At 49.1% G+C, this 52,356-nt stretch overlaps 1 protein-coding gene across 1 annotated transcript; it reads left to right on the forward strand.

Annotated features, from left to right (window-relative positions):
- The first annotated feature begins 5,034 nt into the window (after nt 1–5,034).
- On the forward strand, nt 5,035–36,615 carry CCND2 (cyclin D2). The gene is made up of 5 exons (XM_003905821.3): nt 5,035–5,529; nt 7,297–7,512; nt 10,066–10,225; nt 20,135–20,283; nt 31,121–36,615. The coding sequence occupies exons 1-5, from the start codon at nt 5,335–5,337 to the stop codon at nt 31,268–31,270; spliced, it is 870 nt and encodes a 289-aa protein (XP_003905870.1). The 5' UTR covers nt 5,035–5,334; the 3' UTR covers nt 31,271–36,615.
- The last annotated feature ends 15,741 nt before the right edge of the window (nt 36,616–52,356 follow it).

The following is a 52,356-nucleotide window of genomic DNA, read 5'->3' on the forward strand; positions in this document are numbered from 1 at the left end:
CTACACGTTTTCACATCGATTTGTAGAACTGTTTTGAAAAGGGTATTTCTAGATCCATTTGTTCCAAATGCAGCAAAATTCATCCGATGGCGCTCACAATGCATGCACGGGGTATCTTACACGTAATAGCCATCGCATTAACCAACCCAGCGGATACTGAGATGGTGAATGGGGCGGGGGAGCAGGGAGGAATATGTCGCGCGTGAAAAACTCCGGGTGTAAAAGGCAACGCAGAACTCACTCCCCGAGGAACCGAAAAAGACATCCACGACTCCCTCAGTGGAGCGAGCATGGAAAGTCAAGTGGCGGGGGTCGCCCCCAGTGATCGCGACTTCAGTCTGATCTCAGTCCCCAGCGGAACAGGACCACAACCCAAAGAAACGCGCTTTTTCCGGAGCAAAGAGCGGCCCCGATTTCAAAGTAGAAAAAATAAAACTGCTTGGGGGTGGAAGATGGCGGGGGGCGGGGAGGGAGGCGGGTCGCGGCGCTGGCTCCCGGGTCCGCGGCACGGCCTCCTCCGCGGCGCGGCCCGGGGCCCGGACCCTGCCCGGCGCTGCGCCCACCCCGAGGGTGCCAGACCCGCCGCGCCGCCGCCGCGCTCTCCCCGCCGCGGCCCCCTCCCCCGCCGCTTCCTCTCGCTCTCCCAGCCCCTTCCCCCACGTGTGGATGACGTCAAAATTCCGCGAAAAAGCCGCGTGGTGGCTCCCCGAGCGGAGGCGCGATTCCGCCGCCCAGCGGCCCCCTGCCGGGGGCGCCCGGAGGGGGAGAAGCGCAGAGGCGGCCGGTTCCTTCTCCTCCCGGGAGGCAGGGCCCCCCGACGCCGACCGCCGGACGCCCTCCGCCCCAAAGCGGATTGGAAAATTCACTTTTGTAAAGCAACTGTATTTCCAGAGCTATTTTCGGCCGCGTGAGGCGTGTCCTAAGCTGAATCAGACAGGAAGAGGGGGAAGTTCGGGTCTTTTAATTTGTTTTCTCCTAAGGGAGGGGAGTGAGATGCTAGGTGGGTGACAGACGGCAGGCGCTCGCCTTCTTCACTCACGCCTGTCGCATCTGCCGGCTCAGGAATCCAGCCCCGTCCAAGGCGAAATTCGCCGAAAGGAGGGCGGATGCACAGGCCGGACGGACTCTGCCCCCCTCCAGAGCGCAGCGCCCCAGCGCCCCAGCGCCCCGGCGGGCGCGGCTGCGACCAGAGGGTCCCGGAAGCGAGTTCACACCTGCAATCGCACTGCCCGTCACCACCCACCCTCCTCCCCCGTGCTCTCCGCTTCCCGACGTTTCCCTCTTCTCCTTGTCCGCATTTTTCTACTTTGCCTGTCCCTCCTTCCTCTTGATGTGCCTGCTATGTGTCCCCTCGGATTTCTGTGTCCCCTCGCGTTTGCCAGTCGGGTGTTCGGTTTTGATTGACCATCCATCCCTCCACGGAGAAACACAAACACAGCTCCCCTCTTTGGGGGAGCCGAGGGGAAGGCGGTGGCTCCCATTTCTGAGCCTGAACTCAGTCACTCCTCGCACCCCACCCGGCCAAAGGGCCCCTGGGCGGACAAGGCGGGACTCGAACTCGCGCTGCTCCCGGGCCTTGAGCCGACCTCGGAATCACCTGGCTGGCAGGCATCCGCCAGGTGAGCTTGGGAGTCTGTGTGCTTAGTGCTGCAGGCTCCTGCAGAAATGTGCCTATAAACGCCCAACACCCTGCTGCACCCTCCACCTCCAGGCTTTGTACACTTTCCAACCGAAACTCCAAAACGCTAGAGTAGAGGGTGGGGAGCCGGCCGGAAAAGGAATAAAAGTTCAATAAAACTGGCGTTCGCTGAAGTTTATCACCAGCGCTACACAGGAGATATATATATATATATATATATATGCACACACACACACACACACACACACACATATATATATATTTTTTTTTTCTGTGAAGGGTGAAAAGGAGGTAAGGAAAAACCAACCTTCTACCGCCCCTCGCCGCCCCCCACCCCCTCGCCAAAGTGATCAGTTTGGACTTAAAAGCCAGAGCACAGGCTCTTGCGCTTTTTCTCTAAACCTAAGTCTACACTGAAAGAAAATGTGCACTTTTGCCTAGAAGGCATCATGCCTTTTCCCGCGTGCTAGGTGGAGTGCATTTTAACAAGAAATTAGAGTTTTAACACATGGCCGGAGTGGCAACCAAAAGGGAAAACTCAGTTTCCAGTCCAAGCCTCCTAGAGACATTCCTGCCAACCTCCGCACCCTCTCACGCCCCACCCCACGTGTGAGAGTCTGCAAAACCACCGGGGATTGGATTCGATGGCGAGCTTCACGCTCGGGAACAGTCAGTAATCGGAAGGGGAAGTGGACAGGGGAACTTCAAGAGGCCAGCCTGCCACGCGGGAAGCGCCCGAACTTGCGGGTCTCCATGAATGCAGAGGGCGCCGGGAAGGGGGGGGGGGGCATCCGGCCGCGACCCTCTCTGCCCCTCCCATTCGCTGCCCCCTCCCCGCTGGAATTTCTCTGTAAAGCAAGACGGAGTGGGGGGAGGGGGAGAGGGAAGGGGCGAGAGGGCCCTCGGCTCACTCCCGAGACGTGAGGACTCGCCACCCAGGCATTCTCCTCGGGGTGGGCAAGGCCCCGGGACGACCACCCGCTTCTTCCTCGCCCCCCCCCCCCCGCCCCCACTTCGGGAGACCCAGAGCTCGAGATGCCTTTCCCCGGGTGGGGGGGAGTGTGCGGGGAGGTGGGGGTGGAAGAGACCTTGCTCGCAGAGCTATCAAGTGATGTCCAGAGGCTGGGAGCCCCGGTGGCCTCTGTCCTTGCCTGTCGGGTTAGATTTATACTTTAAAAATACCTCCCGCGCTCCCTCCTTTTCTCCCCTCTCCCCGTTGCAACTTTCTTTGATCCGCTTAAAGGTGGCTTAGGTGAAATTGGAGTAATTCCCTTATGGGGGGTCTTAAAATGTAAGTGAATGTATTTATCCGGGGTGACTCAAAAGCTTCAGTCCGGAAGTCCAACGTGACTAAAATCAATAGGGGATTGTTCGGGACCGACTGTGTGCGGGTGAACACGGTGTTCGGCCCGGGTGTCATCCGCGGCGCTGGACTGTTTCATTTTGAGTTTGCAACTTGGGTTTTTCAGCGAGCTTTTTTTCTTCCTGAAAGCTAATGGCTTCCACAGCAATTAGACATTTTCCTCGCCCGCCCCTTCCCTCCCCTTTCTTTACATATAGGAGATGGCATACTCATTCCCGCTGCTATTGATAAGGTCGGAGGCGGCCGGGCCTCTCCCCAGCTTTCGCCCGCCCCAGCGCCCGCTCTCCCTCCGCCCTCCCTTGGCTTCCTTTTGATGTAGTGGGGAACGCGTCCTACTAAAAAAAAAAAAAAAAAAAAAGTAATCTGCCCGGTAACAATCAGCGCGCAGTAGCAGGAGCCCCAGAGCTATTGGCTATGCAAATAGAGGGAGGGGAGACGGCGCCCCAAACTCTTACTCACCCTTTTAAAGCGATATCCCCTCCTTTCCCCTCCACAACCCCTTCCGCCCCACCCTCGTTTAAGGAGGTTGGCTCCGGGGCCTGAGTTAATCGCTTGCACCTCTGGTTTCTTTGCTCCCCTCCTCCGCCTTGCAGAGAACCTAGTGTACGGCTCACCCTGCCCGCGCCCCACCCTGCCTTGCTGGCTCTCCGCGCCCCTGCCGGGGCCCCCTCTCTCGGTGAGGGAGGTACTCGGTCGGCCTCGGTGTGCCCAGAGAGCTCAAGCCACGCCATGCCCGCTGCACGTGCCAGCTCGGCCAGCACATCAGGGCGCTGGTCTGTCCCCTTCCTCCTTGACATACACCGAAGGGCAGGGTGGGGGTGGGGGGTGACAGGAGGAAGGAGGTGAGGAAACGCCACCAGATCCTATCTCCCGTAAAGACAGCCTTGACTGAAGGATGCGTTAGAGCACGTGTCAGGGCCGACCGTGCTGGCGGCGACTTCACCGCAGTTGGCTCCCAGGGAAAAAGCCTGGCGAGTGAGGCGCGCAACCGGAGGGGTCGGCGAGGATGCGGACGAAGGACCGAGGGTGGAGGCCTCATGCCTCCGGGGAAAGGAAGGGGTGGTGGTGTTTGCGCAGGGGGAGCGAGGGGGAGCCAGACCTAATCCCTCACTCGCCCCCTCCCCCTCCCGGGCCATTTCCTAGAAAGCTGTATCGGTGTGGCCACGCTCAGCGCAGACACCTCGGGCGGCTTGTCAGCAGATGCAGGGGCGAGGAAGCGGGTTTTTCCTGCGTGGCCGCTGGCCGCGGAGAAACCGCTGGGAGCCCTGCCCCGGCCTGCGGCGGCCCTAGGCGCTGCACCGCGTCGCCCCACGGCGCCCCAAGGGCCCCCAGAAACACTATGGTTTCTGCTCGAGGATCACATTCTATCCCTCCAGAGAAGCATCCCCCTTCCTTCCTCACACGCACCCCTCCTTCTTCTTTTTCCTCTGCACACAGTCTGCGGGGGGGCAGAAGGGACGTTGTTCTGGTCCCTTTAATCGGGGCTTTTGGAACAGCTTCGAAGTTATCAGGAACACAAACTTCAGGGACATGACCTTTATCTCTGGGTATGCGAGGTTGCTATTTTCTAAAATCACCCCCTCCCTTATTTTTCACTTAAGGGAACTATTTCCAAATTGTCTGAGGTCACCCCATCTTCAAACAATCTACCCTACGTTCCTGGATCTTAAATCCAAGGGCAGAAGTATTAGGATCCGTTTTGAAGAAGCCAAAGTTGGAGGGTCGTATTTTGGCGTGCTACACCTACAGAATGAGTGAAATTAGAGGGCAGAAATAGGAATCGGTAGTTTTTTGTGGGTTGCCCTGTCCGGGGCCCCTGGCATGCAGGGCTGGATGGAGGGAGAGGGGTGGGGGGGCGGGGGACTGCGTTTGAAGTTAGGTCGGGCCAGCTGCTGTTCTCCTTAATAACGAGAGGGGAAAAGGAGGGAGGGAGGGAGAGATTGAAAGGAGGAGGGGAGGACCGGGAGGGGAGGGAAGGGGAGGAGGAACCAGAGCGGGGAGCGCGGGGAGAGGGAGGAGAGCTAACTGCCCAGCCAGCTTGCGTCACCGCCTCAGAGCGGAGAAGAGCGAGCTGGGGAGAGCGAGACCAGTTTGAAGGGGAGGACCGGTGCGAGTGGGGCAGCCCGGAGGCTCTGCTCGCCCACCACCCAATCCTCGCCTCTCTTCCGCTCCACCTTCTCTCTCTGCCCTCACCTCTCCCCCGAAAACCCCCTATTTAGCCAAAGGAAGGAGGTAAGGGGAACCCTTTCCCCTCCCCTTCCAAAAAACAAAAAGAGAAAAACACTTTTCCAGACCGGAGAAAGCAGGGGAGAGAGGGGTCGCCGGGCTGGCCATGGAGCTGCTGTGCTGCGAGGTGGACCCGGTCCGCAGGGCCGTGCGTGACCGCAACCTGCTCCAAGACGACCGCGTCCTGCAGAACCTGCTCACCATCGAGGAGCGCTACCTTCCGCAGTGCTCCTACTTCAAGTGCGTGCAGAAGGACATCCAACCCTACATGCGCAGGATGGTGGCCACCTGGATGCTGGAGGTAGGTCGGCGGGCGGCGCTCGCTAGGAGCCAGGACCCCTCCCGGATTCTCGGGTCCCCGGCCGGAGCCCTAAACCTGGGAGAGGGCAATCCCCGCGCCGACCTCTCGGCTCCTGTGCGGGAGGTCACCGCGCGCCTTTTGGCGAGACGCGTGGCTTCTTTTCTGTTCCTCTCCGGATAAACTGGGGAGGGAGAGGAGGGAGGAAAATCTGGGAGAAGCGAGGCTGCCCTGGGCGGGGGTGGGGGAGCATCCCGCGCGCGTGTGCCTGCATGTGGCTGCCTCTTCTTCCCACCCCCCTCGAGACCTGTCTTTTGCGAAGCCGCCGCGGCTGCTGGCGCTGCGGTCAGGAAGGGAGTCGGGGCCTGAAATCGGGACCCCAAGTAGAAAGGCAGCCCCCCAAAAGGCCAGAGCAAATTCGTCTTGGCCTCAGGTCCCCGCATGTGGTCGCGACTCCGCGCTGGCACTTCAGGGGGGAGGTGGAGGGAGGAGGGAGAAGGAGAGAAACGGGGAATTCAGGAGCCCCGGAAGTCCCATTGAAGAAACGTGTGTTTCGGGGGAACCCAAAAGAACCACTTCTTGCCCCTCACTCCAAGTCTTTGCCCAGTGAGCCGTGTGCCCACGTATGCACAGCTCTGGACCTGCCGTGGTTTCGCCATGTTGCTTTGCAAACTCCCCTTGGAAAGGCTGGGAAACGTCGCCCGCTTACCCTCGCACCCCATTATCCCGGCCACCCCACTTTTAATCGTGCCCTCTCCCCCACCCCCCACCTCGCGAAGGTTACTTACAGTTTGGTTTTCCAGCTTCCTCGGTGCGGAGATTTGGGTGGGGTAGGAAGGGGGGGGAGGGGGTGTGTGTAGGGGGGATATCGGGTCACCCCTAAAAGAGAGGTTGGAGCCCCCCGTGCCTCTTTCCAGGGCTCCCTGCTCCCGTCTTTCCCCTAGCTCGTCACCACGTTCCCTAGTTTCTGTCCTTGTGGGCCGCAGCCGGACACTCCCGCCGCGGCGCTCACCCCTTCAAGTTTCCTCCCGGGATCCAAAGCCCCAGGGGTCGGAATACAGACCTTTCTGGCACCCGAAACCTCCCTTTCGGGAAGCCTGGCTCCTCTTTGGGGTTTTCACGCCAAAAGGGCTTTTCTAGGATATTTCCTCGATTTTTAATTATTTTTTGAAACCGTCCCCCCCCTGCTCCGACTCCAGCTGCCGAGGCTGCGGCGCTCTTCCTCCTCTCCTCCCTCCCCCTCTCTTCCCCACCTCTCCCCACCCGCCCCCCCAATAGCGGCCCCTGGGCCGCAGGGACCCCCCCAGACATTTTTTCCAATTGTCGGGAATGATAGAGGAGGATCTGGGGATCCGGATGAGACCAAGAAGTGGACCCCCGGAGCCTCCAGAATATTTTTATTGATTTTTTGAAAAGATGACGAAATCCAAAAAAGAGTGAGTGAGTTAGAGTGCGCGAAGGAGTAGCCAAAGGGAGCGTCGCGGAGCTGCCGCGGCTGCTGCGCACTTCCCCGACTCCCCGTTTTGGAGCTGTAGTTCACCCCCTTTTATAGGCTCCCTGGAATACCAAAGCACGTATGGGCTATTCTGATTCACCCCAGTTTCCTCATCTTTGTTCTTTATTCTTATCACCCATTTTACTCCCCTCCCCCTCCCCACAAAAAATTAAATTTTTTTGTTCCCCTAGATGATGCTTTTTCATTCTTTTTCTCTTTTGCTGATGCTCTGCTCTCCACCCCCGCCCCCCAACCCTCTCCCACTCCCATTATAGGTCTGTGAGGAACAGAAGTGCGAAGAAGAGGTCTTCCCTCTGGCCATGAATTACCTGGACCGTTTCTTGGCTGGGGTCCCGACTCCAAAGTCCCATCTGCAACTCCTGGGTGCTGTCTGCATGTTCCTGGCCTCCAAACTCAAAGAGACCAGCCCGCTGACTGCGGAGAAGCTGTGCATTTACACCGACAACTCCATCAAGCCTCAGGAGCTGCTGGTAATGACCGGTCCCTTCCTCCCTTCTTTTCTGCGATTCCCGCTTTCCCCTGGCCAACAACATGCCTTCTTCTCACCACTTCCAGAGCGGATTCTTGGGATCCAAAATGACCCCACCAATAGAATTTACACACTGACGGGCAATAACTCATTTAATAGGAAACCACTGTCTATATTTTTTGTGTTCCTACTATGTGCCCAGGCTCCGTGCCCAGCACTGAGGCAACATCTGTGAATAAGATCCTCGAGGAGATCTGGTGGTGAGACTCACTTGCAATTGTGTATGCATGTGTGTAGGGGACGCGTGGAATATTTTAATTAACAGTGATATTTTAATTAAATTCCAAATTTTCAAAAATAGTCTGAGAACGTGTTCACATGATAGGTACGTGGCTGCGGTGTGTGTCTCCTAAAGACTTGGAGTTCAAAGGTAAAGCCCTCTGCATCTACAAAACCTCAAGATACCAACACATTAATAGCTGTTCACTAAATATCAGTCCATTGACTTTGAGCAAAGTCAAAACGTGGCCTTTCACTGAAGGAGTCCGAGGCCTGGGTTCCTACCTCCAGTGGGACTGTGACCTTTCTACAACCCCAGGGATCCTGTCTTATCTCTGGTTTTCTACCAGGGAACCTCTTTCCCACCTGATCTAACTCCTTTTCCCTGCAGCTTGACATATAAGACGGCCATATTGCAGCTGTACTGGATGGAAGAGCGGCTCCAAGGCCCACCTTCCGTGGTTTGCACACCCCTCTTTGCACTGTGTAGAAAGGCACCCCCTCCTTCCCCCCCTCCCCCTCCTTACTGGCAGGGCCTGCACAAAGTCCACAGGGCTGAGGCTGGCTTCTTGAACTGAGCTCTTTGTGAGGAGCCTCTTCCTTTCTGGGGCTGTGCTGCCATCTAGTGGAAGACATGCACAAGGTTGGGGGAGGAATTGCCGAGAATGTGGAGAGGGGCCTGAATGACTTCACCTTTGAACCGCTGCCAGATTTGAGCTGCTTCTGGTTTGGTCCGAGAGGCCTAGAAAGGTGCTGTCTTCTGGGAGATCTGCTTCCTTTAATAACGGTGCAAGACCAGTGGTTCGTACTCGCGTTACCCTGTGAAGAGGAAGGGCTGACATTTCAAGCCATCTTTGAAGATGTTGGTGGTTTAGTAGTTTATTTAGGTCCCTTTACCCCAACTGTCCACAGAAAGCCAAGGGCAGACTTTAAAGCTTATGAAAAAAACATTGTTAGAATTGGGAACCAATTTGACTTTCTCATGAGAGAGCAGGAAAAATAATCTTCATATGATTCTTTTGTTTCAAGAGGATGGTGAACTGAGATGTTCTTCAGGACACCCAAATCTTTCCAAGACTAGCCAAGCACTATATTGCTCCAAACAAACTTGGCTGTTTCCTGTTCCCTTTCCCTTTATCCCAGAAGTTGGGATTTGGAAGGGTCCTATTTTACAAATGAGAAGGCTGAGGCCTGGGAGGGAAAGGGAGTCACCCCTGCCCCACAGCTCTGGGACTGGTGCTCTGGTTGCTGGTTTAGCAAATGAAAGAGATACCAGGTTCTCCAGGTGAATGGGAGAGGGGGTGCAGTGACAAACAGGCCCTGCCTCTGATTCTGATGACAGCTCAGTGGATAGGCATATTTTCTGGTAGCACATACAATATTTTTAATGTTTTATTTTGGACTGTTTCCCTTTGAGCACAGTTTCCCATAAATATCTCAGTGAAAGAGGGAAACAAAGTTTTTGTTCAGGTGGGTTGCTAGTGAGAGACCCAAAAGAGACAGGGTTGTGTGGTCCCCACAGGTGCACCGAGGGATGCTGTGACACTAAGCAGGCACCTTCACCTTGCCCCGAATCACCTCCACCTGCAAAATGGGTCTGCTAATGACCATGTGGTCCTTTAGTCATGATGACAACGGCCCCTTGAAACATTTAGGTGAAAGGGCTGGGAGTCATATCCCCAAAATCTCTGCCTGATATGTCAAAGGGGAAAGTTTGAACAGCAGAGAGATAAAGGCACTTTCTGGGACTAAGTAAAAGCAAGCTAATTGGTTGCCAAGGAGTTGGGCCAAGGAACCTTATTTTAAGCTTTATCTGTGTGCATCATTTTTCCATGAAGATTAAAAAGACTATTAGTTCGGTGATAGAGACATACACAATAAATTACCATGAAAGGGCCACAATGACCTTGGCCGTATCTTGTTGTAGGTTCAGCCTTCTGGGTGGGCGGGAAGCAGTATTGCGGGCAAGTCAGGGTTGGGAGGGAGGGGGTAAGGGGAGCTGGAGTGGAAACGAAATAGAAGAAAATAGAATCTTGGCAACAGCTACCTGGGCTCTCATTATTTTCAGTGGAGCCTGACATTTGAAGCATAAGAAGAGCTGTCAACAACTTCAAAGCTTGAGGGGCACATTGACACACGGGCCCGCCTTACAATCTAGCAGCCACGTCCTAATGAGCGGCCTTAAAACTGGTCTGGAGCCCAACCCCCAACCCCCTACACCAGGTCAGCCTGTGGAGTTTGGATTCTCCTCTTCTCTTCCTGCCTTCCCGTCCAGGAGTGGGAGCTGGTGGTGCTGGGGAAGTTGAAGTGGAACCTGGCAGCTGTCACTCCTCATGACTTCATTGAGCACATCTTGCGCAAGCTGCCCCAGCAGCGGGAGAAGCTGTCTCTGATCCGAAAGCATGCCCAGACCTTCATTGCTCTGTGTGCCACCGGTAAGATGAGGCTTGAGCCAGGGAGGGAGACGGGAGAGATATTTGGGAGACGTCCAGGGAGAGGCAAAAGGCCGTACAAACTTTGATTTTAGTTGAGGAGCTTAGAGGAGGGGTGGTCTTGAGTAGTCTAAAGTCTGAAGTTTCATTCCTGGGTTGCCTTTTTTAACTTTATCTGAGCTTTGTATATTCGCTTTCTCTGCTAAACTCATAAATGGTTTGTGAGGACAGGTGTGGTTAAGGCAAAAAAAAAAAAAAAGAGTGCCTGTTAAAATATTCTTTATGATGGCTAAAGTGCTCTTTGAAGATTATACACACTGCTCACTGGTTGTGTTTAAATCTTTAATCTTTTAAGGAAAAGGATGGCTTGGAGATAAGCCCAAGAGGAAATCTGGGGGGGATGGGGGCAAATACAGGTTAAAGGAACAATGTCAAGATAAATATGCTGCCTTGATTAGTGGTAAGGGAGACCAAAGGAATTCTTTTTTTTTTTTTTTTTTTTTTTACTGTAGGGCATTTATGGCCTTCTAGCTGTTCACTTCTCTAGCTGTTTGCCCCACTGGGCAGAGGAGTGAACCCGGTTGGCGTTCGGTAAGGCTTGGCTTTCTGAGCGCTGGGTTCTGATGGTCTCACTTCATGTGGAGGTGTTTTGATTTTGGCTGCAGCCTTTAACATTGCAATTCTGCCTGCCACGGGGATCCCACAATTGATACATAGTTCCTCCTGGCCCATTTGCTTTATATTTTCGTAATAAACTGAAGGCAGTGGTTTGCTATTGTCTTATTAAACAGCCTTGGCCAGTGTCTACTGGTTTTCTTTTTTTTTTTTTTTTTTCTTGGTAGCGGCCATGGCAGAGACCCCGGAACCTTACTCATCCAAGGCAGAGATGTCAGCAGTTCATCTTTTGACAGTCAGAAACCTTAGGTTAAAAGCTGATCACTTGGGAAGACCTTTTGGTGTGGTTCACCTCACATTTGCCAAGAGTAGTTAAATTGCTAGGTGGACTCAGGTGGTAACTTTTTTCAGTAGGTTGTTACATGTTACTCGTGAGTGCTACAGATGATTATATGATGTACAATGTAGTGCATATGCCCTGTGCTCACAGTCGGAAGGTCAGGCTTTGCTACATATCAGTGGGGTGATCTTTGACTGCTTAACCTCTCTGAACCCCAGCTTCTTCATCTCCAAAACAAGCCTATTGATACATCATCCTGTGGCCTTTTCCGAGCAGCTAGGAAAATTAAAATCAGAAAGGTGATGCACGTGGAAATGCTTTGTAAACCAGAAGTGCAGGTTGGACCTTCACTAATTGTGAAAATGCTACCATCTCCGATGTTAACCCTGATTTTAACTGTTCCGGCTAAAGTGGATATGACGGCTCTCCTTTACTGGCTGCCCTTGTCTGTTTCTAGCAGGACCTGTGTGTTCTGCACTTGTAGGCTTGAGTGTGGCGTCCTTCCCACCTCCTGCCTGTTCATCTAGGGCACAGGTTTCAACCCTTTGCTGGTTTTTTGCAGTCCTGTTCTTCTGGATGCAGGCCAGGCCTCATGGCGTGCACATGCGCCCCGTGCGCCTTGGTGGGAGAGTCCATTGTCCTTCCTGTAGCCCTGGGGGTGGTTCTTAGGACCCCTGTGGACCCTGCTGCCTTTTAGATAGTGGTCACTCTGGCTTCCTTCCCTTCCACTCTCTGGCAGGGGCCCGAGAGGTCAGTCCTCCAGTGACCTGTCATTTTGTCTCCCAGGCTCGGCTGTCTCCTTCCTCTCTCATTTGATTCACTGTGGGGGAGGGGTCAGCCAGTTCTTTCTGTCTGGCCCAAGGACAGCTGACCCCGACCCTAAACTCCCCCACTGCCCAGCTGTTGATAGCCAGAGCTCTGATTCGACATTGTCTCTGGACTAACAGATCTTTTGGGGTCCATCCACCCCTTCCTCCTCTCGGATCTCTGATTGGGGTAGGGGTGCTGGGTGGAGTTACCCGGGTGTGGGCAGATCCCCAGATTCCGTCTAGACCCATTCTCGAAAACTGGGGATCCCATCCCCCATCCGTGGCCTTCTTGCCCAGATCTTTGGGCTGGCTGCCAACTCCGGGGCCAGAGTAGGGAGCCTGGGATTCAGGGACTGAGGACAGAGGCCCAAAGGGAGACAGAGGCAGTTATAAAGACTGTGTTTTGGGGACCTTGAACTAGCTCTGGTCAGGGACTGGGAAAGGACACCCCCAAACCAAATGAAAATCGTGCGCTAAGCACGAAGCCTCAGGCGTGGACTGGGCAGAGCAGAGGGAGGTCCTGGGCAGTTTCCTGGGTCTGGAAAGGATGGGCCTGCATCGCAAGACGTTGCTTTCCCTGATCTGCATCTGGGTTTGTGCAACTGACCGAGTCAAGTAGAATCCTGGCTGCGTGGAGTTTTACAGCAGTTGGCCTCACAATACTAACACCAAAGGCTGCTTTTCTTGAAGGAAACACCTTCCATGCAGCGGAGATTGTGCATTGTAGGGCCAGAGTATGATGAATGGGTGAGGACCCAGGACTCTGGCCAGTAGCGGGCACAGAGTGGCTGAGGACCAGAGGTAGGAGATGCGGATTCCCCAGCCCGAGCTGTTGCTCTCACCTGCCCCTCACATCCCACCCTTCTCTCCTTTTCCCCCAGTCCTGGATGTTCGTCCTGGAGCTGATGAAACACCTGTGGCCAGGGTCTTGGAGGCCCATAGTGGGTGGAGGGTGGGGGTCCCGAGAGATGGCAGCCAACCCTCAGGCTGTGCAGCTATTTGATGGGAAAAGCTGGTTGTGAAAGAGCTGGCAGTGGTTCTGCAGTGTGTGGGGAGCGTATGTGTGTGTGAAAGGGGAAGGGAGAGCGGGAGAACACAGAGGGACTGTGGGAAGTGTGGCGAAGTGGCGGTCTTGCTTTATGGGGCTCTAGGGTAAGATGGTGGCAAGGCAGAGAGGAGCCCTCCTTCTTCCCTGCTCAGCCTGAAATGGCTTCTGGAAGAGGGAGGGCCGCAAGGACAGGGTATCCCTCTGCAGCAGGTCCTGGTCAGTGCAGGCACGGGTGGGTTGGGCGGGGGATCTTCCTGACTACAGCTCCTAGCATTCCCATTCCTGGAGTTCCCAAAACTGGGGAAGCAGAACTGAGCCATAGCTTCCCTGGTTGCAGCTCTGCTGATAGAGCACCCAGGTCTGCAAGCGAGGAAAGAAGACCGTTGGAGATGAGCCGGGATCACACTCTGGCATTGGGAGATTCTTGACGTGTGGTATCATGCTTGGTGGATGATTCCAGTTAGTTTAGCAGAGCCAATGGCGTTGAGTTTACACCTGGCAGCGGGGAGGGGGAGGTGCTTACCCTCCCTCCCCAGGCACCCACATCCCCTCTTTCTTCACTAGAAGCCCACCCTAAGATGCTGCACCTTGCTCTTTCTGCCGCACGCAATAGCCACCACTAGGCCTCCCCACGCCAAGGCCAGAGTCCCAGTGTTGACTATAACCCATTGTGCTGTCCTAGCCCCTGCTCTGGCTTTACCTACAGGTGTTCCCTCTGATTCCATCCCCAAGTGAGAGGGAGATGGTGGTGGCCCGGAGAAGTTCCGTGATTTGGCCCTTGATCTAGAGTGGGAGATTCACCTTGAGGGGTGCTGGGAAGGAAGAATGGAAACCGTCTGTCCATCTGCAAGCCTCTGAGCTGCCCCTGAAGCTGAGAGGTCATGGGACTGAGGGGAAGTCGTTAGCATGCCCTGTGGGGACAGGCAGCCAGGCATTTTGGTGCTTGCCATCTCTCTTCTCTGCAGATGTAAGATGAATGGGTAGCAGGCTCCTCATCGCCCTCCAACCAGCCCCCTCCCCAGCTCCTCCCAGCAGGCCTTGCACGGGCCTTCCCTTGTTGTAGCAGTCCTGCCCCACGAGGACAGGGTATGCTGGTCCTATTCTGGGGGTGGCAGGTGAGGGGCGTGCCCAGTGATGTCCCTGGCCTGAGAACACTCTGGTTCTGGCCCTTTGAACTTCCACCTGACTGCAGGTTGGAGAAGAAGAGACAAGGGGAAAGCCTGACCTGGCCTTCCCTTTCTTCTTCAGCCTCAGAGTGCGTATCTCTGTCCCCCATTGGTGAACAGGAGCAAAGCCATCACCCCTGCCCCCCACGACCTTGGCCACCGTAGCCAAAATGATAAGTGCTAAACTTACTGGGCAGGGCCGTGTATTCCATGGTTTTAAACTTATTTAGCTCTGAACTCTTTCTTCAGTAAAATCCTACCAAGAAGTACAGATACGAAGCTGATGAAATGCAGCACTTCTCAGGGCCCGTGCAGGTGAGGGAGCCCAGTGGGACCCCCAGGGGCTCTCAGGGCGTCCTTCGGAGGATAAGCTATTTGTGCTTGCTGGTGCCGGGTCTGGAGCTGGGACCCAAGTCCTTTGACTCCTGAGCCAGAGTGCCACCTTTGGGGCTTTTCCCCCACTTCTGACATGAAAGGCTGCCCTATCCTCCTGAGTGGTATATGGGAGGTGACCTTGAGGAGCTGGTCAGTTTCCAGTAAGTTATGAAGAGCTCTGGATCCGGAGTCCCAAAATCTCATCCAGACCCCAGGCCCAACACTCGCAGTGAGTGACATGAGCCAGATCACTTCATCTCCCAATACTTCATTGATTCACCCGTAAAAGGAGATGTTTGAAACAGATGAATTTTAGCTCCTTTTTATTTATACCTCACCATCACCACCGCCATGATGAGCAAGCATGCAGCCCACACCAGAGCTGCCCCTGGTGCCTGTGGGTCCAGCTGGGATTCCCCTAAGGTGTGTCCCTTGCTTCCACCACTTTGCCGGGAGGGAGGCGGGAATGTCGGGTGTTCCTGGTTATGTGGGCATCGTTCCTGGCTCGGGTGAACCTCATCTGAATGAATTGTGGAATGTGCTGGGTTAGCGTTGCCAACTTCTCTCGTCCATTTGCTGAGTGTTCGTGGGGTTCTTTTCATTCCCCCGCGGGGCTGCACTTTCTCCCAGTTCTGCAAAGCAGCAGGAGACTTTGGGGACTCGATGATGTCATTTCTGGGACACATACACAACTGGATAGTGACAGATTCTCCAGGAAGCACAGAGCCCTCATTCTTCCTGGCCTGCTTGGCCTGCTCCCTGCATCTGCCTGCAATCCAGGGATGCTGGGCGCCTTTCTCCTCATCTCTCCAGACACTGGAGAGCATCTCCAGTCAGAACTCCCCACCACAGTCCTGCAGGAAGTCCCAGGAGTGAGAGCAGAGGAGGGGCAGGTTGCAGAGGATGCTGGCTGACATTCGTTGCTTGCCTTAAACCAGGCACTGTGCTTTTACAAGGATAATTTTAAATTAATCCTCAGAACAACACTACGACGTAGGTATTGCTATTCTTATTATTTGCAGATCAGAAAATGAAGACTCAGAGAGGTCAGGTAACTTGCCCAACTTCACACACTTGGTAGGTGGTAGATGGAGATTCAACCTCAGTCTGATTCCAGAGCGAATACTTTGAACCAGGGAGCTGTGTTCTCCAGAGGTCTGTTTTGGTTGGAGGAGAGCTGGAGGCCTAGGCCCTGGGACGGCCTCTGTTCCCCATGGCAAGGTGTGTGGCTGCTCCTGCTCTCTTTAGATCCCCAGATGCTGCAACCTGGAGAAAGGACCTCCTGGGTCTGGTGGGGACTGGGGCAGGAGTGGAGCTGTCCAAGCTCCATGCACTTCACCTTCTAGCTCGGAGCTTTTTGGGTCTACTCTCCAAATCCTTCCCATCTCCCTGGAGAGTCTTCTGAGAAGTGTCTCAAATGCTCCTCTTCACTCTAGAGCCTCCTTTCTTTTTTCTTTTCTTTTTTTTATTTGAGACAGAGTCTTGCTCTCGTCACCCAGGCTGGAGTGCTTGGCATAATCTCTGCTCACTGCAACCTCCACCTCCCGGGTTCAAGTGATTCTCCTGCCGCAGCCTCCAGAGTAGCTGGGAGTACAGGCGCGCACCACCATGCCTGGCTAATTTTTGTGTTTTTAGTGGAGACAGGGTTTCACCATGTTGGCCAGACTGGTCTCAAACTTCCAGCCTCAGGTAATCTGCCCACCTCGGTCTCCCCAAGTGCTGGGATTACAGATGTGAGCCACTGTGTCCGGCCTTCAAGAGCCTCCTTTCTTTGAGAAGTTTCTTTAGAAGTTATCCCTATGGTAGTACAGACCTAGCCATTATAGCACACCATCCTCTACTATCCAATGCATTGATGCCCAGCCTTAAAAAGTCTTAATGTTGTGCATTTTGGGGGGAGTCCTCCATGCTGCCTGGAACAGGGAGGAGCACATTGTAATGAGTCAATGAAAATGGATCGCCGATCAGTTCATTGCCTCTCTCTGCTGCAGGAGGAGGGATCTCAGGAAGTTGCAGCATCTCACCTCTCCAGGTGGGCAATTAAGGATGGAGAGGGTACACCCTCACCCCTGAGTGTGCCTTTTCTGCACCAGCGTATAGCTTGTTGGCATTTTTGATCAAGAGACTTAAGAGACTGCTGATACATTTTTACCTGGCTTTTATTTGTTAAAATAATATTATGCGAAAAATTTACAAACTCATCTGTGTTTCTGCCACCTAACAGAACAGCTTTGATTTTCTGTGCATCCTTCCGGTACATCCATAGGCATGTATGTACGTAGGTACCTATGGTTGTAATGTTCATCGTCGCATGCGTGCATGCAATTTGGTTTTCTGCTTCCTTCTTCTGAGTGGATATTGCGACCATTTCTCCATCCTGTCGTAGCGACAAAGCTGATGGTTTCCAGGAATGGCTGCATTGGGTAGGTGGAACTTTCCACAGTTGAGGGTGGGGGTTGGCTAGTTACAGCTAGGAAGCTAGTGCACAGATGAAATGATGTTTCATTTTTCTGTTTTTCTCTCTGTTCAGTATCCCCTCCCGGTAGAGAGGGGGATGTCCTTGAGAGTGGTCCTGGAGCAGCCCTGGTGCTAGTGCCATGGGGAGGTAGCGCTGCTCTGTGGAGACGGCTGCTTTGTGATTTCGCCGGCTGCTAGTGGCTGCAATACATTCTATCGTCTCCTCATTGTTCTTCTCCTTGGGAATCATTCCCATTCCAGATCCTCAAAGAGCAAACTAGAGCTGTAAGGCACCTGGGACATTATCCTGCCCACGATCTTTAAACTCTTTCTGACCTAAGCCATGAAGGAAGAAATACATTTTATAACACAACTCAGGATACTTGTACAAGTATATCAAACGGATACAAAAGTTTCTCCGAACAATATTTACTCTTCAGTACATGCAGTGAGCCTGATACTTTCTATCCTACTCTATTTGGTTAAAGGAGAACAACAACAAAAAATGCTGGTCACGACCCACAGATGCATTTCATGACCCATTAATGACCTGCAGCTAGAAGTTAGAAAAACACTTGTCTCACCCAACCAGTTATTAGACAAATAGGAAAGCAAGCCTTTGGGAAGAGGAAGTGATTTGCCCACAGTCCCACGTCTGGACCTAGCTGGAGGGCTGATGTTGCCTCAGTATTTGACTAACCTGGGGGAGAGGTGGGGCGTGCTCAGGGATCCAGAGGAAGATGCTCCTCTCCTGGGTAGCAGGCAACAGAGGGCAGCACGGCCGCCATCCTGGTCTCCAGCGGCTCTTCTCCTCTGGCTGTGGGAACACGCTGCTCCTTTGGTGCCACTCTGAGCTGCTGAGAGGCAGCCAAGTTCAAGCACAAAGTGCTCCCCTATTCTGTGGGACGGGACAATGTCCCCAGGAGGACTCCCCTGAAAACCTTCTTAGTAAAACGAAAAGGGAGGTAGAGTCTCCCTGTGCCACTGGTACACCTGTTCCCCCATGCCTGCTGGCTTCCAGAAGTTCATTTGTATGCCAGTAATAAGACTTGGTTTTGCTAGTGGTGGGACAGCAGAGACGGGCATGTGTGAGGTGTGCTTCCCGGTCTGAGGCCTGTGGCAGAGGGAAGGGAGGGCCGGGGATGCTTTCCTGCCCCTTCCCTGGCAGATGCTCCCACCCGGGCCTTTGTGGGCCCAGGGCCATGGGCCGGCTGCCCCGCTTGTGTTATGAATGTCACAGGGGGGAGCTAACGAGGTTATTGGGCAGAGAAGCACTCTCCTGTGACCCATGTGGAAGAGACCTACAGCAGAGCAAGAGGCAGGGAGGCCGGCTTTGTCACACCGTCCGTGGCGACAGAAAAGATGAGAAGGCATAGGAGCGGCAGGTGGACAGCAGGCGTGGGCGTAGCACCATTATATACGTCCCTCAAGAGGTGGAGATGGTGAGAGGGCGATGGGAAAAAAAGCCAAGGAGACAGGCAGATGGCCAGGTTTGCTCTGCGTTCGTGATGGGAGGGGAGGGCTATGCTTGGCTCAGGGATCCACAGTGTCTAACTTGACGCTGGGGCAATGGGCCCACCATTAAAACAGCTGCTGTAGAAAATGCGTTTGTAATAGAGCGTGTATAGGAAGAAGGGGAGGTACGAGAGGGGCTGGTTTTGTAGGTTTAACCTGATTATTTTTGCTCTGCGTTGAAGGGTGACCCACGGTTCCCTGTATGCTCTGTCTCCTGCCCCCACGTGCCCCTTCCATGTCTACACACAGTAGGTTCACTAGAGCAGTGCTAAAACTGGGAAGGGTACGCTTTGGAAGACTTACTGCACTCCAGGACCGTCACTGGGGTGATGACTGAAACTATACCCACTCTAATGTCATGTCAACGTGAGCAGGGGCAACTTGAACTCTCAGAAGTCTCAGGGGTCTCACCCATACCATTAGGGTGACGCTCTTGTGCACTGTCTGTGGCTGATGGGTGAATTAAACAGGACGTAACGTGTAGCGTATTGCATATGGTGGTCGTTGGTAGCTGTCGGCAGCAGTAACAGGAGGAAGTTGGCTGTCTTTATTTCCCCTTGATGGACGAAGCAGCTGCTGGATCATAGCCACCCAGCCCCTGGGGTCTGGTCTTTCAAGAGGAGCCCTCTTGAAAGGGAGCATCAAGTATTTGCTGTCAGAAATGGCAGTGGGTGGGGTTCAAGCCCCTCTGATTTATTATCCTCATTCTGCACTTCTCTGTAGCAAGTCACATGTTTTTCTCTTAGTAATAAGATGGGGACTTCAGGCTCATGAGTCATAACATCGAAACCAAGTCACCCGTCTGATTCAGATGCAATGATTAATCTTTGGTGCTTAGTTAGAGCCCTGTGTTGGGGTTAGAATCCTCTGCCCTAATGTTCTGAGGGTTCTTGCTGTTGGGCCAGAGGTTGGAAACTGGGTGGAATTCAACCCTGACTCGCCCACTTGCTGCATTGCTGCTTTTCTCATTTACTTTTTTAAATCGAATCTTTTTTTGGGGGGGAGTCATATTAATCCTTGATGCCTGTCCAGAGACGCATATAGCAACATCCCATCTGAATTAGCATTCTGCATAGATTTTGCCCGTTTCTCCCACCTCCTTGTCCTTTCCCTCCTTCTCACATCTGGAACCCCCGGTCTGTCCTGCTTGCATGGCCCATGGGGTACCTTATTTGCACTGGTCTCAAGCATTCTCTGCTCTGTTCCCACCATCACCTCCAGAGACCATGACTCGCTCACCTTGCTGCCCCCACCAGGGTCAAGAATCTTACCTCGGACATGCTTAATATGACTGGCATTTGGGGATTGGGGACCTTGAATCCTCTGTGCATTCATTGTGTGCACTTAGATAAGCTGCCTTCCTTCCCTGCCTCAGTCTCCTCCATTTAAATCTGGAACAGCCACGGTGATGGTAAATAAACACAGGCTTCTTGTGAAAGAACTCGAGGGAGGACATGCCTGTAGGGCACGGGGGTCACTCGTGCAGCTGACCCGCTGCCGTCCTGTTTCTGAGTCTCTGCAGTCTCGGGGAGCTCCAGGATCCCAATGCGTTCCGTGGCCTGACCTTCTGCCTCTCATTCCTTGCAGACTTTAAGTTTGCCATGTACCCACCATCGATGATCGCAACTGGAAGTGTGGGAGCAGCCATCTGCGGGCTCCAGCAGGATGAGGAAGTGAGCTCGCTCACTTGTGATGCCCTGACTGAGCTGCTGGCTAAGATCACCAACACAGACGTGGTAGGTGGCCACCACCTTCTTGGCTAAGTCCAGATAGCTCTTCTCAGCTCAGGGAAAGAGACGACGGATTTGATGATGTTGTGTCAGAGGTATTTTTTTGGTGTGTTTTCTAAGATCGACATCAAGGGAGTACAAAGTTCAGCAGGTGACACGCCCTCTTAAGGTTCTGAAAAGCTGTGCACTACAAAATACAGAAGAAAATTCAGCAAGCAGATGCGGGGGGCAGGGGGCGGGAGGGCTGTTTACCGATGTTCCTCTATGGCGTGGGCTTCCCAGTGGGTCTGAGTTGTTGCTTCATTGCCATATTTGTACACGCTGCCGGGCTGCCTCTGCCCAGCAGTGAAGAGCCGCCGTGTCTGCTCACACACGCTGAGGCTGTAAGGCGCACAGAGGAGAAAGGAGAGCCAGGACTCAGCTGCAGTGGATGGAGCAGACACACAAGAGGTGCCCCACTGTGAGAACGGTGTCCGCCCCTGGCAAACCTCTCGACCCCTCCCCGCTCTCTCTTCCCTTTTGTTCAATGCAGTAATGGATGACAAAGTGCTTTCAAAAGACAAAGTGCCATACAAACTCAAGAAACTATTATTAGCTATGGAGCTTCCCCATTCTGTGTGCCCTGTGGACGGCTCAGAGGCTGTTACTTCCTGTTGCCAGAATTCGGAGTTCCTGAGAAGAAAGGTTTTAAGAGAGACCAGGGTCAAGTGAGACTCCGAATTGAATTGGTAGGAAGCTGCAGTCCTAGGGCGTTGGAGCCAGGACGGTGCTGAGAGGTCAAAGAAGCGGTTCCTTATTTTCCACGGGCAGGGCAGGGGTTGAAGTAACCAGCCAGGAGGGGCTGGGCGGTGGCTGAGCTGGGACTAGAACCCCCAAGCTCCGACTGCCCCCTGGAAACTTTCCACTCCACCCTTGCTGCCGCTCCTGGGATCTTTTGGTTTGAAAAAAACCCTTGGGTTTAAAGTCAACCCGAGAGAGGGTTGTTGGCCCTGAGCCCTCATGCATCACCATGGAGAGGCTGAAGAATGCTGGGCACTTCACGATGACACCCTCTGGATGGTCCAGGGGGATTCAGATGCCCTCTGTGGGCTTTTATTGAGTGAAGGGATCATGTGATTTACAGGCCTATGGCTGAGGCCTGCACAAGGGCTACTGAACAGATTAAACTTCACAGAGCCCACGGCTGCAGCTCGCTGGCTTCCTCTCCCGCCCACCTGGATTTTTCCTGGCGTTTGTTCCCCGCTCAGAGAAATGGCGCGGGGAGATGCTGACCGAGCAAATCCGGGATCCTCCTCCGAGATAGTTCTTAGATATGGTTTTAAAATGCGGGCTCCAAACATAACGCTTTTTAAACGAGGGCTCCAAAACGCAGACTGAAAAGCTTCCTCCGGTGCAGCATGAAGAATGCTTTTCTAATCCTCCAGAGGAAAATTGTGGACAGGACTTAACATTTATAGAAATGGTACACTTTTTCCTCCTTTTCTCAGTGTCTCCAATTAAGGCTGCCTTACAAATAGGACTCCCAGCCAATTTAAGACAAGCCCTTCCTCCATGCGTGGAAACAAAGATGTCAGTGACAGGAGTTTGAGCGGCCACCCCCCTCCTCCTGCCCCCAGGCATTGTAACCTTCCCCACCCCCGCCGCTTGTTGATAGACCTGCTCTGATGGGCTGACCACCCTACCGGCTGCAGCCTTTTCCCACCTGCCTCTGTCCCCGCTTACTGATCGCACATGGACAGTGGTGTCAATTTCACCCCGGGGAGTTGCTGCTAAGTCTCTTGGCTTTTCAAGACTGCGGGCAAGTCAGTCTGTCATCTCATCTGGAGAAACTGTTTGCGTTTTTCTGATACTACGTAGCCAGTCCATTTAAGTCAGCTGACCAGCTCTGTCAAATGGACAGGAAGTGGATACGAAGCTGGTGTAGGGGTGTGTCCTCCTATAAATCCCAACTGTTGGTCGAGTTGGTATCTCATTTCTATAATGGGCACACACCGTGTTTCTTAACTGGGGCTGCCTGTGTATGCCTCATTCACACCGGTGGGCCTGGGTTGAACATTTTCATACTTAAAAACCAAGAGCGAACGTAGTGAAATGTAAAATTCATAACACTTTTTCAAATACAAATCTGAGACCTCAGGAAGTTCCAGGCTTACCTCTGGCACCCCAGATGCTTGTTCGCTCTCCCTGAAAATGTTTTTAGTGGAAACGTTCAAGCAGCTCTGGGCTAGGCTCTGTGTGTGTGTGTGTGTGTGTATGTAACTTCCCAAATGCTAAATCTTCTCCCATCCATCAACCTGTGTTCTCTGAAAAGCTGACGCTCAGAGGGAAGAAAAATGAAAGCACTAGAATTTAGAACACATTAGCATTTGGAGGGAGGTGATTTTGCTTCCTGAGCTCTGTTTACCATTTCATGAGTCAAGAAGTGGTGTATTTCCTTCATTCATTTCTGGAAGTCTTTAGTGAAGGCCCAGTTGTTGCTAGAAGTTGGGGTGGATGGGTGGCATGTGGGAAGTAGAGGATGAGATTCCTGCATTCAAGGAACTTAGCAGTCGTATGATGAATCAAGAGTAAAGCATGCAAAACCCTGGCAAATTAAGAACATAAATGAAGGTGTGCTAAGTAATGTGTTATGAACGCCAAATGCAGTAGGAAATCAGGCTGGAAGAAGGAGCTCGTGAGGCCTAATGTAGAATGCCGGCCTCCCAGAAGAGAAAATTGAGTGATAGAAACTGTTCTGAGAGTAGAGGAACAAAATGTACGGACACGCAGTTATTCAACTGTAAGAAGAAATGAAAGTCCAGTCCCTGTTATAACATGGGCAAACCTTGAAAATACTACATTAAGTGAAATGAGTCAGACACAAAAAGACAAATACTGTATGATTCCACTCACATGAGGTACCTGGAATCGTCAAATTCGTAGAGACAGAAAGTAGAATAGAGGTTCCGGGAGTCTGGGGAGAGGAGAGGATGGGGAGTTAGTGGTTAATGGGTATGGAGTTTCAGTTTAGGATGATGAAAACAATTCTGTAGATGGAGAGTTCTGATGGCTGCACGAGAGTATGAATGTACTTCATGCCACTGTACATTTCAAAGTGACTGAAAAGGGAAATTTGACATTACGTGTATTTACGACAGTAAAATGTGTGTGTGTGTGTGTATGTATGTACATACACACATACATAAATGGATACATATATACATATGTACACGTGTCTGGAACATCCTCGAGCCACGCTATGAAATGCCCATGGGTTGATGTTGGGCTCTTCCTTGGAAAAGTGAAATACACAGGACCACATTTTGCCCCCTGGCCCTAGGGCATGGACAAACAGGAATCGGGAAGAGCTGACGGTTTCCCCCAGAGCCCCTGAAGTTATAGGTCAGCTCCTACACACCTTGCTGTTTATGATCTCTTCAAACTTGCAGCGCTCTCTGCCACTTTGGGGGTTAGGTTGTGGGTTGTCGGGGATCGAGCTGTTGAAAGAGGGTCCCCCTGATTCTTGTGAGATGGCCAGGCGAGTCTGTGGCTCCCTGGCCAGCAGCAGATAGCTTTGATAGGAGGGACCCATGCGGCTCTGAGAAAGTCGGCCTTTGTTGCTGCGTCTGGTTGCCAAAATAAACCAGAACGCTTCATTCCAAAGAGAAAGCTGAGTGAGGGGCCTGACAGTTTTATAGGGAATAAAAGTCTCAGAGGGTGGTATATTTTAAATACTTTTTCCTTCCAATCCTAAGAGTTGCTAAAAACAGCCAGAGAGGCAGTTTGGCTTTAGGGGGAACATCTATTGGGGGTGTCCGGTGCCTGGGTAGGTTTGAGAGGGGAGGGTGCCACTGGCCTGGGTCCCCAGTGACTGTGGCCCTGCTTCCTTGGGCTGAATCGGGGTCCTCTTCCGTCCCCTCTGCACACTACTCGGGCTGCCTGCCAGCATTGATCTCACTGCTTCCTTGTCTATAGAACCTCTTGAATAAGGCCCAGCTTTTCCTCAGCTCTTTATCCAGAGCCCCTGGCAGAGTCATCGGGAGTGATGCTTAGGAGAGGAAGGGAAGAGGAAGGAAGGAGCAAAGGACAAAGGCAGGCAGATGGATTTCCAATGTGTTTCCGACTCACTAGTCTGTCCATGTCCTTTGAAAAGCTTTATCTTTTTTTTTTTTTTAACTTCAATTCTGTGTCGGGGCCTTCCGAGCCTTCTGAGTGTTCCCTAACCTTGTCTTAGAGTAAGTGGCTTCGTTTTCACATGACACAGTTGCACAAATTCATTAACTAAAACGTGGAATTGAGGCTCACAGGCCATAAAGATGTGGAGTTCATTGCAAGATATTTAACAGAATAAAGACTCTAGTCATCTGTTCCTTGTATTGATAAACCTTTTTTTGTCTAAGGCACATCAAAACTCTTTGTCACATTCTTTAAAAAAAAAACAAAAACTTTAGATTCAGGGGATCCATGTGCAGGTTTGTTATGTGGATATATTGTGTGATGCTGAGGTTTGGGCTTCAGTTGAATCCGTCACCCAAATAGTGCACACAGTACCCAATAGAAGTGTTTCAACGCTCATGCCTGTCCCTAGACACATTCTTGAATATTGCCCAGAGAAGATTCCAGGATATCCCTTCCTTAGGGTCATCCTGGCATTTTCTGGTCCTGGTTGTCAATGAGCTATTAAAAAGCAGGGAGGTGGAGGCGCCCCAGAAGAAGTCTCAGTTTCGACACATGTGTGTGATTCATGGGCTTTAGCATTGTGTCTGCTCTGTAGCTGGAAGCACCGGTGCACTCTCCGCACAGGTGATTTTCAAGGCTCTGCTGTTACAGATTCTATCTTCTGTGGACTCTTGAGGGCCTGTGGTCAGGAACCTTGTGAAGTGTTGCTGGAAGCTGGGGGTGGGGAGGTGGAATCGAATCGGGGGCTGATGCCTCCCTCTCCTGCCTCATTTTTCTGTGGGCCTCATTTGGTATGCAAGGAAATAAGCCAAACAGCCTGTGAAGAAAGGAAGAATGAGATAGTTTCCTAAGTTGTCTCTGCCTGAGTTGGCCGCGGGTCTGGGGCTCATTCAGCCCTTTGTCCCCCTGTTGAGTGCAGTGCGTGTGTGTGACAATGGAGTTGTGCAGTTACACTGAGGGCTAATGGTAGGAGTTCCGTCAACCCATTCATGGAGGCAGAGGAGGGTGCAGGGCGCGGAGCTCGAGCCAGCAAGCAGAGGAAGTCAGAGGCCCTTGTAACGAGCTGAAGATCACAAACACTGCTGTCAGGGCTCCAGGCGTGGGGGCGGGGGCAGCCAGGAGGGAAGGGGGCAAGGGAGGGGGCCTATCATCATGGAAGCTGGAGGTCTGCCCGACCTCCAGCGCAGTAGGGTACCACCTGTCCAGGCTGACAGACGAGCATTATGGCTTCCCTTTTAATCAGCTTAATTTGGGGCATCTTAACACAATGGCTGGTGCTTTGGAGGCTGCAGGAAAGCTGATGTCCTAGAGCCGCCGCACTTTACATGCGTGTAACATCTTTTGATTAGAGGCGCTTTCGTGGTTTTCCAGCCACTTGGGCTAAGTCTCTCTTTCTTGGAGAGTCTCTGGTCTGTATGTCTTTACTTAGAGCTTAGAAGTCGAGGTATATAGGAAAAAAGGAGTTCTGAAATTGGAGGCTTGCCCTTCCTAAAGCCAGTCTGAGCTTTTAGCCAGATGTCACTGCGGGGCAAGCCACGTCAACTCTCCACGCTCCATTCCCTAGCTGGGAAACGAGGGCATTTGGCTACTTGATTTCCAAAGGCCCTTTAGACCTCCACATTCTCCAAGTCTGTGATTATTTATGTATGTCTTCTTATAATCCAGCCCCTTTGGAAACACTAACTCCACTCTTCTCTCAGCGTGATCCTCTCACAGAAGCAACCTGGTTGGATTTAAGGTGGAGGTCTTCCTCTCTCCACGTGGCTGCCCCTATCCCCACCCCCACCCCCCAATCCCATGCATTCTCCTGCCCTCCTGCTTTGGGCAAGACCCAGGCAATGTGGAGTTGGCATGTCCAGTTGCAGGTATCAGCACCACTGCCCAATCTCCTCTCCCTTCACTTCCCACCAGCACACAGAATTTATATGCCCTTCACAAGTCCAAAAAGGGCGCCTGCCATGCTAAACAAAGGTATTCGTATGCAGGGCGTGAGCTGTGTCTCATGGAAGGGACAGGCCAAGTTCTCTTCCCACCATCAGAGAGTAGTGTTCAACATCATTTATACAAGACAGGCTTTTGCCCTTTTAGTCTTGCTGAGCTAGAATGAGGGATTTGTGTAGTTGAAAGTCGAGCTGATCATTGTCAAGTTTCATGGAAGTGGAACCTGAAGGAAGGTTAGGTGGAGACTGCAGAGAGGGTTAGCGTCCTGCTTTGCCACAAGGTAAGTCTAGAAGAGGGTGGGGAAGGGAGTTCAGAATTCTTCAATCCATGGAGTACCTGCTTTGGTCATCCTTTTATCTTCCAGTCAGAGGGGTCATCAAGCAAGAGCTGGCCAGGCTGGGCGTGGTGCCGCATGTCTGTAATCCTAGCACTTTGGGAGGCCAAGGCGGGTGGATCACCTGAGGTCAGGAGTTCGAGACCAGCCTCACCAATATGGTGAAACTCTGTTTCTATAAAAAATACAAAAATCAGCTGGGCATGGTGGCGTGCGCCTATAATCCCAGCTACTCTGGATGCTGAGGCGAGAATTGCTTGAACCTGGGAGGTGGAGGTTGCAGTGAGACAAGATCGCGCCATTACACTCCAGCCTGAGTGACAATGAGACTCCATCTCAAAAAACAAAACAAAACAAAGCTGGCTGTAGTCAAGTCAGTGATGATTTGGATTGAAATCAAAATGCGACTGAAGAAAAGAGAGAGTTTTGTCTATGAAACCTTCCTCCGTTTTGTGTGGGATAGCCTGCGCACTTATTCTTGGCTGGAACTTACATAAAACGCTACTGTGCACGCACATGTCACCTCAAGTCGCGTGGCTCTGAAAGTCCAGTAGAAGTGACAGTCAGACATCCCAGTCCTTCCTGTAGGGTTTTCTCAGAACTGTTCCTTTAAGGTCTCAGGCTGCTGGCAGGGAAGGCTAATAGCAGAAAAAGTGGGGACACTGGGAACCCCAAAGGGAAGACGTGCATGGCCTGAAACCGAGGTCTTTAGCTTTCTGGAGCCTGGTCTCCCCATGTGGAGGGTCATGCTGGCATGGTTAATTCACTAATGGCCATAGAGTCCCAAGTTGGCCATATTGCAGTAGAAGATGCATTAAGCCAGATGACCTTGCCGGGGGCCAGAATACAGCCTGTGAGGAAGGAGAGCAAGGCAGGATTGGGCGGGAGGCGAGAGCGTTTTTGTTGAGGAGCAAGGTCTTCCACAGGAACTGCAACTTGGAAAGTATTCACCAAGGGCTATGTCATGCGAAACCCTCTTTCAAGGTACCACATTGCTACACCTAACGGGCATTTCCTTTTTAAAGTAATGGTTCAGAGCTATTGTCTACCATACCTCGCGTGCACCGGCGCGTGCGCGTGCACACACACACACACACACACAAGGTCCCTCAGTCAGCTGAGAATCCTGCCATCTCCTTTACATAACAAAAGCTCTTAGGCCTTATGCTTTGGGTAGGATTTGTCTTCCATGGACAAGTCTTCAGTTGGAAACAAGTATATAGTCACCGAATCTATGGTATGGAGGTGGTCTGATTTAGCCCCTCTGCCTCCTGGAGAAAAACAATTGTAAACATCCCCTTCGACAGCTTCTCAACAGTGGAGGAACATGACACATGAACTTCCTGGATTCAATGGATTCTCCTTTGCAAGAAAAAAAAAAAAACAACAAAAAAACAGAGAAAGAAGAAAATATGAATTTAGATTGTTAGGTCCAACGTTTCACTCAGTGAGTGGCTACAGGAGATGAGGGAGGACAGATGGAATGTGGGGTGGAAGCTGCTGTTCTGGATCTCAGCTCTTGCCCATGTACGGTGGAGAGAGTATCTCACACCACGATGATTCCGGCATTTCAGTGAACTGCTTCACGCGGTGCTCAGATGGAGAAAGGGCTGTCTATGTCTATCCCAGCTTTAGAAGAAAAACTGATGGTATGAGACTTGCCATTCCTCCCTGATATAGAACCTTCCTAAGGGACATTCCACAGTAGTTTTGACCGTAGTCGCTTTTTGCCTTTAACCCCCACATTCATTTTGATTCTATATTTAATATTAAATTTTTTAGATTATAAGGATTTAAGGTTTTCACACATCTACTGAAATGCAAGTGCCCCTAAAGATATTATACTTTCAGGCCGGGCTCAGTGGCTTATGCCTGTAATCCCGGTACTTTCGGAGGCCAAGGCGGGCAGATACCCGAGGTCAGGAGTCCGAAACCAGCCTGGCTAATCTGGTAAAATTCCATCTTAACTAAAAATACAAACATTAGCTGGGTGCGGTGGCTGGTGCCTATAATCCCAGCTACTCGGGAGGCTGAGGAAGGAGAATCACTTGAACCTGAGAGATGGAGCTTGCAGTGAGCCGAGACCGAGCCATTGCACTCCAGCCTGGGTGACAGAGCAACACTCTGTCTCAAAAAAAAAAAAAAAAGAAAAAAGAAAAAAAAAGTAAAGGAACATTACACCTTAACTTTTCCCACCTAGCAAGTGGTAACCTATGAGGACAGTGCTGCCACATGGTCCTTGAGGGAAGAACTTGGGGAAGAACTCTACAGGGATGAGGCGGGTGAGCCCCAAGCGATTTCTCATCATTCATTCAGCTCAGCAGGTCAGCCAGGGTAAGGGGTGTAACCAGGAGATGCCACAGGAACGTCTGACAGGTGTTAGCAAGTCCCGGAGGCCAGTGCCTGACTCCGTTTCAGCCTCGTTCAGGGTGGCACGGAGACTCCTGCTGCTGGTTCACGTCTGTCATGCTCAGCGCTCGCCCCAGAACCAGACACACGATCTTGACACACACTTCACCAGTCTTGACTGAACGCAATTCTATACCTCATTTCAAATAAATCTGAGGGATTCTTTCAGGTTCCAGGACCAATTTATTGTTACACATAATCATGATCATTTATCGAGCTCTACTTAGCACTGCACGTATATCAATATCATCTCAGTTGCCCTTTACTCTGAGTGTTTTGTGGGGAAACTCTGAGATAAGAAAAGTTAAATAACGTGGGGGCCACCTGCAAGCATGGTAGGTGGGCAGCAAATACCACCCTTCCTCATCTCCTTGTTCTAGGTGATATTTCGTCTCTGCCTTTGGCCTCTTAGTCTGTGGTTGTTCCTAATCTTAATTTTCATTGAAAGCTGTAGTCTGAAATGTGGAATAGACGAGCGACAGGAAAGGAACATTTGAGGGGTATGGAAATTTTGTTCCTTAGTGGTTAGTTGCAGCTTTTATTTCATTTATTTATATGTTTGTTTTTAAAGATGGGGAACTAGCTATGTTGTCCAGGCTGGTGTCGCACTGGTTTCAACTTCCCGCCTCGGCCTCCCAGAGCGCTGGGATGACAGGCGGGAGCCAATATGCCTGGCCTGCTGTATTTTAGATCTTTGGGAAATAAAGAGAATGCTTTTGGACTTGGCAAAATAGAAACCTCTGGGTGGGGAGAACTGCACAGTGAAAGAAGCAAAAGGGAAGTTTGTATTAAACTATGAAAAGACACAGGGAGGTTCAATTTAACATATTTTGCTTATGTACGTGCTGCTTAAGAGAGTGCACAGAGGCACTTTTGCAGAGGAGAGAGGCCAGAAAATGCCTGTTAGAAGCAAGTCTACTGTTCGTACCCTCTTACTAACACCAGCAATGGTCCCTGTCTAGTGATACCGGTGACTTGTCATTGCCTCGCATGTCACCTGCCTAAGGGAAGCTCCTGCCTGGGGCAAACACACTGTCCATTCCCCCTACAATATAGACGGATAACTAAAGCAATGCTGCATATTCTTGCTTATTCCCAGATTGGATGGCTCAAGGGTCCAGAATGTTGTAGACATTTTGCATTATACCTTTATGAGAGTTAAGGAAATGGTAAAGAAGCAGAAAAAATTGGGGATTTTTTTTTTTAAGTCTTTACAGTGAGGCACGGTGGCTCACGCCTGTAATCCCAGCACTTCGGGAGGCCGAGGCGGGCAGATCATAAGGTCAGGAGTTCGAGACCAGCCTGGCCAATATGGTGAAACCCCGTCTGTACTAAAAATACAAAAATTAGCCAGGCATGGTGGCAGGCGTCTATAGTCCCAGCTACTTGGGAGGCTGAGGCAGGAGAATCGCTTGAACCCGGGAGGCAGAGGTTGCAGTGAGCTGAGAACGCGCCACTGCACTCCAGCCTGGGGGACAAGAGTGAGAAAATGTATTTACCGTTTATGTGAGTGTCAGTACGTTGGTTCGTTGGCTTCCTTCTTATCTAGTTCTCAGGGGCTGAGTTTGCTAATGTCATAGCACCTCTAGTAGCCTTCCCCTTTTCTAGTAGCCACTTCCCAGCTTCCCCAGGCAGAAAGCATCTGGTCGGCCCCTTGATTACCAGGCATCCGTAAGTGGACTGTCATTTAGGCCAGTGCTTCTCAGAATTCCAATCACCTGGGCTCCACTAAAATGCAGGTTCTGATGAGCTCGACCTGGATTGACTGAGATCCTGCGGTTCCAGCGAGCTCACAGGTAATGCTGACGCTGCCAGCCCACGGACCCCACCTAGAGTAGTGAGGTTCCTTGGCACTTTAAGAATACCCCTCCCTTACTTCACATTTATTTCAACTGGGAACTAGCATAGACTTACGCAAGCTAAATTATGCATGTTTTCTTGGGAGGATGCTCTGTGTCCTGTTTCTCCTGCTAACAGCTCTGGTCTGGACCATTGTTCTAGGATTGTCTCAAAGCTTGCCAGGAGCAGATTGAGGCGGTGCTCCTCAACAGCCTGCAGCAGTACCGTCAGGACCAGCGCGACGGATCCAAGTCGGAGGATGAACTGGACCAAGCCAGCACCCCTACAGACGTGCGGGATATCGACCTGTGAGGATGCCAGTTGGGCCGAAAGAGAGAGACACGTCCATAATCTGCTCTCTCCTTCTTTCTGGTTATGTTTTTGTTATTTGTGTTTTAGGGTGAAACGTAAAAAAAAATTCTGCCCCCACCTAGATCATATTTAAAGATCTTTTAGAAGTGAGAGAAAAAAGTCCTATAAAAACGGAATAATAAAGAGCATTTGGTGCCTATTTGAAGTACAGCATAAGGGAATCCCTTGTATATGCGAACAGTTATTGTTTGATTATGTAAAAGTAATAGTAAAATGCTTACAGGAAAACCTGCAGAGTAGTTAGAGAATATGTATGCCTGCAATATGGGAACAAATTAGAGGAGACTTTTTTTTTCATGTTATGAGCTAGCACATACACCCCCTTGTAGTATAATTTCAAGGAACTGTGTACGCCATTTATGGCATGATTAGATTGCAAAGCAATGAACTCAAGAAGGAATTGAAATAAGGAGGGACATGATGGGGAAGGAGTACAAAACAATCTCTCAACATGATTGAACCATTTGGGATGGAGAAACGCCTTTGCTCTCAGCCACCTGTTACTAAGTCAGGAGTGTGGTTGGATCTCTACATTAATGTTCTCTTGCTGTCTACAGTAGCTGCTACCTAAAAAAGATGTTTTATTTTGCCAGTTGGACACAGGTGATTGGCTCCTGGGTTTCACGTTCTGTGACATCCGCTTCTTCTTCCAAATGCAGTTCATGGCAGACACCACCGTATTGCTGCCTAATGGGGAAATGTAGCTATGGGCCATCACCAAAACTCACATGAAACGGAGGCAGATGGAGACCAAGGGTGGGATCCAGAATGGAATCCTTTCTGTTATTGTATTTAAAAGGGTAATGTGGCCATGGCATTTCTTCTTAGAAAAAAACGAATTTTTGGTGCTGATTGGCATGTCTGGTTCACAGTTTAGCATTGTTATAAACCATTCCATTCGAAAAGCACTTTGAAAAATTGTTCCCGAGCGATAGATGGGATGGTTTATGCAAGTCATGCTGAATACTCCTCCCCTCTTCTCTTTCGCCCCCTCCCTTCCTGCCCCCATCTGGGTTACTCTTCGCTTGTGGCATCTGCCATTCTTTGGTACACAGTTCTGGTCCTCCCAGGACTCGAGAGACGCCCCTTCCTGCTGACATTCCCATCACAACATTCCTCAGAAAAGCCTGTAAACTAAAATCTGTTACCATTCTGATGGCACAGAAGGATCTTAATTCCCATCTCTATACTTCTCCTTTGGACATGGAAAGAAAAGTTATTGCTGGTGCAAAGATAGATGGCTGAACTGATATCAGGGTGTGGCATTTTGTTCCCTTTTCCGTTTTTTTTTTTTTTATTGTTGTTGTTAATTTTATTGCAAAGTTGTATTCAGCGTACTTGAATTTTTTTCCTCTCCACTTCTTAGAGGCATTCAGTTAGCAAAGAGGTTGGAGCAACAACTTTTTTTTTTTTTTTTTTGCACAATTGTAATTGACAGGTAATGAAGCTATTTGTTAAAATATTTGCCTTTTTAAGTGAAAAAGAAAAATCAGAACAGGGCTATTTGAAGAATTATTTTAGACACAGATTCTGCCTTGTTTCATAGTATGAGGGTTGAAGATGGAAAATGATCTAAGGGTCTCTTATTTTTTCATTTTGTTTTGTTCAGTTTGGTTTTTTCTTTTTTTTTTTTTTTTTGCGCTGCTAAGAAGCTAAAATCATCCATCGTTATTCACATTGACAGTACCTAGCTGTAATGTTTCACAGAGTGTGCTGCTATTTTATAAACATTTTTATAATATATTATTTTACTGCTTAAATTCCAAGTCCTGAAGTAGGTGGTTGAGATATGAGTTCTTCGTACTGGAAAAGCCCTTCCGTAGTTTGTTTTTTTCTGGTAGCGTATTCATGGTGGTTGTTTTTTCCTTTTTTTTTTTTTTTTTCCTCTGGTCACATTCTTCAAAGACGGAGTATTCTTTACCTCAGGTTTACTGGACAAAATCAATAACTACAAAAGACAATGATTCACGCTTTTGTTTTCATAATACCTCACAACCGTACAGTTTCTGCCTGGAGCCCATTCACGTGAGGAATAGAGAAGCGGTGTGAGCAGGGCCAACTCCCGCTCAGGTGGAAGGCAGGGTGGTCTCACTCCCAGGGACCTTTTTGGTTATGGAGGCCATCGGGCTCCCATTTAGACCCCCCGGTATCCTCATCATGATGGAAAAAATACATTGAACCAAGGGATCCTCCCTCCCCTTCAAGGCAGACGTTCAGTACACACATTTATGCAGTAGACTCAGATGTCGTAATTTGCACTTAGGTACCAGGTATCAGGAAACAGACTAAAAAGAATTCCAGCAGGCTGTTTGGAGATCCTCATCTTGCAGCTTTTTCAAAAGCGGGGCTTCGTGTGCAAAGAGCCCTTTCCTCTTGAAGTTTTTCCTTCCGTCTTTCCCCTCCCCTGGCATGGACACCTTGAGTTTAGGATCATCTCTGTGGGTTTCCTAGGTCTGAATCTGCGAGTAGCTGAATCTGCAGCAAGCAGCAAACAGCGTTGACGGTGCTTCCTTCTCCCTCCTCTGTCTCCAGCTGCGCAGGCAAGCACTAGGCAAGCCCAGGTCCTCTGCTAAGCGGTACTAAACGGTCAGGTTTTCAATCACACTGAATTGGCAGGATAAGAAAAATAGGTCAGAGAAGTATGGGATGATAGTTGAAGGGAGGTGAAGAGGCTGCTTTTCTACAGAGGTGAAATTCCAGATGAGTCAGTCTCCTGGGAAGTGTTTAGAAGGGTTCAGGGCTTTGTGAGTTAGCATGACCCTAAAATTCTAGGGGATTTCTGGTGGGACAATGGGTGGCGAATTCTGAAATTTTGGAGAGGAAAGTGGAGCAGCCAGCAAGTTAGCTAGCCAGAGTTTTCTCAAGAGCCGGCTTTGATCAGCACACTCTCCTGGGCCCCAAGGAGTCCCACAGAATGGGGAAGGCAGGAACCCTGGCGTTCTCGGGAACCTTGGAGCCTAAAGAGAAACTGAGGTGCAAATTCATTTCACGGCGACTGACCCTTGAGCTTAAACAGCAGCAGCAAATGAAAGAACTGGACAAATAGGGAAGGGCACAGGCCTACCCGACTCTAGTTACGGTCTGTAACTTTCCACTCTTCCTGTAGTCCCGAGGCCCCTGGGTCCTTCTAGCTTTTCTCTTTCCCATCCTTGGGGCCTTGTGTGATGATGGGTGTGGGGCTGCTGATGGGAAAGTAGGGGGTGGTTAGGCTATTCTGCCTGCTCCTGCTTAAACAAAAGAAGGAATCCTGGATTTTGCCCTCTCCTTGGATCTTAGTCTCTTTGGTAGGAGTTTTGTTCCAGAGGGGCTCTCCCGCTGTGGATTTGAACTTGCTCTTTTTTTGGTTGTTGTTCTCTTCTTTTTCTTACCTCCCACTAAAGGGGTTCCAAATTATCCTGGTCTTTTTCTACTTTGTTGTGTTTCTGTCTCGTCTTTACTTCCATCTGTTTGTTTTTTTTCTCCATCAGTGGGGGCCGAGTTCCCCCAGCCTGCCAAATTTTGATCCTTCCCCTCTTTTGGCCAAATCCTAGGGGGAAGAAATCCTAGTATGCCAAAAATATATGCTAAGCATAATTAAACTCCATGCGGGTCCCTAACAGCCCAGAAGCCTGCAGGAGAAAGCCAAGGGCAGTTCCCTCCGCAGAACACCCCATGCGTGCTGAGAGGCGAGCTCCTTCCAGAAGGGGCTGCTCTTCCAGGAGGCTTTCCTTTGAACTGCCCCAGGACCCCACTGGAGAGCACAGCATGCCTTACCACTGGGTCACCCTTGGTCTATGTGCTCTGTACTGGAGGCTCTGTTCTGCCTCTTATCAGCCAGGTCAGGGGCATACATGGCTTAAGTGACAAAGCCAAGGAGAAGACAACCCTGACAGCATCACACTGCATCCTTTTGCTAGCAGGATGGGCAACTCTTCAGACGGAGCTGCGCTTTCCTGCCGTCTAGCACCTCTAGGGCCTCTCCAGACTGTGCCCTGGGAGCTCTGGGACTGAAAGGTTAAGAACATTAGGCAGGATCAGATGACTCTCAAAGAGGGCAGGGGAATTTTCTCTCCATGGGCCACAGGGGACAGGGCTGGGAGAAGAAATAGACTTGCACCTTATGTCATGTAAATAATTGATTTTCTAGTTCAAGAAGATAATATGGGTAGCGTGGGAATTGGAGGTAGGAAGGGGAGGAAGTCTGAGTAAGCCAGTTGGCTTCTAAGCCAAAAGGATTCCTCTTTGTTTATCTCTGAGACAGTCCAACCTTGAGAATAGCTTTAAAAGGAAAATTAATGCTGAGACGATAAAGTCCCCTTAAGCCAGCAAACCCTCTGTAGCTATAGAATGAGTGCAGGTTTCTATTGGTGTGAACTCAGAGCAATTTACAAGAGCTGTTCATGCAGCCATCCATTTGTGCAAAATGGGGTGAGAAGATTCAAGAGGACGTTTATTACTTCCTCATACCGCATGGCTTTTGATGATTCTGGATTCTAAACAACCCAGAATGGACATTTCAGGCACAACGATACTACATTCGTGTGTGTCTGCTTTTAAACTTGGCTGGGCTATCAGACCCTATTCTCGGCTCAGGTTTTAAGAAGCCATCAGCAAATGTGTACGTGCATGCTGCAGCTGCAGCCTACGTCCCTTCGCCTGCAGCCTACTTTGGGGAAATAAAGTGCCTTACTGACTGTAGCCATTACAGTATCCAATGTCTTTTGACAGGTGCCTGTCCTTGAAAAACAAAAAGTTTCTATTTTTACTTTTAATTGGTTTAGTTCTTACTGCTGGCCAACTCTTATATCCCCAGCAAATCACCAGGCCATTGGATTTTTTCCATTATGTTCATTACCCTTATATCATGTACCTCAGATCTCTCTCTCCTCTCTCTCAGTTATAGTTTCTTGTCTTGGACTTTTTTCTTTTCTTTTCTTTTTCTTTTTTACTTTTTTTTTTTTTTTTTGCTTTGAAACAAGTGTGATGCCATATCAAGTCCATGTTATTCTCTCACAGTGTACTCTATAAGAGGTGTGGGTGTCTATTTGGTCAGGATGTTAGAAAGTGCTAAAGTAGCATGATCAGTGTACGCGAAAAGGTTTTTAGGAAGTGTGGCAAAAATGTTGCATTGGCTATGATGGTGACATGATATAGTCAGCTGCCTTTTAAGAGGTCTTATCTGTTCAGTGTTAAGTGATTTAAAAAAATAATAACCTGTTTTCTGACTAGTTTAAAGATGGATTTGAAAATGGTTTTGAATGCAATTAGGTTATGCTATTTGGACAATAAACTCACCTTGACCTAAATCATCTGGCCGTTTTTGATTTATTTATCAACCAGCAGTCGTCGGAATGGAATACACTTGTCTCATGTCAGAACTCTGCTTTATGCTGCTGCAACAATTGGCAGTGGCATAAGACACATTCTAACCTGAAATAGAATCTACACGTGCCTCTGTGTTATGGCAGCACAGGTCATTGTTGACATGGCTAGGGGACGGGGGCTGCCCATGCAGCCGGCTTATAAGCTAGAAGCCTCAGTCCACCTTCAGAAGGTTGGTCCATCACAGACACTATGACTGGTCCTCAGAGGATAGCCCCTGATTGTTGCCAGCTACTTATTCTGGGCTGTGAGGAAGCACTCCTGGCACGAGAGGTACCAGAAGCCTGCAGTGCCGTCTCCAGATTCTAGGGAGTCTCTGGGGAACCCTGTGCCTGCAGCTTTCCTGGCTCCTGCCTGCTATTCTTAGTGGCTCCCACCTGATTTCTGATCCTTCCTGCACCCCTCGTTTGAGACACAGGCCACAACTACACTTGGTGGAGTCTGGAGAAGCAGAGCCCGGGAATGGGATGTGACCGTCTCAGTACTGTTGAAATGAATTGCCAGGCCCTAGGCCCAGCTGCTCTTGGACCTTAGCTCTTTCCCAAGAGTGATGGGTGTGCAGAAGGCAAGGGCCTAATGAACTTGTTTTTTTTTTGTTTTTTTTTTTTTTTTGAAACAGGGTCTTGCTCTGTCCCCCAGGCTGGAGTGCAATGGCACAGTCCCAGCTTGCTGCAGCCTCAAACTCCTGGGCTCAGGCAATCCTCCTGCCTCAGCCTCACAAGTAACTGGGATTACAGACGCCCACCACCATGCCCAGTTAATTGTTTTTTTATTTTTAGTACAGATGGGGTTTCCCTTTGTTGCACAAACTAAAATAGACATTTTGATGTTACTATAAAATTCATGTTCTCCAAAGTTCCCTGTCTCTGAAAGTCATCGAAAGCTGTTTTCCATTTTAGTTCAGACCCGAGTTGTAAACAAGATTTGAAACTGGCCATTGGGGAAGTCCAGATTAAGATATTCCCTGCTGATCTCAAATAACTTCACTTAATAGCACTTTTAAACTTACAAGGACCCTAGAAATTCCCCTTCATTCCCATTCTTCTTGACATCCACCATTCTTAGAGACACATGGGGGTAACTTTTTTCTTGGGTTTTTGCCTAGTGAAGTCTGCTGGCCTCTTGGGCGTTTCAAGGGCCTCTGGTTGCCATTCTTAACCATCCTTGGAATTCTCTTCGGCATGACATAATGTCCAACCGGGTTCCTCTCCCTCCCCTTCCCCATCTTTGCTCTGTAGGATCAATGCTGTATTTGTTTGTAGCCTGACAACTCCACTCCCTTTCCCAAATGCCACCCAGCAACGCTGCTGGGCTTCCTCCATTCTGAGCAATGGATGTTTTAAGGGTGGGAAGAGCAGACGAAGCACACAGCGGAGCAGTGATAAATCTGACTGCCCCATCGACGCTCTTTCAGACTCAGATCTTCTTACAACCGGAAAATCTCAAACTTGAAAATGCCTTTCCTGAAAGTGGCAGTTAAAAATGCAATGAAGACCTGGAAATCCCCCATCTTTTGTGTGTGTTCAAGGGAGTGCTTTGGTATCTCTGACGACGTTCTGAGATCTGGAGCTTTTATTCAATATGCAGAGGTATCACCAAAATTCACCTTCCCAGTTGGCTTAGCAGTAATACTGTCAAAATAGTGACCTGAAGCAAGTACTCAAAAGCTGAATAGTACACCAGATTACTTCTTCCCTGTTCTGCTAGCAACTACAGCAAGAGCAAAAATGCTGTGGACAGAGTAGGGAGAGTCAGAGTATCAAGATAAGCCCGGTACTCACAGCTGATGTATACGTGGGGCCTGTACTGAGCCTTTAAGGAAAAGCACAGAAAAACACAGGACACACAGGCCTGTGAAATTGCAGAGAGGAACAGCAGCAAATGCAGATGAATCTAGGGGGGAAATCCATGCTAAGGTGTGGGAGGGGCCCTTTCAGAGGAACAGGTTTCCTCAAGCAAGTGAGGTTTAGGAAAACACTTTTGTTAGGAAGTTCATGTGGGTCAGCATAGTTTGGAAACAGAAACAGAGTGTGACCTTTTCCAAAAATAAAAGGGATGGGAAGTAATTTTTTTAAAATGAAGGGAAAATATTCAAATAGGCGACTTGAGGAGCACACACCATTTAATAGATTTTAAACACTATAAACACAGATGTTACGCTTGTGAAACAGGATAAGCACAGCCACAAACATTGATTTGGGATTACCACCCACCTGATTTCTCATGAGGCTTAAAGAAAGAAGGCTGGAAGTTTCAATATGACTGGGGGCCTTCCTCGTCTTTGGGCTCTGGGGGCCTCCCCATGCTGGAGGGGCGGATTCCATCCGCTTGGACCACAGGTTCAGTCAAACAACTGGGCGGCCTGAGAAAGCAGCAAGACCAGCTCCCCTGCCTCGGTCTCATTATCCCCCTGAAGCTTTGAGTTTATTCATTATTATGGTCTCTTTCATGCTGACTTGCTTGGGCCCTGGCCGTTCTGCTGCTCTCACCACCACCACTCTGGTAAAGAAATGACTGTCCACTTGGTTTCAACATACGGTTCTTCCTGCAAAGTCCACTAGGTGGTACTAATGCCACAGACAGGATCACTCACAACCCCAGAGCCAGCCAGGTGCAGGATGGCTCTGCCCTACAGGGAAGGGAGTACCTCCCTCCAGCAGACAGCAGGAGCAGCACCCCGCCCCCGCCATCTCCCCGGGGCAGCCTGGGGAAGGAACGTCAGGCCTTTCCCGGCCGCACCTGGCACCGTTCCCTCACCTGGTTCTCTCACTACCGCCGCATCGTGACTCCATCTGGGGTGGCTGGTGCTGGTTCATCACCTTTCCTGACTCTTTTCAGTGACTAATCCAGAGATGGCACACTGGCAGCTTACAGACCAAATCCAGCCTGCAGACATAATTAGCTCGACTCCCACAGTGATTGAAATTGTCTTGGATTTACTTGCCAATACAAGATGAGAGCTTTCACATAAAAGTCAGGATTTTAACGACTCTTGGGAAATGTAAGTCCTGGCAACCACAGGCCTGTGAGGCCGCGAGGACTGCAGCTGAGTGTGACCGGTCCCCTTTCTCTACCCCCTGCCCACCCCACAACCCACTGAACCCGCTGCTCTCTCTTACAGCGCCTGCCAGTCCGCTTAGGGCTTACAGCTCTGCAGCCTAATCTGTGTCTGTTTTACCTCCCTGGCCAGGAAGGAGGACCCGTAAGGAGGACTCCCAAGTGGAGTCATCCTCCTCCAACCCTCTCCACCACAGACAGACCTGGAATGCTCCCTTCAGTTTGTGGACCATAACCTCTCCTTCTCAGATAAAGAAAGACCTTAACGCCTCATTAAGCATTAAGATCTCTTTATGTCTTTATGAGTTTTTAGTTATCAGATTACCCCGGGGCTGGGCCAGATTTTTGAAATTCCTTTGCGATCCCAACATTCAGCCCCACGCCCAGGTCTGCAGGTAGGCCCAAACAAGCTGGGGTGGGTAAAGATCTGCTTTTTGTTTTGTGGTTTTCTTTTGTTTTGTTTCTGGAGATAGGGTCTTCCTTTGTCTCTGAGGCTAGAGGGCAGTGGTGTGATCACAACTCACTGTAGCCTCAACTTCCCAGGCTCAAGTGATCCTCCCACTTCAGCCTCCCAAGTAGCTGGGACCACAGGCATGCACCACCACGTCTGGATTGTTTAAAACATGTTTTTATAGAAACAGGGTCTCACTATGTTGCCCTGGCTGCTGTTAACCTCTGGGCCTCAAAAGATCCTTCCCACCTCAGCCTCCCAAAGGGCTGGGTTACAGGTGTGAGCCATTGCGTCCAGACGGCTTCTCCTGCTTTTGTTTGTCTGGAGAGTCATTTTTACTGCCCCTGGCACCATGGAGATTCCATGAGAAGACAAACCTGTGAGGTTTCTAGATGTGTTGAAAAAGTGCAAATCTCCGTGGACATGTTTTGGTCAATCCATTCACTGAAAATCGTTACTCTTCGTCACCCCCTTCCCACGCAGGGCTCCTGGGCACCGCTCATTTATTCAACAGATAAGGGCTGGGTACAAGCCTGGTACTCCTTATGAGACTCCTCATTCAACAAACGTGTCTTCAGTACTTGCTTTTCCAGAGATGAGATCTCTGCTCTCCTTGATCTCAAAGGCTAAAGACAGAGACAGATAAAAAGACAACTGCTACTTGGTGGCTGGCCTAGAATACAAGTGCTCTACGCTCTGCTCCGGAATGCCCGCCCGGCCACCCACTCGCTTTGTAACCTTGGGCTCATTACTGAGTAACTCGTAGTACACTCGGTGACTCAGTTTCTTCATCTGTGAAATGGGGTTTTGTAGTTTCAGAAGAGCTTTCCCCAAGCCTCTCGTGTAATCCTGTTAAAACTCTCTGGTGAGTTTGGTGCCTTGTTTTGTAGCTAAGTGAATGGAGGATCACGTGGCTCACTCGGCTTATCACACAGAGAGGCTAGGACTGGATCCCAGATGTGTCTGAATTCAAGTATCATGCATCGTCTGCTACGTTGGGCTACTTTATTGATCCATAGTTTGCTTACTGAGCATTGAGCTGAGTGAGACTTTTAGCCCAGTGTGAGTTGGAAGGTGGAGGGGAGGGGGCTGGATGATGACGTCACTTAGTGAAATCATCTGGGGATTGTTTTTTAATGAAGACAAAGTCCATGAAGAAAGCAAAGGGCCTTGTAATCTAAGGAGGAGTTTGTCAGTGAATGTACACCAAGGAAGTAGCCTTTTCTTTCCAGCGTCTTTGCCTTGCCCCTTGGCTGTTCTTCATGCTCTTTTCATTCAGGTTATAAATGAGTTGCTCATAAACTCCTGGGAAGGAGCTATGGGTTCTGCTTTCCTCCCAAATCCCCAAACCTATGTCAATTACAAAAAGAATCATGGCCGGGCGCGGTGGCTCAGGCCTGTAATCCCAGCACTTCGGGAGGCCAAGGCAGATGGATCATGAGGTCAGGAGATCAAGACTATTCTGGCTAACATGGTGAAACCCCGTCTCTACTAAAAATACAAAAAATTAGCTGGGCGTGGTGGCAGGGGCCTGTGGTCCCAGCTACTCGGCAGGCTGAGGTAGGAGAATCACCTGAATCCAGGAGGCAGAGGTTGCAGTGAGCCAAGATCGCGCCATTGCACTCCAGCCTAAGTGACAGAGTGAGATTCCATCTCAAAAAAAAAATCACATCTCTAGTTTGTCCCTATTCTTCAGGAACCCACGAATATCTGTGTTATTATTACTTCTCCTCCAACACTCCCTCCCTCCCCCACCCAGCCCAGAGAATCTCAGTCTGGAGCCTCGCTTTTATCAGCAGTCTCCCAAGCCTTTGCTATGTAAAGATTCCTTTCATTACCCTGTAGGAAGAGATACTCTTTTTCTTTCTTCGTGGCCACGTTCCTGGCCCCGAAAAAAGGGACACAAGAGGAAGGGCCCAAAAATGTAGAGGAAAAATCCTGGAGGAAAAATGCTGATTAATATTTCAAAAAATATTATTTTACCATGGATGCAATGACCTGAGGCCCTGCAAGGGTGAATGCCATACTGAGGGCCACCCAGCAACGTACGAATGAACCTGAAAGAGAACTCCTGGCCTCCGCAGGCTTCCATTCATGGCTCAGCTCTGTGAGCCTCTGGACATCTTCGTGAATACTCTCTCAGAAAATCTTGAAGCACCACGTGTTTTAAACGCAGTCACTCACTTATGTCTTTCATATGTCACTGTAAACTCATAATGAAGGGACTATGGGAGATTTGCTTCCATATGGCACTGCCTAGGTATTAGGGTCAGGACACCTAGGATTTTAGGGCCTAGTGGTCTTCTCTTTTCCTTAGCATTCTTTCAGGGTTCTGGCAAGAGCAAGAGGGTTGGCCTTTCTAGTCGATGTTCCCCCGGTGCTTGCTACTTGCCTCGAATATTATGGACAGTATCATACATTTCTGTATTACATACAATCATTGTGACAGAGTCAGGATGCTGTAGTGGAAAAAGGCTTAGTTAACAAGATGATCTGACTTTGAATCCCAGGGCTGCCACTTAGTTGTACAAGCTCTGAGTCTCTGCTGTTCTTTTATAAAATCTCCCTGGATTATTAGAAGGATTAAATGAGGTAATCTATGTAAAGTGCCTAATACGTAGAAAGCTTTAACAAGAATCAGCTAGTCTGAACATACGCAAACACACCAAGGACTGTGTTAATTGCTTTTGAAGGCATTATAGATGCAAGGTTATTTTCCCAAAAAGTCAGGGGTGGAGGTGGATATGGGTTTTCTGTGGATCCTGATGAGACTACTATCAAGAGTACAGCAGTGAAACATAAGCATTTACAACTCTCATAATATCCCCTTGGTGCTGCTGCCCTTCTTCTAAACAGCAATGAACTTGGGCTTGGGGAGCGTTCTCTTCCCTACTAAGCAACAGGCTAACAGGCAAGGCATGAAAAGGGATTAGAGGATGCATGTATTCAAATAAAGGGGAGTTCCCCAGAAGCATGGCAGGCTGAGAAGGCATCTTTCGACTGTCCATCAGTAGGAAAGCTGTTTGACTGGCAGATATAATTTTTTTGGAACCAGAAATAATGGGGAGCTATTGGTGACAGATGTCAGATGTTGGCAGAGCGGCTGCCAACACAAATCTCCCTCCACCTTCAGACATCAAGCTGATGTGGGACTGGGAGTCCCTTCTCACTTGGATCATTGGTCACATTATTATTTCTCAGTGGCTGGACAAAGCAGATGGTTTACTATGTATTTGTGATTTTCTGTTGGCCTAGAAATTCTGTTCTTCCATCAGGGTACGGCATGTAATCAATTATGACAGTGGGTGGTGCAAGAAAATCCCTGCCAGTAAAAACCCAAGACTTTCTCTTTTATTAAGTCTGCATAAACCACTACAATTTCCAACTTCAAAGCAATAGAAGAAAAAAGCAAAGTAGTGGTGTTATAAATAACTTGGGTAATCACAAAAACCACGGTTCTCAGTTGGTCCTAAACACTCTCGATCTGTACTACCTGATGTCGGTTTTGTCTGCCCATCTTTATTCTGAAACTTAAAATCCTCTTGTCTCTATTCTAGTGAGTCTTAATAATTTTTTTTTTTTTTTTTTTAGACAGAGTCTTGCTCTATCACCCAGTCTAGAGTGCAGTGGCACGATTTTGGCTCACTGTAACCTCCGCTTTCCAGGTTCGAACAATTCTCCTGCCTCAGCCTCCGAAGTGGCTGGGACTATCATGCCCAGCTAATTTTGTATTTTTAGTAGAGACAGGGTTTCGCCATGTTGGCCAGGCTGGTCTTGAACTCCTGACCTCAAGTGATCCGCCTGCCTTGGCCTCCCAAAGCGTGCTGGGATTACAGGCGTGAGCCACTGCGCCCTGCCTCTATTCTGGTAAGTCTTAAAGAGCTTTATCTTAGAATCACAAAGTGACCTAATTAAAAATAAACAGAACAAATACCAGGAACATACTACCCCTCAACTAAGGTTTTTTAAAAAAATATTCTCAGTTGTATTCTATTACATAGTAAAAATAGTAAGTTGCCTTGCTTTAGTATGTCTGAATAGCCACATAGAACAGTTTATATGTTACCCACCCTCTGGATAATTTTCTTTGTGAAGGACACCTTGCTTATTTGGATGCATGTGTCTCAGGAAATAAATTCTTTAGTAAGAGAGCAGAACAAGCATTTTTAACATTATAACTACCAAGTAGAGAAACCCTTGACATAGATTACATGTTTTTTCTTGTGTTTTAAAAACATGTATGTATTTTTTCTTAAAAGTCAAGCTCATAAATGAATGGCTTTCTGCTCTTTTTTCATTTAATTTCCTATCAGGGGAACGTTGTCATACGATTAAATATTCTGTAAGAACATGATTTCTAGGGCTGAGCACGGTAGCTCACACCTGTAATCCCAGCATTTTGGGAGGCCAAGGCAGGAGGATCACCTTAGGTCGGGAGTTTGAGACCAGCCTGGCCAAAATGTTGAAACCCCATCTCTACTAAAAATACAAAAATTAGCTGGGTGTGGTGGCGGGTGCATGTAATTCCAGCTATGTGGGAGCTGAGGCAGGAGAATTGCTTGAACCCTGGAGGTGGAGGTTGCAGTGAGCTGAGATGGCGCCACTGCACACCAGCCTGGGTGACAGAGTGAGACTCCGTCTCCAAAAAAAAAAAAAAAAAAAAAAAAAAAAATCACCACAGATGCTAATGAATTGTTTGGGCTCCTACTACTCGGGGCACTGAAGACATACAAGGGAACAAGCCAGTCCCCACCATCAAGGAATCCATATCCTGGTGAAGAAAGACAAGCAACAAACCTACAAAAATAGTTCGTAAATGATATAATTTCCGAATAAAATTGGATGAAGGATAGTGACTGGGCAGGCTCCTTTGCTTGAGGGAAGACCTCTTGAGAGTGGGACTTCTGAGTTAATACCCGAAGGCTGAGAAGGAGGCAGCCATGCAAGTATCTTGGGAAAGAGCTCTGCGAGCAGAAGGAACAGAGAATGCAAAGATCCGAAGATAGGAATGAGCATGACATGGTCTACGAACAGAGGGAAGCCCTGATGGCTGGAGCTGGATGAGGAGGGGTGGTGAAGAGAGAATTGCAACTGGAGGGCCCAGAGGGGCCATGCCACATAGGCCTTGCAGGAGTTGAGACTTGATTCTAACTGCAGTGAGAATTCAACAGAGAATTTTCCAGCAGGGGAGTGACACATAGGGACATCTCTTCAAAGGCTGAGAACCAGAGTAGAGACAGCAGAGCTAGGCCAACAGGCTATCACAGCAATCCAGAGGAGAGGTGATGGAGGCTCAGCCTGGGACACAGTGAGACTCCGGAAGTGGTGGATTCAGGCTATAATTTGGTGATAGACTCCATAAACTTTTTTTAAAAGGTTTTGGATAGATAGCTTTTATCATTTATTTATTATTGAAGATATGTACAACACAATAAATCAGCTTGCTTCAGACATATATATAGAACTCTACATCTAATAATGAGTGAATCCACATTCTTCACAAGGACACACGAAACATTTCTATGAAATGCTTGTGGACTAGTCCACAAAGCAGATCTCCATAAATTTTAAAAATGTATACCCTTGAAAATCTTTGAAGTCTTGGAGATTTAAGTCTACAACTATCTTAGTCTTACTACCAAGAATAGCCCCTAAGGAAAAAAAAAAAACCAAAAACCTTTCAATTAAAATAAAATGATAAACCAGAAGAATATAAATTTCACAGACTCCGGCTAACCAGCTTTTGGTGGTTAGTCAACAGGCCAGCTTTTGGTCACAATGTAATTAATTTCATTCTTAATGCATTGCTGAAAGTATTTAAATGCCTGGGGAACTGGCTCCAACCCACAATCTCCTCCCCTACCCTACATTCCAAGTAGATTAGGCATTTTACACTTGGCTCATCTTCAGTGAAGACAGTAATTAATCTTTATTTGAAAACAAGATTTGGGAGGCTGAGGCGGGCAGATCACCTGAGGTCAGGCATTTGAGACCAGCCTGGCCAACATGGTGAAACCCCATCTCTACTAAACACACAGAAAAATTAGCTGGGCGTGGTGGTGTGTGCCTGTAATCCCAGCTACTCGGGAGGCTGGGGCAGAAGAATCGCTTGAACCTGGGAGGTGGAGGTTGCAGTGAGCTGAGATCGGCGCCACTGCACTCCAGCCTGGGTGACAGAGCAAGACTCTGTCTTAAAAAAAAAAAAAAAAGAAAGAAAGAAAAGCAAGAGAAGGAGTAAAAGTCCAGCATTCACTGCATTATGGAGCCTACAGAAATCTATGATGAATTTGACAGGGAATGTTAGGATAGGTAAAGAATCAAGGGTTTCATGAGCAGTCATGTGGATGGTGTTACCGTTTACTGAGATGAGAAAGACTTGAAGACCAACTGTTTATAGGGGTAAAAATTAAAGGTTCTGTGTGGACAAAGCTAGCTTGAGATGTCAACTATAGACCCAAGCGTACATGTTGAGTAGGCAACTATAATGGATAAATGAATGAGGAGCTCAGGGGAAAGTCCAGGCTGGGGATATATCTAAGATCTATACACTGGATTAGATCACCTAGCTGACTGCACAGGTGAGTAGAGAAGAGAGCCAAGGGCAGCATCCTCAGATACTCCAACATGCACAGGGTTTATGGGATTGTCTACCCACCAAACATTCATGTGTACCTCATGTTTCCCATCACCTGCAATTTGGTAGGGCCATGTGAGTGGCTCTGGACAATGAATGAAAGAAGCATCTAAGGACTGGTTCAAGACCCTTGACTATTCTCATCTCCTGCCTCAAAAATCGTGAATTCTTATGTTTCTGAAGTTAACATGTCTGTCAACCCTAGGCCCTGAATGAGTATGTGGCTTCAAGACCCTTTCTGATACATGTCAGGCATATAAACAAACACTTGTGTGTGAAGCCGTGGAAATTCCAGAGTTAATTTGTTACCTTGGCATAACATGGCCTAATTCAGAATGCCATCATATGATGTGCTTCAACAAAGCACCATTTTTCATTTTTTAAAAAAGGCATGTGTGATTTGAGAGGTTGTCAACAAAATATATTGGTGGATGGCTGGGTGTGGTGGTTCATGCGTGTAATCCCAGCACTTTGGGAGGCCGAGGCAGGCAGACCACTTGAGATCAGGAGTTTGAGAACAGCCTTACCAACATGATGAAACCCCATCTCTACTAAAAATACAAAAATTAGCCAGACATGGTGGTGTGTGACTGTAGTCCCAGTTACTCGGGAGGCTGAGGCAGGGGAATTGCTTGAACCTGGGAGGCGGAAGGCAGGAGGATCACTTGAGCCTGGGAGGCAGAGGTTGTAGTGAGCCAAGATCATACCACTGCACTCCAGCCTGGGGCAATGGGAGTGAAACCCTGTCTCAAAAAAAAAAAAAAAAAAAATACACACACACACACACAACACAAATACATATATATACACATATATATACACACATCCAGCTTATAAAATGAACATGCAGTTCACGTAAACTTTAATTCAGATAGAACCTAGAAATACATATGTATATATATGTATTTATGTACACATATGTATATATATGTATTTCTAGGTTCTATCTGAATATATATGGATATATATACACACATACACACACACATATATACACATACATACATATATGGATATTTCTAGTTTCTATCTGAAATACAGTTTAAGTGAACTCCCTGTTCATTTTATAAGTGGAAGGGCAATCCCTGAACCACTGAGTGAATAATGCAGGACAATATTCATTATTTCAGAGATACCTCATTTCTCAACCTGGTTTTTGCCCCGATAAGTTGTTTTTTTTTTTGATGGAGTCTTGCTCTGTCGCCAGGCTGGAGTGCAGTGGTGTGATCTCGGCTCACCACAACCTCCGCCTCCTGGGTTCAAGCGATTCTCCCGTCTCAGCCTCCTGAGTAGCTGGGACTACAGGTGCGTACCACCATGCCCAGCTAATGTTTGTATTTTTGGTAGAGATGGGGTTTCACCATGTTGGCCAGGATGGTCTTCATCTCTTGACCTCGTGATCTGCCTGCCTCAGCCTCCCAAAGTGCTGGGATTACAGGCGTGAACCACCGTGCCCAGTCCCTGCTTCTTAAAATTTATGAAGACATTGTTTTTTAATTTATTCCTTAGATAATTAAAAGAAATAACATTGGTGGGTGCTTTGTAACTTTCTAAATTTCTCCTAAAACAATAATCCTCTCCCATATGTCAGCTTTTTCTAAATACATGTATGCATCATTAGACAAATTGATCATAACAGGTATTCTTCATTCATTTGACAGATTTTAATGGACTCTCCACTGTGTTCCAAACATTTTCTTAGGAACCAAGGAATTAATGAAATAGAGCCAGTAGTTACCCTCATGATTTTTAGTTTTAAGACCTCCTGGAGTATACTTATCTGGTCTCAGACTCAGTTCTGAGATCTTGAGAGATGGGAAATTAGTTTTGTTTGTTTGTTTATTTTTTTTGTTTTGTTTTTGGAGATGAAAGTCTCACTCTGTCGCCCAGTCTGGAGTGCAGTGGCATGATCTCGGCTCACTGCAATCTCCGCCTCCCGGGTTCAAGCAATTCCCCTGCCTCAGCCTCTTGAATAGCTGGGATTACAGGCGCCCGCCACCATGCCCGGCTACTTTTTGTGTTTTAGTGGAGGGGTTTCAGCATGTTGGCCAGGCTGCCCTCCAACTCTTGACCTCAAGTGATCCGCCTGCCTTGGCCTCCCAAAGTGCTGGGATTACAGGGGCGAGCCACTGTGCCCGGCCCAAGAAATGGGAAATTAGTTAACCTGTATGTGCCTTAATTCTTCATCTGTAAAATGGAAATAACTCCTACCTTGCAGAGTTATTGTGTGTATTAAATAAGACAAAATGGAAAACTGTTTTTATTTAGGCTTTAGAAATACACTTGGATCACCTTAAAGTGAAAGAGGTTTTACTATACAAACTGGAACCTTCAAGGTATCGGGTACGATGGCAGTTTGAGTGACTAGTGACTGGGTACTCTTTGCATTACTCACTTGTGTCTGTGTTTCTCTGTGTGTCTCCTTGCTTCTTCCATTGACTTTTCTTCTTTGTACCCTCTCCTCTGTAAATCTGTTCTCTCACTTGTATTATTCATGGCTTCTGTTTCTTCACAACTTCAATCAACATGCCCCTTCATAGCCCTAACACTATCCTGTGATTTCTTTCTGCGCTTTCTTTCTGCTTCACCCCTCACAGATAACTACTTAATTTCATTTTTCAGCTCAAACTTCCAGGAGAATCTGCTGGGCTGATTCATTCATTTGGGCATTCAGAACACGAACACACACACACACACACACACACACACACACAGACACACACACACACACAGAATATCTGTTAGGGCCCTCTGAATTATCCCTCCACGTTCATCCTGAAAATGCCTCCTGTTGACCTGCAAGCTGTCAGAGATGCTGAATTTGGTCCCCACTCCAGTCTACGATCTCCAGAATCTACATTTTAACACTGTGCCCACGTGCTTTGTGTGCACATTCAAGTTTTTTTTTTTTTTTTTTTTTTTTTTTTTTTTTTTTTTGAGACGGAGTCTTGCTCTGTCGCCCAGGCTGGAGTGCAGTGGCGCGATCTCGGCTCACTGCAAGCTCCGCCTCCCGGGTTCACGCCATTCTCCTGCCTCAGCCTCCCGAGTAGCTGGGACTACAGGCGCCCGCCACCTCGCCCGGCTAGTTTTTTTGTATTTTTTAGTAGAGTCGGGGTTTCACCGTGTTAGCCAGGATAGTCTCGATCTCCTGACCTCGTGATCCACCCACCTTGGCCTCCCAAAGTGCTGGGATTACAGGCTTGAGCCACCGCGCCCGGCCACATTCAAGTTTATGAAGCATTGCTTTAAACTGCTAGCTCTCAGAACAGCCACCTGTACGCTGGAAACAGCTGGGGATTAAAAACATGCAGGTACTGCTGCCTGAGTCTTTCCCCCAGAAGTTCAGATTTGATTTTTCTGGGGTGTAGTCTGGCCAAGGTCTCCAGACAATTCTAATGTAAAGATAGGTTTGAGGACCTCTAAACCAGTTCTGTGTCACTGCTGACCAGTGGTGTGAGCCTAGACAAATTGCTGTTTCTCTCTAGGCCATATTTCTCATCTTTTTTTTTTTGTTGTTGTTGTTCGTTTGTTTTGAGATGGGGTCTTGCTCTGTCGCCCAGGCTGGAGTGCAGTGTTGGGATCTCGGCTCCCTGCAACCTCTGCCTCCCAGGTTCGAGTGATTCTCCTGCTTCAGCCTCCCGAGTAGCTGGAACTACAGGCGCCCGCCACCATGCCCGGCTAATTTTTTGTATTTTTAGTAGAGACGGGGTTTCACCGTGTTTGCCAGGATGGTCTTGATCTCCTGACCTCGTGATCCGCCCGCCTCGGCCTCCCAAACTGCTGGGATTACAAGCATGAGCCACCGCGCCCGGCCATATTTCTCATTTCTAAAGTGAAGACAATGTAGCCTATCCTGTCTACCTCAGAATTGTTCTGAAGGCCAAATTTGATAATACATGTAAGACTCTTTTGAAATGTGTGCACATGAATCTAAGTATCTCATTCATCTCTTCTCTAAACACATCTTTTCATATATAAGTGGGGATTCAAGGAAATAAATGCATTATGAAATACGAGAATTTAGGTAACAGTGCATGGAAGACAATGTCACCTAGCTAACATTACTGTTACTTGTGTCACATTGCTAGGTACTGCTGTCCCAGGTTACCTGTCACAAAACCCAGGATTAGAGAGGTTAATGTTATAAATAAAGTTTCGGTGCCACAAAAGAAATAGCACTGAATATAAAATTTTCTTTTTAATTCTCAGCAAGGCAAGGTACTTTTATAGAAGGGTGTGCCCTAACAGATGGAGCAATGTTGAGCACACACTTGGACAAGGGAGGGGAAGGGGTTCTTATCCCTGATGCACGTGGCCCCTGCTGCTGTGTCGTTCCCCTATTGGCTAGGGTTAGACCCCACAGGTTAAACTAATTCCGATTGGCTAATTTAAAGAGAGTGATGGGGTGAGTGGTTTGGCAGGAAAAATGGTTATGACAGAGCAGGTAATCTGAATGAGTCAGGGTGGAGCAGGTAATGAAAAAAGCTTGTGGCTGGGCGTGGTGGGTCATGCCGGTAATCCCAGCACTTTGGGAGGTAGAGGCGGGCGGATCACGAGGTCAGGAGATCAAGACCGACCATCCAGGCTAACACGGTGAAACGCTGTCTCTACTAAAAATACAAAAAATTAGCCGGGCGTGGTGGCGGGCGCCTATAGTCCCAGCTACTCGGGAGGTTGAGGCAGGAGAATGGCGTGAACCCGGGAGGCGGAGCTTGCAGTGAGCCGAGATCGCGCCACTGCACTCCAGCCTGGGCAACAGAGCGAGACTCCATCTCAAAAAAGAAAAAAAGAAAAAAAAAGATTGCTTTACGAGAAAGTTAAGTTTAAAAGTAGAAAGAAAATAATTGAACATACTGACATATTGATTCTTTGAAAAGAAATTTAGAACTCATCTCTAACATTAAGTAACTCCCTCAAGGCTCTGAAGGCTATTAAAGAGAAATTAGTCGTCTGACGCTTGTGAAAAACGGCAAGACTTTACTCAAGACTGCTGCAATAGGTGAGAGAGACTGAATTCGACTCTAGAATACAACGGGGACCAGTGGAGATTTATAGCCGGGGGCGGGATGGAAGGGATGAAGGAGAAGATGAGAAATTACCAGAACGTGGTAAGCTATTGAGGGGGAGAGGGAGGAGGAACTTGATTAGAGTTCCTTAGAAGGGTCTTAGGAGAGAGTATCAAAAGTGAGGAGGCTCTTGATAAACAGGCTTAGCAGGATTCTTTGGTAAAACCAGGCTCACCTAGTTTTACTGGTTTTATACTAGAGGATGCCCGTCTAGTATAGAAAAGGCCTCAAAGGAGCCCGATTAAAGTTTGGTCAAGGAGGGCGTCTGTGCCGGCGGAGTCGGGGTCGGTGAGTCTCAGTCTACAGACCTTGCTGACGCTAAGTCCCTAAGGTTAGGGACTAACAGAGCTCATAGAACACGGCCTGTGGGTCGCTGTACACCGTGAGGCATTCATCACAGTGGCCAGCCATAAGACTAACGGTTGCGTTCCAGCCTCAATCGGATCAACCACAAATC

The sequence above is a fragment of the Papio anubis genome, chromosome 9 (assembly GCF_008728515.1).
Source record: "Papio anubis isolate 15944 chromosome 9, Panubis1.0, whole genome shotgun sequence".
NCBI classification, from domain to species: domain Eukaryota; kingdom Metazoa; phylum Chordata; class Mammalia; order Primates; family Cercopithecidae; genus Papio; species Papio anubis.

Bases quoted from the DNA above. Each gene is read 5' to 3' on its own strand.
- CCND2 (XM_003905821.3), top strand. From the start codon at position 5,335: ATGGAGCTGCTGTGCTGCGAGGTGGACCCGGTCCGCAGGGCCGTGCGT. The intron at 5,530-7,296 runs GTAGGTCGGCGG...CTCCCATTATAG, and splicing joins TGGCCACCTGGATGCTGGAG to GTCTGTGAGGAACAGAAGTG. The intron at 20,284-31,120 runs GTAGGTGGCCAC...CCATTGTTCTAG, and splicing joins AGATCACCAACACAGACGTG to GATTGTCTCAAAGCTTGCCA.